This window comes from Thalia democratica, chromosome 6 (genome assembly GCF_965202585.1).
Source record: "Thalia democratica chromosome 6, ktThaDemo2.hap1.1, whole genome shotgun sequence".
NCBI classification, from domain to species: Eukaryota; Metazoa; Chordata; class Thaliacea; order Salpida; family Salpidae; genus Thalia; species Thalia democratica.
The window spans coordinates 20,457,750-20,529,838 of record NC_139170.1 but is presented as its reverse complement, the minus strand read 5'-3'; the positions used below and the strand labels follow the sequence as shown (position 1 = coordinate 20,529,838).

Sequence of the window (72,089 nt, the reverse complement as noted above, 5' to 3'; positions counted from 1 at the left end):
GTCAATTTTTCGGACTTTACCCACAAACGGACGCTTCAGTACTTCGTACTTAAGCCCACTTGGTTAGATCACAACAGCGGTTTCACGCGACTATTCCTGCCTGATGAGTCCTAATAAGGACGAAACCGGTCGTAGGATTGTCTCGGATGCTGTTGATGTAGATCGTGCGGTGAAGTTCATTGTTTATATATCTAAAAAATCCTAAAAATGAAAACCATTAGAATTAGTTACGTGTGAATGCCAAACTTCAAAAATTTAGATAAACTATAAAACTGTATAAGAAAATAAAAACTCAAAAAGGGAGAAAGGAAGCTTTGTAATTGAAAAAAAATAGCCATATACTTAATAAAAATAAAATGCCTCTGAAAAAGTTTCAGCTATGCATATTAGTAAAACTACATTGCTTCAACAAGAATAAGTTTCAAGAGTTAATTTATTAAAGATATGCATAGTTTCACAACAAAAAGATTTTTAAAAAAGTACAAAACTAAGTTCAAATAATACACAAAACAAATTTTAATAAAAAAGATTAAAAATAAGAGTAGATACATCATTTAAAACAATACCAACCAAGAAAATAAGTACGACTCAATGACCAAGAATCGATGACTGAGAGGTCATTTTGTACATACAGGTCCTTCGAGTTATTTTGTTTATTGCGCCGCTCTATTTTTTTTGTTTTTTGTTCAATTAACTACTTTAAACAATGTCGAAAGATTACAAATAGTATTTGCTTACAACAAAACATCGTTTAAATCCATATCAGAAATAGGTAAATGCAGAAGTTTTGAAAAACTTTACCGAAAAGTAGTTTTCATTAACCGCTAACTGTCATTCTTTTTTTTTTCTTTTTTTAAACCGTTTTCAAAGTTTTATGACATTTTTTGCAATTTAGATTTTCTAAATTACTTTTTTTTTTGTATTTATACCTTTTACTATATTTAATTTTTGTGTAATGTACACTAATAAAAAAAAACTACAAGTTACCAATAAATAATACTCATGATTACATTTTGGTTTTATTTAATGGTCTTTTTTTTTGTACTTTGTAGACTTTATATTTGTCAAAGTTGCCCTGGTTATTAAACTTTGTTTAAATATCCTACTAGTGTAAAATTTTACTTTTTTATTTTTTGGTTCCTACTAGAAGAGGTTTCTTTGTAGACATAACTAACTTAAGAAAAAATTTCAGTTTTGAAAGTTAGGGGTCACGCAAAAGTCCATTTCAAAACTTTTTTACTTGGTTTGTACATTTCTGTACATTTGCCTAGATTATCTAGTGTAATTATTAAAGCTTTTTGTAATTATCCAAAAGACCTTTTATACTGTTTGTCGCAGATCCTAGATAACTAGTTTAAGTTTTAAAACTCCATTCAATTTTTCTGAATCCTTATATATCTCTTCATTACAAATCTCGGAATACTTAGTGTAAGTTCCAAAACTTCCAGAACCAGGAATATCTAATATGTGTTTCGGTAATCCCAAACAATATTGTGCACCCCTAAATAAGTTTCCTACAAATTTCGTGCACCCAAAAATTAATTTGGTGCGCACCGTGAAGACCTCTGGACAAGAGAAATTGTTTGATTATTGAAATTACAAATGTATACAAACACAAAGACTAGTTAAATAGGAATAAAAATGGTCATTAAACTTCAAAAACTTCTATAATAAATAAATAAAAGTGTTTCATGAAAAGAAGATAAAAAATTTACTATAAATCAGTCAATGATATATTTTTTATCTAAGTAATTAAGGTTAATATACGCTTAAAAAATTTAAAAAGATATATAGCTTTGCGATTTTCATTAATACTTATTGACATTTTTTTACAATTTTTACATTTTTACATTGTGTACAAACGATTTGTTGTAATAGTATAATTTTATTTTACTAAAATAGTACAAAAGTAATAAACTAAAGGGTTTTTTTTTTAATGAGTAAAAGTTTTTTTTGCTTTGTTTTTTGTTTTTTTTTATAACTTAATTTTAATTATTTTTTTCATTTTCTTGATTTTCTTTTTGAATAATAATTTTTATTAGGTTTTTTTTTCTACCACTGTTAACCCTAACCCTCGGTCAGTAACTGTTTTTTATTTATTTTTTTTTATTAGTTTATATATTTTTTTTATCTTTTGTTTTTTATATTTTTATCTATTTCTTTTTTATTTTTACTAACACTAATACCCCTAAACCTTACCCTCGGTCAATATTTATTTTTAATTTTTTTTACTCTCTTGCAAAAGTGACTGTCCGTGAAAAAGTGTCCCTTTGAGCTCATTTGACCCCTCGTGCAAAAGTGACCCTTCGTGCTTAAGTGTATTCGTGCATATTTGACCTAATCCCTTTTAAAATATTTGTAAATTTTCCGCACTCCCTAACAAAAATACCATGCGTCGCCACTGCTGTATTGGAAAAGATAATAAACTGCATTCATGGTGTTTGAGTCGAAAACCGAAAGGTTTTATCGTACACCAGGTTCTTAAACTAAACTTTTTGAACACTTATTTTTGTCGTTCAATAAGTTAATTACTGTGTATTTCTTTACGCTAAATAGTGTGTTAAAATTGTGTGTTAAACTCTAAAGTTTAGAGTCTAAACTGTCTGATTTGTTTCTTTAATTAGTAATTTATGTTCTTCTATATTAAGTTTATGATGGGCATTGGAAATAAAACCTCTTTAAATTTTTTTTGAAAATTGGTGACATGAAAGCCAATATTCTAATGATCTTGAGATTAAACTAGTTAAAAAAAGTTATATACTACTTAAGCTTTAAATAAAGTTCAAGAAATTGATAAGGTTTAAGTTTCAAGGTTATTTTTTGAGTTTTCAGATGTTATAAATTTGACTATTTTTAAAGTTTTAAAATTTACTTTCGAAGTATAAATTTTTTTTAACTACTTTAAAAAATCATTTTGTATCGTTTTTCATACTTTTGAAAATATATTTTAAACTTTTGTTTACTAGGTTTAAAATTTAAAGAAGAAACAACAAAACGGAACTTATTAATGTGATTACCAATAAAATATATAATTTGTATAATAAAATTAACTGACACACTCAATTCATGCCGTTTCTTCATTAAAAAACTTAATAATGTTTCATATATTGTATTAACCGATATAAACCCTTGTTAATATCTATCTGATAAATTTGATAGAAAGGGTTCTTTTTACAGTAAAAACAGTTTTTATACATTGCATTGACTACAGACTGTTAAAACACAAAAACTAATATAATTAACTATTCAATTTACCTATTTTCATGCTCAGAAAAACACCTAAGGTTAAATACAAAATAAGCATATAGCAAAATTATTTCTAGATCTACTACTTAAAGCCTGAAAACTTTTGTTCTATAAGGAGTCTTTGTAAATATGAGTTCTTGTTAATTTGTTTAACAATTGTTCATAAAGTTTTAGTCTACATCTAAGTATGATTTTAATTGATTTTATTTTTTATTTTATATATATTAAATTTATTCTTATAATCAATTTAAAAAAGTTGATCTCTGAGAAGTTTTTCTTTCTTTTATTTTCTTCTTTAAATAAAAAGTATCGACAAATACATTGCGTTTGTATTTAAATAGAATTTTTTTAACACACTTATCAAATACTGTTGTGTTTAACTAGGCTATGAAATATAATATATTGGAAGAACTTCTCAGAGATTAAATCGAGAGGGATCAACATGTATCAAAATCCCTCAGAAAGTGGATGGCCAATAAAGATAGTAAACAGACCAAAAGTCCTTCGGCAATTACTTAATTACCCGGACTGCTCCAAACATTATAACAACAACAAATTTACAACTTTAACTAAATGACGTAACATATATCATTAAAGAGTTTTAGAATCACTTTTTATAAAAACCTATAAGCCTAAACTTTTTAAACAAAATTAGTTCACAATATTAACTTGTATAAACTGTTATAGTTTTTTATACAAGATACGTAGAGTTCGAATTAAACAAAGCGAGCTCTACAGCCTAGAATCAATATTGATTGAGGAAGAGCGACCTAAGTTAAATACGCAAATAGCATTAAATGGAAAAAAAAAATTATTAACAATTTATTATTAAACATATATTTTCTTTAGCTTTACTTGCTAACTCACAAAAGTTTTTATTTATTTGAATTTATTCATACGTCATAATTCAAAGTTTTTTTTTAACTGTATACTAACCAAAAAAAACTTTCAAATTCATTTAACATTGATCACTTGAAAATGGAACTAGTTTAGTTTTAAAAAGCTTTGTGAAATAAAATATAAAGAAAAAATGAATAATCTGTTAATAATAAGTTGCAAATGGTATATAAGTTATAGTTTTTTTTTAACATTTTCATTTAGTTTACTTTAAACTGTTTTTTTTTAATTGCGTAAGTATATTCTAATGTAATTTTTAGGAAGCTTTAATTCTTTATTTCTTTTAAATAAGTAGATTAACTAAATTCTGATAATTAAATTTTACTTCATAAGTTTTCATAGGCTTTTTATTATTACTATTCACGTTTATATAGTTTTAAGACTTGTAAGAATATACTCTATTATATTATGTTTTTACTATCTTAAGTTTTCTATTTATTTACTTATGCTTAAAAAGTCTTGTTTATTTAGTTTTTACCAAATTTTTTTTTAAATAGTATTCATTTCACTTTTTTAAAATTCATTATGACGTATCCATTATCTAGCTTTCATACATGTTAATATCATATTTTATAGCTCAGTTAAACACAACAGTAGTTGAAAAGTGTCTTTTGAAAAACTTTCTACTTAAATAAAAATGCAATACATTTGTCGACATTTTTTTTTTAGTTTTGTTCTCCAAAAAAGTCATTTTCTTCTTTAGTTTTTGTTATACAGATTTTATACTTCAAAACCTTTTATTGATAGTAATGTCTTTGAAAACTTTTACTGAGGAAAATTAAAAGTATTGAATATTTATCTTATTAAGTTTCGTAAAAAAAATATCAGATATTTTTTTGTTTTTTGTGCTAAAGATTAAAAAAAATAGAAACAATTTAAGGTGAAAAATACTTAAAACTAACACCATATGTGATATAAATAGGACACTTCTTAATTCAAACAGCTATTTTGTCATTAAATAACTATTTAAACTATATAAATTTATATGGTAAAATCTTTCAAAACTTAGTATACTTTTATAAAAAAAACAAATGTTTTAAAAGTAAGTAGGTCAAAACCTAAAACATTAACCAACAATTTTTGTCTAAGTAACTTTGTTTTAAACAACCAGTTATTGATGTTTTAATATATATAACACTCTAATTTAACTTCAAGTACTTTTTTAATCAAAGCTTAAAAGATTAAAGAAGTTTTCATAAAACAGAATAACAAATTGTTACAATCATGTTTTGTATTAATACTTTGACATTTAACGTTTTTAAACATCCGGCCTTTTTATCTTTTCCTAAAACATCGTGACTATTTTATAATTTGATATTTTTTGTTAATATATTGCAGTCGTGATTTTTGTTGATGCACGTACAATAAATCTTTCTTTTGTAAATTGTGGTTTTACAAAGATGTTTATTTTTTGATCATTTATAGTTAAAACAATTAAAATGCTTTTCTGTGACTCTTTATATCTAAATATTGTGTACCTTTATACCTTAAAAAAATTTTTTTAGAAGTCTAATGACCATGAAATATAAAAAAATAGAATAAAGAATTTAATTGTTAAAAACTTCAACATGCAATTTTTCAGAATCAACGAAAGTAATTAATGTTTTTCTACACATTTGATTATTATTATAAATTTTAATCAGTTTATTTCTTTTGTATTCCTGTACATTTTTGATACTTTTTATCAGCTTCATACTAAACAAAATATACGATTAAATGTCGTATGATAGTAAAAATTGTTTAGATATAGTTTTTTTAGCTAGAACTTTTTTTCTAATTTGCACATAAAAGTTTGCACATTCTTCTATTTTTTAATAAATATAAAAATTAATATTTAAAACTACTTCTTATTAAATTAAATTAAGTAAACAACTAATAAGGTAACATTAATTGATTTTTCTATTCTCTAAGTACTTAAGATGTACTACAAACTATTTTAAATAAAAACAAAGTCTTTAAAGTTATAATTTAAAAGCCTATATCAACATAAACGTATAATTTAATTTAAATACTATCAATTATAATTCAAATAAAGTTTTAGTCTAGTATGATCTATTACTTTTGTTTTATGTCTTTATCATGTTTGTATAATACTTTTACATTATAACAAACTTTTTTAAACATACAGCACAAGTTAGTATAAAGATAATAGAAAACCAGTAGAAAAAATTCTAAAATTTGTATATATAGTTATTTGCCTTAGCTCAATGCTCAGTTTACTGAAAAGTAAAGAACTTATTTAAAAAGAGGTGTGCAAATTAAATATTTGATTCACGACAGGTTTCGGTGGCAAAAATTTCGACTTCTTCATATTTAATTTATTATTTTATATTTAATTTCTTTAGTTTAATATTTTATTTTGCTTGAAGAGGTCGCAATTTTTTGCCACCGAAACCGGTCGTGAATAAAATATTTAATTTGCACACCTCTATTTAAAATTTTTATATATTGAATTAATTTAAAAGGCTCAAGTATACTACCAAAAATTACAATGTAAATTGCAAAGTTACAACAAGTATTGGAAGTAGAGTTTATTTTAAAACTATACTTATCGATATAAATTAGGAAAATGTATCACGATGTTTTTATAGTTTTAGTAAATACTTTTAGTTGGATAACAAGTATATCAACAATTTCTTTTTATAAATTTTCAAAATGAAAGTATAGTATTTTTATAAATAATTTATTTAAGTTTACAGCACACAAACAATATTCAGGTCATATCGAAAAGCAACAATTGAAAGAAAGTTAATGCACCTAGCTTAATTTTATAATATTAAACTAATATTATAATTTTTTTTTTTACTTTGCAAAGAAAATCTTAATTTCTAAAATTTTACTTTTTTTTCTAAACTTATGCATTTTTAATTTCAAAACAAAGTTCTAGCTATAAACTTTTTATCATTATCTTTTTTAATAGTATATAAATAAAAAAGTATTTAAATACTAAAAGTTAAAATTAAAATAGCCTTTTATTTTGTAGCTTAAGAAGGTTTTCAAGACACCCTTCAACATGCATAATTTTTAACACAAAGAAAATCATAACTGCAGGTTAAAAAAAAAACGAAGCTGAGGTAGAGCTAAATGAGCTAAAAAAACCTACAAGCCAATTAAGATTATGGAGAATACATCATCATGCAAGGGAACTCCGACTTAAGATCTATTGGTAAGTTTAATGGACTCTTACTCATTTGCAAACTAAATGGACTAATCGATTGCGGCTGATAACCGTAGCTGTTGGCTTTAAAAGAGTCGTTTGCATATGTGCTGTCTTGATCATTGTAGCCTAGCAAGTCGTCTTGATAAGTTGAGTTTAAAAATGGTGAAAGAAGTTGCTTCTTCTGTTTATTTTTGGTTGAAAAGTCTTGAACTTTTTGTTTTTCATAGTTTTGCTGTTCTACTTCGCTCGCTCTTTCACTTTGAGCAAGAAAAGTTTCAGCTTTAGCGTTTATTTTATTAGGCAATGTCTGGGTCTTCCCACATGATTTCATCATCAAACCACCTTCTCGAACCATTTTACGTCTCCTACGCCTTCTGTTTTCAAATGAAAAGTTATAATTACAGTATTTTTTTTTTTGCTTAATAAATATTTGAAAACTGTTAGTTTTTCAGCCTAAAAATAATATTTATAAATGCTATATATTAAGCTATATATTATTCTTGTATATTAAGCAAAATCGGGAGTTTTTATAGAAAAACAGGTATTATTTACAATATATTTTATTTTCTAATTAAAATAAAGTTTAACGAAACATTTAACTACTATATTAGTTACATTATTTTCTAAAACTTTCTAAGTAGTTTAATTCGATTTTTAAATTAATTCTATAAATTTAATCCAAAATAAATTATTGTTTTTAACAGATTAAAACTTTTCAATAAAACAATTGCTATCAGTAATAACTTTCTAAGTAACTTTTAACGTTTAGATTAACTAGTTTGAATTTTTTTTTTGTAGCACTTAAAAATAATGTACAAATTTAAAATTGAGTCGTTATTGAATTTAAACTCAAACAATAAATTATCATTCTGAATCAAAATTCGCAGTTTTTTATAAGTAACGGACCAGACCTGTTATAAAAAAGTATTCACTAGCACATTTGTAGAGAAATTCCTAATTAATAGGAACTATTATTAACAGTAAGTTAAATTAAAACTAGATTTATATTTTTTCATTAAAAATGGTTAATTTTGCTAGCATTGCATAAATTACTTTCAAGCTAAAAACCAAGTCACGGGGCATATCTTAGTGGCAGGCTGTATTTTACCGATCCCTGTTTACAATGAAATTTCAAGCGTTTACTAGACTCCTTAGTATCTTTTTAGTATATATATGATTAAAAATGTTAGCAGTTTTATTACAAAATGTTGGTCAATAGTGCTCGACAAAAATTTGAAGCTAAATATTATTTATATAACAAATGATAATTTTTAAAGTATACTATCAAAATATACCCGATCAAAATCCACCCGATTTAATTTTGTAATTTCTTTATTTCTAAATTTATTTGTTTATTTGTTACATTTTTTGCATTTTCTTTGTTAATTTAATTTTTACTATTACTGTTACCCCTTACCCTTACCCTCGGTCGGTAAGAGGTTCTAGAATTTGACTGGGTGGATTTCGATCGAGTGGATTTTGAACGCGGATGGATTTTGATCGCGGGTGGATTTTGAACGTGTCCCGTTTTTACATACCTTTCACGTATAAGGTTGCAAATTATCCTCATTTAAAACGCTTATTTATTAAAATTCTATATACAATTTCAGAACTCTAGCAATATTAAAGGTAATATGACGTAGTAATAGTTTTTATGATTTTAAGAAATTTTTATCTCAGCTAACTGAACTAAAAATAGTTAAGATTTTAAAAATTTTACTACGTCATTATATGTTTTACGTTTTTAATATTCTAGCACATATTTCAAATGTTTTTCAAGTCATACAATTTGTTTTTACATGAAAATAAAACCAAGTTTTTTATATTTTTGCGTTAAATGCAGTTTTAAAAAATAATGATAAATTATTTTTTTCATTTTATTTTAATACAACTGTTAGTTTCAAGAAAACACTATAAACCAGTTTTAAATCAACTAAAACTATTATATTACAAGTCTAGCTTTTAGATGAAAATATGTTTATAGATTTATAGTAATAGAATAATTTTTGGACCAATACAAAATTTTTCAAACATTACCTATAAGAATTTAACATCAGTTTTGAAATAATATTCTGAACTTACCTAAAGTTTCCTTTTTCAAACATTGTTCCACTTGCTGGGTCTAAAGTCCAATAGCTACCTTTTCCTGGATCATTTTCCGTCCTTGGCACTCTCTTGAAACAATCATTGAGAGACAAATTATGTCTAATTGAATTACGCCACCCTGCTTTACTGTTTTTGTAAAACGGAAAACTTGTGACGACAAAGTTGTAAATCTGCTGCAATGTCATTCTTTTTTTTACAGTGCTTTGTATTGCTAAGGCGATTAGTGCTGAGTAAGAGTAAGGTGGTCGATTTTTAATTTCTGTTTTTGTTTTTACTTCAATAACTTTAGAACTGTAAGATAAACTTGTTCCTACACTTTTCAATTGAAATGAAAACATTTCTTTGGCTTTTTTGTCATTTTTATCACTTTTATCTATGTTGTTGTTTAGGTACTTAGATACACAAGAATTTTTTTCTTGGAAAGGCAAGTCATTTGCTGTTGCTCCCACTGGTATAGTAGGAAGTTTTGAAGCAAACTCTTTAATTTCTAACGTTGATTGTTGATGTAGATGCAGTTGATCACTTTTGAACATTTTGTTATGTTTAAAATTACAAAAATCATTGTTCAGCTGGTTATCTATTTTAGTGTCATTTGTATTTACACGGAATGCAGAGTTGTTTTTAGAACTAAACACTTTTTGTTCTTCTTCGTTTCTTCGTAAAGAAGAAAAACTATTAAAACTTGAATGCACATGTTGGCTTTTTAACTTTTTTGAAAACGACGTCTGTGATTCTAAAAACTGATTTTGTCCGACGTAGTTGCACTGATTATTGTTAAAATTGTTTTGCATTGATACAGGACTATAATACGGCCAACTGCAGCTTGAAGACGAGCGGCTTGATGATAGAGAATCTTTTAAACTGCTAAAACTACTTGGTGGATATTGGTAACATCCTCTTAATCTAAAAGCACTCTCATTCGCAAATTCGCTCTCTGAATTTTTAAAACTTTCGTCTGCCATTGGTATATAAGTGTTAAAATTGTCATTTCGATTGTGGTAAATTTCAAATGAACTGTGCTGTTGATCAAAATGATCTGTATGTTTATTAAGAAAATATTGAGGATCGATTTGCTCTGCTTTTAGGTCGCATGATCTTGGATTACGAAAGCAATAAACCATTTCGTCTACATTTAGGTTTCCAAAAGCAGTAGAGGACTCGTAATTTAAATCGTTAGAAAAGTTGTTGTTGATCGAAGATAAGTTGAAATGACTATCAGTTTCATTTTCAGAGAAAAAAGTTTCATTACATTGAGGAAGGTTTGTTGTAGGTTCAATTTTACAGCAACTTTCTTCGTGATTCATCTTACTTTTCGCATAAGATGGCTGGTAAGAATCTACTCTGTTTATTAGCATACCTCTTTAAATAAAATTAGAGCCTAAAAATAAATAAAACTTAAGCAACGGTGTAACTCAAAATATTTGTTTCTTGAGTGGTATATCTAAAAAATAACATAACATATTTAATATCAAAATGCTAATGTTTTTCTTAAAAGGAACAAATTTTTAAAACTTGTATAAAAACATGTTAATGGTAAAACACATTTAGATACTTTATGACACCAAAAGAGCAGTATAAAAATCAATGAAATTTTGAATATAGTTTTAAAGTTTATTAGTGTATAAGTTTAGTTAATGTACTTTTATTAAAAAAGCTTCTTCGGACAAACAAAATGAAACTATTTTTTTATATCTCTTTAAAAAAATTAACAAAAGGTACAATCCGTCCGGAAACAAACATGATGACGAAGATATTACGTTTCATTTTAACTTAGCAGTTCAACGTTGTCAAAGAAATCTTAAGCAAATCGGTGGGCAATGACTACATATAAATCGGAAATGTTCATTCGTCATAATATCAACTACGTCACCAGTAGAACTGGTTTAATAAATTGAATTTTGATTAACTTTAGTTGTTAAAAATCTTAAATTAATATTTATTTCTTCAACTGCCTGAGATTGCTTTTAAGTACAAATTTCGGACTACAATTTTTTCTAAAAATACAAACTTTTCAAAGTGATAGAGTTACGGTTCTTTGTACTATGATCAATATTCTTTAAATTTTATGAACAGCCTACTGTAATTTTTTTTTTTTGAAGACCTTTAAAACAAAACCGTGAAAGCAACATGCACCACAAACTTTATAACTCAATTACCAACTTTTATTTTATTGTGATTTAGTATTTGATTAGTTTTAAGGCACCCATTTTTTTTTTTTGGCTACAATTTTCATAAGATTATTTAGATAAGATAATTAATTTATAAATAAACTAAAATATATTGATCAAACTAAATACACTTTATATTTTTAATATAAATAAATCACTTAACTTTTTATAAAATGGTGCTTAAAATATTATAACTTTGACAAAAGCGTTGCAAGAAACTATAGGGGAAAAATTGTTTTAAATATGATAAGCATATTACCTATGTTTTGTGTTAAAATTATTTTTTAGTTTGTAGATTGTTTCTGAAAAGGTGTATAGTATACAAATTAACTAACAGAGGTTCTTAAGGTAGTGATTTAGTATATTTACGGTACTTTAAAGCCTATATATTATAATGTAACGTAATTCTATAAAAAGTTTAAATGAGTTAGTTTGAATATAAGATTTTTTTAGTAAAAAAGGCTTATGATTGTTTAAGTTGACTATAAAAAGTTGCTCAATTTACAGAGTAAACAGTTTATTGAAATAATAATAAAAGTGCAAAATAGCTCTTCTATTTATTTTCCGATTTCAGTGAAAAAAAAAACTCCGACCTTTTCAAACATTTTCTAAAAAGTAGCAAAGTAGTAAAAAGCACTAGTGCGATACTTTTTAAGATAATAATTTTTTAATAATTAAGTTCACTATTTTAATAGTATTTGATAAGGTCGGAATTTTTTCCATTGAAACGTGGTAATAAATAGAATAGTTAATTTGCATCTTTATCATTATGTAAAGACTTATAAAGATAGATTATCTTAAATAGTTGATTTTACTTAAGAACTTTTGAATTATGACTATACTTATTTATTTGAAAACACTTTTAATAAACTAATAATAATGAATTTTAAATACTTCAACAAATTCAAGACCGTATCTTATAAGGGTTTAAGCCTTACAACTTTTTAGCACCTTTATTTAACTTTAAAAAATCTGTAGACAATCTAGCTTCTTAACTAAGTCTTTCCGACAATCTAGTAACTAGGGTGACTTCTTACTTTTAGAACAACTAACATTAGTCATTTTAAAACTATATGCGTATCTAAGTGAATATCTAAAACTTATAACAAAAAACTGCATAAAAATTAAAAAAAAAGTATTTAAAGCTTACAAAATAAAGTACACACGTTTTTGTAAATTAAAAACTATCATATATTTAAATAATAAACTCTTTTAATCTGATGATTGAGCTATAAAACTATGATTTTTAAATACAGAAATTAATAAAAAGAACAAGTAGTGATATATTGGTTATAAATATACATTCTAACAAATAATAAACATGTGGTCAAAGTTAGTTTTTTAAAAGTATATAGTTGTTTGCGTGTAAAAAGAAATACCGTAGCTTTGTTTTATCTTAGAAAAGCTATTTAAAATGTTCTTAGAAGAACTAAACGCATGACAGTATTAATAGCTAAAAAGGAGAAACACGTTTTAGTAGAATACACATACTTTTTCTGAATTAAATTTGCTGTCACATTTGTTAATAATTGTTTAGCTTAATCAGGCTGATTTTATACCAATTAAATTTACACTGCGTACCAGAAATTCATTAACAAAATATAGCTTTACATACAAGTCTATATAATCAAAATTTTCATGAAAAGAGCCGATCACTATAAAACTTCTTACTGCTATGTATAAAGTTTCAATTTCTGAAAGTAGGTCAATTAATAACTGTTCTCTTTTACAAGTGCTATTATTAACTTATTATATCATTATAAATGACATTAAATTTAACTAAAAACTAACTAAAAACTACCTGCAAAATCAATTTTGAAAAATAAATGTGTTATATAAAATCGTTTAAACATTTCAGACACCCACAATCGATGTTAAAAAGTATCTTAATTGCAGCGACAGTTTGTAGTGAAATGGCAGTTAAGAGAAATCAACGCGAATGCTTCTCACTTAAGCATAAATGCTCACACCAACGGAAGTCGGCGCACACCGGAAGAACTACGTCAACCAAGCATGAGAGCTCTACACTCTACGCGAATGCAGCTCAAACTTTTATTTGGCTGTTCGGACGTACAAACAGACCTAGAAACAAATAAGTTTTTCAAACCAAAACATGAACACTGGTTGCCTACTTCTTCTTGAAAGTTAAAACAATGTCTACGTCAGATGCAAACAGCTCCTTTTTTAAGCTTATATAAGCAAGCTATTATGTGCATCAAAGTGAGTAAAAATGCATCTTAATCTCTTTAAATTTTAATACTTTATTGTAAAGTAAAAAAAAAGAACAAATTTTATTTTAAGCTCTGTTAATAAATTTTTTGGTTAAAAGATAGTTTTGAAAAGAAACTCTATGAAGTTAAGATAGGTTATAATTAAAAAGTAATTTATCATACCTTTCGATATTATTTCAAGTTAAAAAAATCAAACTATTATTTTTTACTTACAGGCTAACTTAACTTTGATAATTAAAAAAAAAATTTTTTGGTTCAAACAGCTCAACAATGGTTTTTATTTATTTGAACTTTTTTTGGCTTTTTAAAAGTTAGAACATTATTATAAGCAGGTTTTGTAATCCTTTTTTTTAAATCTTTATATCAAAAAGATTTTTTTTAACTTATAAATGTAAAAGTTTAAGAATAGTAAAAATTTATTGTTAATATTTACCGTAGTATAGTATAAGCTTTATGGTGGTTTTTTTCTTAAACATTTATATTACATAATCGACAGTGGAACAGTTCTTTAATATAACTACTTATAGCAAAATTACTTTCTTTTGTGATTTTTTATGATTTAACTAGGAAATGTCGAAATGCAACTTAGTTTAGTTAACACTCTAAACTTTTAAATTGAAACTTTTAATTTAAAGATTATATTTAGTAAGTACAATAACTGAATATTTTTTACATATACTGTATCGCTAAAACATTCACAGCTGATTTAGATAAAAATATTTACGGATAGAAAGTATTTTTTAATCTATAAGTTGCTCGGAGTATTAAACTTTTATTAACAGTAAACTATGGTATTTTATCATAATTTTTGTATGAGAAATTTATACTTTTTAAAATGGTAAGTTTTTTTTTAGTTTTAAAGGAATACTGAGATTTAGTTTGTATTTTTTAATAACAGCTGGAGCATTTATTTTACAATAGGAAACATATAGCTCGTTTTCAAAAGTAAAACGTAACTTTAATTATTCTAAAAAGTATATTATAGAGTGATTTAGTTTTAATTACAATAAGCTAAATGACTAGAAACCACAATAATTGCACATGTAACTAAGATAAAAGTTGTGCCGGACTAGCGCTGTTAAAACGTGACTCGCATGCATTCTAATAACTGGGTCTATATTGATTAGAACAACGATAGGAAACAGACTTTCATGAATAATATTAGTAATGGTATAAACAATATAGACTAAGTGGTACACTCTGAGTATCTTATATTGAGTTAGTGGTAAATCGTAAACTAAGACAATTAAAAATATCTCTAAGATCGTGAGATAACTACTTTTGGCATAGAAAATACATTTTAAGTTTTCATTTACATTGTGAGTGCGCTTAATTCATTATTGCGGTTGTAGATTAAAATTAAACTAAAAATCTTTTTTTTTTACTTGAATGTAAAATTTTATATATGTTACATATATCATATAAAATTTGTGTATCCATAAGTCTGTTAAATCTAATAAGTAGATAGAATAGCTTTAAGTACTAAGAACACAGAAATTAATAGCTGAACTTTCTATAAAAAAGTAACTTATACTATTGTTTTTATAGCTAGTTTAGGTCTTAATATTTCTACAGTTTAACAAAGACTTAAGTCAACGAGTATACTTTCGTGCGTTAGTATGACCTTATGATAAAATTCAACACATGTCTTACAATTACTTGAATTATGCATAAGCTTATTGCATTTTTTTTAGTTTTTGTTTGTATACATATATAACAACACAAAACTTGAAAATAAATTTAAATATTAATCAGTAAAAGTATTATCATTTATACAACGGGTAGTTCTACTGTAAATACTTACAATAAAAAAACATTTAAGCACGGCAATATTCAAATAGCTATAACTTTCATTTTTTATTATAAAGAAAATAACGTAAATAAACAAAGCAAGAAAGAGACAGATAGAAAAAAAGACACAAGTCGAGTTTATGCATTCCAATGTGTTGTTGTTATTTTCATGGACAAAAAATCAAACGTTGTAAAGGTTTGAATACTGACCGAACACATTTATTTGGTGGTTTGTTGACATGGTTGTATGGGTAGCGTTGCTAATGGATACGGGCCTAAATTCGTGGTTTATGCGGAGACCGAAAGATTTTAAATGCAAGCTGTAGAGATTTATATAACTTGCAGCTCTCAGGTAAATCACGCATATCTTCCTGAGCGTTGTGACGTCATGTAGACGTTTAGTTGTCTTCCTCTGATCCGTGAGTTACTATGTAACAGAGGGATTTGTAGTCAAGGTTTCCTGAGGCGTCGATAGGCGCGATTTGAAACATCTGGTTGAGCTGTATAGTATAAAGGAAAGTTTTATAACTTCGGTAACACTGTACAAACTTTGCGTAAAGTTATTCCTTTTATGATATTATTTTTTTGTGAAAGTTTATCCCGTTTTTATTATTATTATTATTATTATAAAGACTTTATTAAGTATGAATAACTAAAATAATAAAAAATAAGCATGATAATAATTTAACTATTTTTTGCTTTATTTTTAACTGATTGAGAACAGTACCATAATCGCTTATGTTAAGTCAATTATATTAGTTTAGAAAACTATTTCATGTTTAATGATTGAAGATTAGTCAAAAAACTTCAGAAAAGTTATTATGCAATAGTAGCTTTAATCTTAAAACAATCATAAAAAATAAATATTGTTATATAAATAGTTTTGAACTTAAATTAAATACCTCAGCAGTGGTAAATCTGTCAGCTTGAGTAGTTAGAAGGTCGCTTATTCTGTGTAAATTTGTCGTATGTTAGTATGTTTCACTGTCGATTTAGTGTTATCTATATAAACTTATAGTTTGTTTGTACATATTTTTTATTTTACTTTAACTTACAAGTCTTTTGGAATAACACCCTTATCATCTCCAGCTAAAACATGGAAAGCTTGTTTGATTGTATCCTCAGGATCAGTTCCTATAATGAACAAAGATTAAAAAAAAACATTTTATAAGTGTATATGTTCACATTTTACTAAAATATAGTTGTTTGTATGTTCCTGTTTAAGGTTTTAAGGTAGCTTCATGCAAATAGTTAAAGTTAAATCAATATACTGTTTTATTTAACGTATTTTAATAGATGAATCATCAATTCGTAGTAATTAATAAGCAAATTTTCTAAAAATTAAAAAGATTTATTCAATAAAATAAAGCTAAAGGTTAAAAAAATATCTAAACAACCAAAGTAAGTATTTTTAGTAAAAGTATTTATAATATCGTATTTAATAAAAATTACAATGCATAAAGTTTAAGCTATTATAACAGTTTACTATAAGTTCAAAATTTTAAAAACAACACATTTTTAATAAAGATAAGCTTAATAGACTATATTTATGACATGCAATGAATTTAGTATGAATTTATTTGTAATCACAACACATGCAGTGTACAATGAAACATTTAAAATAAATAGGAGTGGCTAGGTCGTATTACAGAGTGGGCTTGTGGGTTTGTGAAAACCTTTCATTTTGTTTCCCATCATTGTCAGTAACCCAGTAAAGTTCAACTGTGCTGGGGCATCATCAAGCATCTCTTCTATTTCCTTATCACTTTTCTTAACTCCTATTGATAAATTGATAAGAATATGTTAATGATAAAATGAAAGCACGTTTAAAAATGAGTTTGAAATTTCCAGTTAAAACGAAGCCAATTTGTGCAATGACACCGGATCTCTTTATCACGATAGTACTGTCTTTTTATTACGCTGACTAAAGGAAGCGCAGACCACTGCGATGGTTTCTATTGACATTAAAAAATGATGACAATTTCACACACGAGTTTTTTTAATTACCAGAAATTTTATCTCCAAACATTCCTAAGAAAACTTGAAAGTTTATTGGCCCGGCACCTTCAGCCAACATTTCATCTTTTTGGGGATCTTTTAGATCACGTCCTGCATATGTAACACTTAGTGCATTTGTTTTAAAGTTTGTACAAAAGTACTTGATTATACATGTTAAGAGCTTAGAGCTATCAATTAAGTTGTTAAAAAAGTAGCTGATGGACTTTTCAAGTACAGAAATAAATAAAAAATTATTTAAAGTAAAAAGTGGAATTTAAATTTATTTACAGGTTTAGGATAAGTTTTACTTTTAATTTTTCTAAAAGTTTATAATATTTTAATCTACACCATAAAAAATTACAATCAAGTATAAATCAAGCTGCTTTTTTCTACGTAGTATGCTATTGGTACGTAGAAACTGGTACATAGTTACGTCACTTAAAGTTGTGATGTAAAAGTTATCTTTAGCTGCTGATGCAGTATTTGAGATAAATTGATAATGGAGACAACGATTGTTACATTAAGGAGAGACTAAACAGCTGCAACTAAATAAAATAGTCTAAATCAGAACTTTAGTGCTACTAACCAAGTGAAGAATAAATATCTTGCAAATCTTCTCCGCAAATAAAACCATCGCGGTTAGCATCGATCAATGTAAAAGCCTGTAAAAGTAAAACTGATAAAAAATCATTACAAGTAAAAGCAATAGTTATTTCACATAAAATATGTGAACATTTTTTAGATCAGCGGTTCTTAACCTCTTTTATTATGTTTTACCCCTTTTCGGAAGGTAATTTTAAATTTTACCCCCAATTTATAAAATAGTGTTTAATAACGAGGATAAAAAAGATTTTTTGAGCTTTAATCTTATTAAACATAGAAAGTCGTAAACCGTAAAGAGCTTATTTAACCTTAAAAAGTACAGTAATATATTAACTTACAAAATGAGCAGAGAGCTAATGAAAATTAATTAACATAACTTGTGATAAAGAAAACTACCAACTGAAACAAAGAAATTTACCCTCCAATGATAAATTTACCCAGGCTGAGAACTGCTGTTCTAGATAGTACAAAGTGTACAAACTATGATAAACCTTTTTTTTTTATTTAGATGTTATTTAACCTCAATATTAAAAACTGGTTTGAAATTTTGTTTCTTATATATTTAATTACCAAAGACTAACAATTTGAAATTTTTAGTTAAACAAAACTATTTTAACACAGAAAAAGTAAAATGATTGTAAAATTAAACAAATCATCTACTTTTGTAAAAATTTCTTTTGTATTATAAAAACAAGCTAAAATGGAATACCAATATAACAACCATTATTAAACCAATAAAATAATCGAATAACGACTCAACTTTTTTCATATAAAATTATTATAGCACTAACTTCTTTAAATTCAGCAATTTGAGATTGGTCAAACATGGAGAAAACATTTGAAGTGGCTCTCTGTGAGCGTTGTTTAGTGCCACCTTCACCACCTTCCTTCTTCTTTGATTTACGGCTTGCCTTTAAATTAAACGATTGTCATTTTATGTAAAAAGAATTTAATAACATGAGTGCTTGACTAAGTAATGAACAAACTTTTTTAAAAAGTTTTGGAACAATCGCTTTTGATTAAAAAATAATTTTATATTTTAGATAATCATACGTTTAATTTTTGAAAGTTTTACTGCTAAGCTTATTACAAAAATATTTTTTAATGATTTATTTTGTTCTTATTCTGTTTTTTTAAAAACATGGAAAAAAATATTTATTTTGTTTTTGTCATATTCATAAACATAGTTTTTTTAGAGTTATCAAAAAACTATTATTACATTATGTTTTTAAAATATTAATTTCGGAAACTTATGTGTGAACTATAAAAACACAAATAAAATATTAAATTATAACATTATTTTAATTAAAATTTACTACAATGTGCTTTGTAATAAAATGTATGGTAAATTGATTTTTTTTATCAATACGTAAGACTATCTCATTTATAACTATTTTCTAAACCAAAACCTTATTAGCATTATAATAGTTTTTTATTATTTTCTAATTTTCAAAATCATAACTTATTAAAAAATTAAAATAAAGTATAAGTTTAAACAAAAAAAAAAGTATATAAATTGAAAAAATTACATCTAACGATTTTCAGTAGTAATCTTTTTTCAACAAACATAGTTTTAATGTAATTTTTTTTTTGAAAACTGAATAACTTTGTAAAAGACCCTTTGTTTTTTGATATCAAATATATGAAAACAAACTCTTATTAGCTTAAACATAATAGACTAAAAAACTTAAAATTAGTTACAGTTAAATCACTATCATAAACACTGAGGTAAAAAAAGCTAGTTTGTTGATTTTTTTTAACGAAAATAAAAACACTCAATCTATTCTACTACAAGTCGCACAGTCTAACCATTTTAAAAAGTTAGATTGAAGTTTGTACTTGGAAGACGATTTGAGACCCGTCCGTTTGCTATGAAGCACTAAGAGCAATGATACGCTACCAAACAAGCGAGCTGATTACCCCCTGTTTATCAGTAATTTTAGGGAAGTTCCCTACGTTGATAGTGTTCGTTATTGGTTTTAACTTCCTATATTTAGCGCACCTACTCTTGCTCTTACTCTGCTCTAAGATGCTAAATCCATTTAAGGATGCGTGGGCAAGATCAAGTCTTTCTTTTAGAGGTTTTTGTCGCTCAAACTTCTCTTTTGCTCCCGCTAGCCGGCTGTGCGAGATTTTGTCCCATGGGATGCGCTTATCTTATAACTAGAAGCAACATGCTGACACGAGCTATTAAAGCTCAAGGCCAGCTAAACAAGAAGGACGTTGCGTTAACTTTTTGATTTCACTGTAAGTAAACAGTATTTACCAACTTTGAAATCATAACTTATGTTTAAAATTAAAATGTTTAATTATGTACATACTCATATACATTTATCAAATATACAATATTTTGGTTAACGCGTTAGTTTCACTGTGTTAACAGCGTCTTTTAAGCATTAACTTTTCAATAACATCAGGAATATGTGTAATGATTTGCAATCAGTTGTTTGCATTTCAAAAGCCCTTGTTGAACTTTATGAATATTTTTATCAAAAATCTGTAACATTTTAAAGTAAAATCTATGATTCTGGAAATATAGTTATTCTATATGCTGTAATCCCAAATATAAACTTCTAAGGCCGTATACTATACCGAAACTTTTATACAAGCTCAATAGTGTATTTTAATGTGTATGAATATGTTTACACGTAAATTTGTTTTTATTAACATCTCACCTATTTGGTACTGCAATTTATATAATTCCAAAAATTGTTAAAAAAATTTTTTAACTATAAAAAACTGACAAAAAAATCTTCTTAACTTTACACCCATAAACATATAAATATAAATAAGATTCTACTTATGTAATTTTTTTTAGATAATAGATACTGAACTTAAAGTCGTTTTTTAGGTATTTAACTTTGATCGAAACTAGCTTTACTGACAGTTGCCAAACTATACTTATTTCATAACCTGTTTTTTAACTGAGACTAATAACAAACACTTTTTGTGAGTTTTTAGATAGTTGTGTACATATTTAAACATTTTATTTACTTTTATTAATGCGCTAAGTTAACCATTAATGTTTTCAAATGTTAATTAAAAAATAAAATAGCACTTATTTCTTTAATATTTTAATATCAGATATAAAATTCTTAAAGATTAGCTTTAAATATTTTTCTTTTAAGTTATTTTCAATTTTTAATAAATTTATAAGTGATGTAATTAATAATCTTATGTACTGTAAATAATTTTAGGCTATGAATATTATGTTTATTTTTGTTAACATTTTTATATTGAACTAATGAAATATAAATTTATTATTTTACTAATAATATTAATATTAGAACTTAACTAAGTTTAACGTTTTTTATTTAGTTTAAATGTAATCGTTTTAATGCATAAGTTGATATAGTTTCCACTAAATACTAAATAGTTATTATGTATTTACAATTTTTTTCTGAGTATCAGTTTATTTATAAAATAAAATTAGGTCTGACGGGTAAATTTTAACTAGTACTTTAAACTACTTTTAACTTGACTACTTTTAAAACATTTTTATAAAGAAAGTAAAGTTTAATTCAAAAAATTTCACATTTGTTTAAATGTTCACATAGTTTAAGAAACTAAAAGTAGAATTGTGTTAGATTAAGTATAAATCAAATACTCATCTATTTTTTTACATATCAATTTTTTACATAAACATGAAAGTTGTTTATTTTAGTTAATGTAATGTAAGAATAGATGTTATAGTTTAAAGATTAGTTTACTAGCATAACTTGTTTAAACTTCTTAAACATATTTCTGAGATAAAGTCTAGTTAAATTATACAATGTTAAATAATTCATTCTTGTAACTTCTATGTATTCTATTACATAACTTCAAATATAAAAATTGAAAATTTTGTGAGTTTTATAGCATAATCAAGCTTCTAATGTATGGATTTTTTTAAACAGTAATAATAATAATATTATTATTACAGTAATAATTATATTATAATACAGTTTAAATTATTTTTTTAAACAGTAATTTTCTAAACTAAGTTTAGAAACAAAGCTATTTAAGTTCTAAAAAGTTTATATTGATTTTTACTTTTATATAGTTATGTATTATACAAACTTTACCTGGCATTGTTAAATTCAGATTAATGTCGCATTTAAACATAAGAATGATTACGCACATAATTACGTCATATTCAATAAAAAGCTCTTGCCTTATGCACTAAACACACGAATTTATCTTTGGTTTTTCTTGAGTTTTTTAAAATAGTCAAAAAAACCTATACCTAGGCATTTATAACAAATGATAAAATATTTAGTAAAAGTATAACTGTGTTATTCCAAAATTTACAAAAAAATTATATGCTCTGATGTTTAGTAATTTATATCATTTTTACAGCTTGCATGCTTTAAACTTGACATTTAAATATATGCTTATACAGGTAAAATTATATGATATTATATTTTATTCCTCTACATTTTTTTATCTTCCAGTTGTTTGACTACCAAAATTTTATATGTATATAAGTTTTTTTTTTTTTGTTTTTTTTTTAAGAACAATTCACTTTATTATTAATTATAGTACTGTATAAAGAATACATTTAAAAAAGTACAAATTGTGGTTTGTTTTAAGTTTTTAAAATTCAAAACTCTCGATAGTTTATTGAATTATAACTATCTAAGTAGCATTTATAATATTTAAACTACGTTATTTTTTTTAATTGAATTTTATTTTTCAATTTAAACATGAATTTTTAATAGGGATGTATAATAATACTAAGTTTTAAATAAGAAAACACAACGACATCACACTTAAAAGTGTTAATTTGAAAAATATTCTAAAAAGACATTTTAGATTATATCTTTTTATTGTAGGGTTTTTTTAATTATCAACATTTTTTTCGTTTGTCAACAAAATAAATAATGAATATTTGTTTGGAGATGCAGTTTAAGAATACAAAAGGTCATAAAGGTTACATAAATCTAAATCTAAATGAAAAAAGATAAAAAAGTATGATATATTAGTCTATCACTGAATACACTTTGTAAACTTTACTTTGCTAAATAGTTTTGTTTGAAATTTTAGAATAAGTAGTATTTATTTTTGTAAATGTTTAACAAAAGTTACCTTTTTTTGAACCATTCCAACGAATACAGTGGTACAACTTAAAAACTAATATGCTTTACTTTTAAACTAATTGTCCTCTAAACAATATTTTATAAACTACCACTTGAATAATAAACGTAACTATTTATACTTAAGATTGTTATAAAGATATATTGACGATTGTTATCAGAAATGCATTTGTGTTAATGATCGAAACCAGACTTCGTAATTAGCTTTACAGTCGCTTATAGAAGTTTTTTATGGCTGACTAAAATAAAATTAACAAATTTACTAAGTTAGTTAAAAAAATGTTCTAAAATTTTACTGGTTATTTTACTAAAACTTACGAATAAATATAAGTTATAATTTAGTTTATAACAGACCAATAGGTGGTGAAAAAATACTATAGACACTAAAAAAACATTTTATTTCTTAAATATTTTCTATGCTGTTTACTGAACTAATGTTTTTATAACTAACAGTGTCTTTTATATAATTTTATAGTAAAGCTTTCTACTTCTGTCTTTTTTTTTTAATGACTTATAAAATTTAAATTTTTTATCTATAAACTTTTATGAATTAATTCTTTAAAATTTTTTATATTTTTTCTCTAAGCTATAAAAGGTGTGTAAAAAATACTTAGTAAAAAACTATATATATATACATATTAAACATACTTGCAGATTTGTTTTTACTCTAATGTAGAAAAGTTTGAACTCGTTTTTCTAACTTTACAGTTAAATATTTTGAAGAAAATGTATGTAAACTTAATCTAATAGTTTTTAAAAGTTTTTATTTTAAGTTTCTTTTTTTTCTTGTTTAAATTTTATTTTGTTCAACAAAGCCTTTGTTTTTACAACTTTAATACTTTTTCATTTTATGTTTTCGTCAAATTTTTATAAAAATAAGATTACTAGAACTATTTTATCTATAAAAGCTTATTTTTAAGTTTTATTATCAACACGTTTTATTAAAACAATTTATTATGAAAATTTAACAAAATTGTAATTTACAGTTCAAATGTATGACCTAACACTTAAATTTTTAAGAAAATCATATGACATTACTATAAGTTAAGTAAACAATTTTTTTTAATTTAAATAAGATTCAAAAGTATCTAAAATGACACATGTTATAATTTAAACTACAGCAACATTTTTCACACCATGATAAAATTTCATAAAATCCTCATTAAAAAATATATATATTTAATTATTTTTAATAAAGATTTAAAACTAGTCGAGTTTCTCTATTTTTATAGTTTTACCAAACCAGTAACTTATATAAAATAATTTTAAGTTGTTGAGTATCCAAGTAATTTGTACAAATATCAGCAAATCTTTTTAGCTAGCTGTAGAACGTTTTTGGAAAGTTTTGGTTTGTATGTTGATTTGAACATGTATTCGTACCTGAATTTTTTATAAATAATAAACAGTTTGTTTTGTTCAACTTATAAAATTAGATCTAAAGCTATTTTAAAAACATAATTGTTAAGTAATTATGTTTTAGAGAGCTACAAAAAAAAAAGTTAGTCTTATAAATATCTAGAACTTTTCATTATTGTTATATTGGTAGCAAATATCTTATCTTAGTTTCTTAATAAACTAAGCTTAATTACATATTGAATTTATAGAAAAGTTTTTCTAGTTGGTCAGTATTTTCATACTTACATTAAAACTGACCTAATACCTAACCCATTAATATAACCTAATATAGGCAATATTTACTTATATTAGAATCCAAAAAATAATATACATTACAAAAATGTTTTAAATAAATTCGAAGATACCTTTTTTTAAATATAGTATTATAAAAAATCAGAAACAGTTTAGAAACGTTTACTTTTGTGTTTTTAATAGAATTTTTTCCAGAATTTATTTTGAGTAAACAACCTAGCTTTGTTTCTTCGTCTAATATCTGATAAGCTAGATGATCGTGAAACTTTACAATCTGTAGTTTTAGTTTGTCTTATTGCGTTTGACGTACCTTTCTGTTCAAATTAGACAAAGCTTTCAATATTTTTACAACCACTTCTAAAATAACAAAACTATTTATTTATTTAATAAATTTACAGATTAATAAACTTTCTTTGGAAGTCCATACACACTTCTATCAACTTTGTCTACTTCGTACATCAAACTGAATTTTACATGTTGCGTTTGAATTCTTTTTTCTTTTTCATTTTCATATTTGTTTCTTAACTCTAAAAGTTGTTCCCTTTGCCTAGAGTTTCGTAGTTTATATTTTTGAATTTGTTCGAAGTCCGTTCATTTAAGTTTAAAAACTTTTTTATATAGCTTTTATTACTATATCACAATTTTTCAAAAAACTAAGCGCAGTTAACTGACCTTAACAAAGCAGAATCGTTTTGTTTCTGTTGTTCAAGTTTATCAAGTTCTCTTTCATGTTGTGTAAACTTTTGCTGGTGTTCTAAATTTTGATAAAACTTTTGTTTTCTATTATTGTGCCACTTTTGATCGAGATACATTTTCACCATCGCAGGATAGCGTGTTCTAGTATGGAAAATACTATTTTAAAGTACTTGTGTTGGGTTATGCATATACTTGCTTTGAAAGAAACACTTGACTGTGTATTTTGTACAACAAAAGAATTGCGCACAAAAAGTCACTAAGAAATTTTTCACAAAAAAACTACATTTAACAAATAACTGTTACAAGAAATACATCAAAAAATTTAATACCTAAAGAAGTATTCGATCACCATAAATAGTAGAAATAAAGTTTAAAAGCATAAATGTAATTTTCTAAAATAAAAGTTATTTGTTGAGTGGCTTCACATAATTTTAAGCTTTTAACTTACTTTAGCAAGTTTTAAATTAAGCTTTTTAGGTAAACTTAGTATAATTAAGCTAAAAATACAAATTTAAAGAAAATGATAACTTAACAATTAAGTTTTTTTAGGTGTTCTATTTAAAAAATAAACTCACTGATTAACAAAGCTTACTTACTTTTGCATCACTTTGTTTGAAATACTCATTTTTTTTTCAACTTTTAAATTTTTTAAAGAGCCATTACTAGTATAACTTTTCACTTTTTTTAAGTTTTTATTTTGTTTTTTAGGTAAATCATCAGTTACTTTCTTTTTTATTATTTCCTCTTTTTTATTTTCATTTGCTTCCTTTATTTTGTTATTACTTGTATCTTTGACTGCATTATTTTTCTGATCATTTTTAGCGTTCAAATTTTCGATACAATCTTCTTGTTTTTTGTAGTTCTGTATTTTTTTAGTACCGTTTACTTTTACCAAATGTTTTTCTTTTTCTTTAAAAGATTCATTGCTCTTATTGGTGGGTTTAAAGTTAAAAACGGTCTTTTCTCTAACTAGTTTTGGAACCTCGACTTCAGTGAAGTTAACTTTGTTGCAATCCGGTGCATTATTTTCATACGGTGGTGTGTAAATGCGAACATTGGAACCGATTTGCTTGTCATTTTCATCAACGTCAAATCGCAATTTTTTAACAACACTTGACTTGTTTTTAGCATCTTTAGATTTTACTATAGATGGAAGCTTATTTAAGTCTGAGTAACTTTGTATCTTTTCTTCAGTTTTTTCTTGGTACTGTTGATTTTTTACGATGTCTGGTAGTTTAAGTACTTCATGAATAGTTTTTACATCTTTCGATAGCTTTATAAGTTCTGTACAATCGTTAGTGTAATTTCTACTTGATATAACATTTTTACCGTCTTCTATGTGCGGTTTTATATGTTTCTCAGATTTAAAAGCTCTCAAGTGGGTAACTTCTTCAGTAAAGTACTCGTAATCACTGTAAAATATAATCTGCCTTAATATAATCATAACGTTTTACAATTTAAAACAACTCTTTACGTTCTTTAATTTGACTTCAAACTATAGATACTTTTAAAGACAATGTTAGTGTGTATGTATTTTATATAAGTGTATATAGTACTTAACTTTGTTCAAATAGTAAAATATTTTGCAGATTGACTTTAACTCATATTTTCTTATATTACAATAATTAAGTTATCATTCTGTTATAATATCAACTTTAAATTATTCAAACTTGATAAGTATACCATGATTTAGTTTTATTTCAACAAAAGTTAATTTATAATTTTTTTAATTTTAACAAAAATGTTTTGAGTAATTTTTGCTTTTTTCTAAACTACAAAAAACAAAAACACGACTAACCTTAAACTGATTTCCATTTAAGATTTAATTCCTTTGTAATTTTTCTATTAAACAATAGATATAACGATTACTGCAAAATACTTTTTAAACATATTAATATTATCACATTAGAAAATCAATAATTACAAGCTTTTCTTCGAAGAAAAAAAAAACTTAAACTTAGAGTACTTGAGCTAAATTCGAGATTTGCGGATGTTTTTAAAAGCGCTTAGCTCACACAAAAGAAAGTAAAACTAAAAATATTCATTTAATAAACCTAAGTTGTAAGGGCGACAGATTCTTTTGTAAAATTCAAGTTTATTAAAAACAAATGACGTACTTAAAATATTTTTTGTACTAGGTTTTAGTTGACATTTTTGTTAGATATTTACAAGAACTTAACGATATTAATTTCATAACTAGCTTCTTTAAAGTAAACTATGTAAATAATTTTTTTAATTTACATTATTTGTAACATTTTTAAAAGGATTATTTTGATAGATATCTATCTCAATGAATTAAAGTTCTCGACACTTAAAGAATAAAAGAACAATTTTACAAAAAAAAAATTAATTACTGTGTTTTATTCACCTTACAATGTTTCGCTGTAAGAAGATTTTTTCAAAGAAAAATCAATCTAACAAACACTAAAATGTTTATATAGAAATAAAATTAATCAATAAATAAGTAAATCATTGATCATTTATTTATTAATGTAGGTGTTACTGCATCAATATTTTAGGCGTTTTATTTTGTATAATTCTTTATAAACAAAAAATCGTTTTAATAGAATACAAAATAAATGAAAACATTTATCAAACACATAAAAACAAAAAAAAAACATATTGAAAAATAAAGGAATTTAAAAATTAGTAAAATTATAATTAAAAATAAATATTTGTTAAGGGTAAAAAAGCCACTTCATTTCTAGTGGTTAACAATCTCTTTTTAGTATATTTTGCAATTGCCTTTCTTTCTAAACTACAAATTGAGCACATAAACAGCTGTTTTAGGTATGTTCTGATCAACCTTTTATAAATTGACCTAATAATATCTCATACATCTCTTTTATTGTTGATGAAAATTTTAGATTGAGTTTTAAAAGCTTTGTTACTATTATTACAAAACTTTATTGTTATCATTGACTTTAAAAATATTTTTTAACCACTACATTCTTTTTTATATTTATTGCAGAAACTGTTTCCATATAATTTCCCTTCAACATATATTTTCCACCAAGTAGGCAGACAATTTCCTTCTACAACTATATTTCTTTGCGGGAATAGCTATTGTTATTAAGATTTTGTTTTTATGAGAGTTATTAAAACTTCTTATACTCGGCACACAACTTTACTAAAATTTTATTAAGTTTTTTTCTGAAAGTTTCATAGAATTTTTTGTCTTTGAAGAAAATAACTTTTACCAAATTGATATAAGAATCGATTTTTATTTCTACTACAGTACAAAATTGACCCTTTAAGTAAAGTATATTTCATACCCACTTTTAAAGTTTTAATCAATGCATATTTTAGCATGCTAATTTTAAATACCTTTTATTGTTTTTGCCTTACTAAACCATCTAAACAGTCTATCACCAACGACTCGTTTAATGCTTCTAACATTTTTTTAGGTTGTTGTGTTCGTTTGAGGTATACTTCGTCGAATAATTTTTTTTGAAAGGTTTGTAGAAATTATTTCTCAAGTTCAAAATAAAATCAAAGAAATCGTGTTGATCATATCTTTAACAATTTTAACTTTAAATTCATTTTTCTTGAAGATTAATCCTATACTTTTTGTAATTTTCTCGTTAATATATATAATTATTAACAGCTGCTTGCCCATCATAACCGAATAGAACACATAATATTAGTTTAATTTTTTCTTAGATAACTTAACAAAATAGTTTTCAAAAACTGCATATTTCAGAGCACATATAACTTACATAAGAATATCAAACATATCGTTTTTATTTATTTATCTAACTAATGTTTTCAGTATCAGTCAAAACTTAATTATATGAATGAAATATAGCTTTTTTATCATTAACATCAATGGTAATAAATTTCCCAGCAAAAATTAGAGCTTAAATTAAAGCATTTTTCTTAAATGAAAGATAAAGTTTGTCAATATTTGAACTTAAAAACTTGGAGTTTTTTTTTAATTATTAAACCAATCAAAAACCTCAAATAAAATTTTGTATTGTATAATCTTTGAATAGGTTCTTATTTTAATATTTATTTTGCCTAAAAGTAACTTCGGTAACTAAAGCTATACTAGATTTAATAATAGTTCTGCCTCTGCATTCACCTTAATTCGGAAAGTCGGATTAATAGTCTTTTTTAGCAATGAGTGCTTTTAAGTTGTAATTTTTTTTAACTATACACTTTATTTTCAGTTTAAGAATAAGCATAGTGGCCTCTCAACTTATGGCATCAACACAATTTTCTTATCACTTAACTACTTTAAATAGTTACTTAGTTGTAAGTTGTTTCTAAATTTGATTTCAAAACACTCTTCTAATAGAACTTAGAGTCGTAAACTTACGAATTTTATTAAAAGAAATTTTAAAAGTAATTTCTTGTGTGCTTGCACACTTTACTAAACTATTTCAAGCGAGTTTAATTTTTTACTCGTTAAATGATCATTAATTTTTTTTTCAAAGTTTAAACTGTATTACATTTAATTAAGTGAAAATTTATTCAAAATTAATTGAAAAATTTGTGTAATCTTGTAGTTTTTTCTTTCGGTAAAATATTTTTTTTTTTTTTCGTTTTATTTATCTCTACCAATGTCTGAAAATTTCAATACCTTTTTATTTCAAAAATATATTTTTACACTTTAAAATTCCTATCCCAGTTTTAATGTCCTGGTCAGGACGTTAGACTGTATCCAAGGGGTGTACGATACGATAATCGAAAGGTTTTTTCGTACACCAGGTTCTAAGACTAAATATTTTGAGAACTTTTTTTTGTCTTTCAATAAACATTATATATTTGTATTCAGATGTAATTTAGAGCTTTAATTAACTGTTCTATTATCATTAATATATATAATTATATATATAATGTATGTCAATAGTGAAACAAATGCTACTACTAAACAATTCAGATTATTGAGATAAAATTTAAATGAAATTTAGTCATTCCCTTGTAGTTTTTCGTTTAAATGTTATATAAATAAATGAAAAAAGTTTAAACGCGTATAAAAAGAGAAGATTGTATTGCAACTTTAAACAATTTAAAAAAAATTTCAAAAAGACAAACCACTACTAAAGTAGTTATTGATTAAATGTCTTCCCTGCTTAAATTTTAGTGTAAATGGTGCAGCCAATTTTAATTGTTAATAAAAACTTTACTGATACATTCTGTAAATACATTATTTGTTGTTTTCTTTTTAGTTTTTATAATTATTATAGCTAAAAATCTAGTATGCTTCATAAACAAAATGTAAGTAGTTTTTTGTAATTTTTTAATTGTACTAATGTTTGATTTAAGAATTTTTAATCAGAAGTAGTCATGATGACCCGCTATTTAAGTTTCAAGCGGAGTTAAGTAAATTAGTTTAGTACTAGTTCATCCGTTTATGATTACAGTCAATAAATTAACGTAACTAAATCATTCATAACTCAACGTCTAACTAAGACATTGTCAGTTTTAGTGTGAAATTATAGTTTATGATTACAGTCAATAAATTAACGTAACTAAATCATTCATAACTCAACGTCTAACTAAGACATTGTCAGTTTTAGTGTGAAATTATAGTTTATTCTCGTTTTTCAATTACCCAAGTACTAATATTTAGACTATTGTCAGCAAACCTGAGATGATTTCATCATCATAAAATAAGCAGTAGACCGCACCGTGCAACCATTAGCAACGTTCCACGCAACATACTGTGATCTGATTTCGTCCTCATTGGGACTTATCAGGCAGATGTAGTCACGATATTAAGTAGAAAATTTCTTAATACTTGCAGCAATGCAAAAATTATGTGGTTTTATTTTGTAGAAAATTATTATTTTTTTAACTTAATAACGTTAACTACTAAAGAAGGTTTATTTTTCTGTGTAAATTTTTCCAAAATGTTACTGAAAAATGTTATTGTTTTAATCAAACTTGTTCTGTTTCAACTATAAATCATCCTTGAAGCTTTAATTTAAACATATAAATAGTTTATCATAGTAAGCTTTATGCTATCTTAATGCTATGAGTTTTGTTTTTGTTAATAACTTTAGTTAATGAGATTTTTGAAAACACACAAAAAAAAGAATGAGTCTTAAAGCACTTTTTGGAGAATACTTATTATTAGGTCAAACAACTATAATTTTTATATTATTGAATCCTAATAGTTTAAAAATAATGGATATTTTATACCATATCATATTTTATATATTATCGATTATATATTATGTTTCTAAATAACTATTTTTAATTCATAAAGTAATTGTTATACTAATTTGAATTTTTTTTTTTTAATTGTAAAGATATACAGAGGCAGAACCTATCGAAAAACTAAAAAAAATTAAGATTTATTAACACCTATTTTACTTATCTATATGAATATACAGCAAGTTTCAGCTAACTATGGCTCTCTTGGCAGATACAACCGTATTTCTTTTATTTTAAGAAACTAGTTGAAAATGGTTTCATTTTCTAATACTTTAAACATAAAAAATCTGCCAACTTTTTTGTAAGTAAGCAATAGTGATAATCTAATTATTAATTTTATACAGCTTTTTAAGCTTACATTTTCAAAAACACGACGCGAATATGTTGTAAATCCGGCCCGTTACAAAGTTTACGGACCCCTAATCTATAGTTGAGCGAAGTCTCGCAGCTCTATGCTTGTTTAAAAAATAAAGATTAACCAACTTTTTTAATTTTAATAGGTAGAAAATTATGTTTTAGTCTAATAAAACAAGTATACAACAAAAGTCCTTTAAGAAAAAAGGAATGCTATTAAAGAATATTATCAGAAAATTATACAAAAAGGTTGTTGATAGTGATAATATACTATGTGAATAAAAAAAAATGATGAACCTTAAAGAATGTCTATGTTCATAAAAAGAGAGACACTAAGATTTCTGTTTCTAGATCTATATTATAATTTTTTAAAGTAAGTTTTTTGATATAATGCTTTTTTGATCAGCTTTAAAAGTTTTTACAAGCTTTCTATGTACCATTTAATAAACTATATTGGTATGCTCAACAAGCTTCAAAAATCAAAATCATACAATTTTATGTTAAAATTTGCATAACTTGTTGTTACTATTGACTACGTTAAATATTTGATTTCGAAAACAATATAAATGTGTTTGAGTTAAATTGTGATTTTTTATACTTATTTTCAACCCAATATTTATTTTAACAGTTTATTACTAACAAAACAATGTTTTTTATCCTATACTTGCATATAGGAGATCCTCAGTTGTTGTAAACAGGTCTTATTCAAATAGAATATTCTATTTAAATAGAAATTTATTAATTTCATATTTAAATAGAATTAAAATATAATATATTGGTTGATAATATATTAATATATTAATTAATATAACAATATATAATAAATAGAATATTTAAATAGAATAATAAAAATTTAAGTATTTTATTTGAATAAGATCTGTTTACAACAACTGAGGATCTCCTATATGCAAGTATAGGAGTAAAACATTGTTTTGTTAGTAATAAACTGTTAAAATAAATATTGGATAAAAATCTCCTTAAACACATTTAAGTCGACAGCTTTAAATTGTTTAGTTTAAAACAAGTTACAATATTACTTATTTTTAATGAATGTTTTCTGGGTTTACACAAGTGGCATGACATAAAGAGTCATAGGGGGTGTGGAGCAAAATAAATTGCCTTGTATACAGTTATCACTCGTACTTCAACATTCTACTTTTGATGTATTAACATAACTGCTATTTTCAGATTAAATTCAATAACATTTGAGGTAGTTTAAATTGCTGTGTTCCCGCTAGGACGTGTTATTTCAGATGTTTTGATTTTTGCAGATTAGTAACTTTTTTGAGCTAGCTACGTCCGTGGTATGTGGTAAACACTAATAAAAAATTCATCTAAAAATTAAATTGGTAATGAAAATTGAATAAGATTAAAGTTATATTAAGAATAAACTTTTTTATTATTTTTTTAAGTTTTTTTAACAAAAATTACCTTTTACTAACTAATCATATTGTTTTTATTTAAGCTTTAGGTATTTTAAATAAATATATTAAAATTAAACTACTTAAACTAAAATTAAGCCTAAACTTGTTAGGAACTATTATTAATCAGAACGAAATAGTGAAATATTTAAATATTTCTATCGAAATCTCACTTAAAAACTTTAAACATGTTTTGTAGAAGTATTATAATATAATATTAACATTTTCGGAAATGTAAATAAAATGGCATAAGTTTAATTTAGTTTAAGGTTAATTAATTAAATAAGTTAACCGGACTAAAAACTATAAATTTAAATTATAAAACTCAGTTTATAACTTTGAACTACTGTAACAGTTTTAATTAAAAATCTTTAATGTAGACAGTTAATTAAAAAACACCTTGCTTTATATAAGCGTGACCTTTGTTGTTTTAAAAAACTACCCGTTGATTACAAGTAGAGTTATTGCAGTTGAGTATAAATCATTTTTAAAACTCTACTATAAAGTTATTTATAAAAGTTAGTTAATAAAAAACTAAACTATTTCAATAGAAATAGAAATAAAAAGTAATAGCTCTGCAAACTATTTTATAAAGTCTGTTCTTTTACAGACAGATTTAGTTATAAAGTTTTTAATTCACATCTTGAACACCTGAAAGTTTTTTTTTTTTATAAGTTTTCAATTAAAAAAAAATTATATATTTATGTAGTAAACAACTCGACAATTTTTTTAGTTATTTAAATAATAAAATTCAATAAACTTTTAGTTTTAAAATATGTTTTGCTTTTTTTTTAACTTTTGATATTTGTTAAGTCATTTTTAAAGGTTTCAATATTTAGTTAAAAAACTAAGTTATGTACTTTTCTTAATTACTGTTTAAATTAAGAAACTGTATCATAAACTAAATAATACAAATTAAAACAGAAGTAAAAGAAAATGTTAGATTTTATTTAGCTTACATTAAAAAGTAAACAGTTTGTAGTTTTTAAGCGTCAGTTAAGGTGATACAAGCCTTACAAGCATAAAAAAAGATAAGATATTTCTATTTGAAAATAATCTTATCGTGTTAGCTTCCAAATAAACCTCCTTTATTATTTGAATTACTCTCAAAGTTTCAACCCGAAATCTGCCTTTTTTCGTAAGCTTTAGGCTGAAACGTTTATTTTCCAGCATTTTAGTATAAAATTTCTTTGTTAGTTAAATTTCAAAATTGTATTGGCTTAGCTGGTATATTTTGTTACATTAGACTGGTGATTATATATAGCAGTAAACACTTTTTGAATAGTTGTCATAAATTTGTTTTATTAAAGTTACTTTTATCTTGCACACTCTTTTGTGGATCTTTTAATAACTCAAAACTTTATTTTCATTTTTGCATACATAAGGAAACTTTATTTTATGTCACTAATAAAACAAATCGCGAGATTAGTAACAATTTTTTCTAGCTCAATTTTTTTGTTAACTTAAATTGAATTTCTTAAAGCATTTTTATATTATACCGACAAAATATCTCACTTTTTTGTTTAGCTTTAAGATATAGTACTAGAAAAACCTTCATACAGTGCTTCCTCGCTTATCTGGTCGTCGCTTATTAGGTTCCTCAATTATTCGGCCGGTTTCAGTAGATTTATTTAATTCAGCTAAAATCAATGTTTTGCCATAAAAAAAACTTAAACTTTAGTTTCTAAAACTAAGAAAGCAGTTTATAGATACTTCGTGGTTTTTATACTTTTTTCAAACTTAATATAAAAATTCATAAATTTACTCTCAGTAAATAAAAATGTTTTCGTTTTTTATTTGCAGGCTTTTCTAATTTTGCCAAGTAAGTTACATACTTTTGACACAGTCTGCATAACTCTTTTAAAAAATTGATAAGACAGCAAAGAAAATAAAACAAGTTCAACTAGATATTAAAAAAAAAAGCTAAACGTTTGCGAAATAGCAAAGAATAGTCTGCATAAATTTGTTAGAATGTCTGAAATAATTTGTATTCTTTCCTATTTTAGAAACAGTTCTGATATGTTTAACTGTTTACGGTGTGGTTTTTTTTTTTATTAAAATAATTCTAAACTTTATCAAAGTTTACTTTCGTTATTTTTGTCTGTTTTAGTTATTTTTTCTTAAAAATAATAGAAATAATTAACTAACGGAAAGTTTAAAGTGCGTTGTATTGTATACATTGTATAATATAAAAGAGGTAAGTTTTTAAATAAAAAAAAGAAAGTTTTGTTCTTGTCCGACCGAAGGCTAACCCGGCCATAACTACAAAAAAGCTTTCCCAACATGGCTGGATTAGCAAGGAAGCACTGTATTTGCTAGTATAAATTAGATATTAATTTCTTTATTCATTCAAGGTTCTATTTGAATAAGAATTGAAAGTGTTTTAATAAAACGGAGATCTGTGAATCTTTTGTTTTTGTTTTACAAAACAGTTGAGACAGCTTTTTTCTATTGTTTCTTAAACCATTTTTATTGTATGTATATCTTATTCATTCAACGTTTTTTTAATTTTATAAAAGATTACTATGTTAAAAATTCGAGTCTAATGGTCTAAAAGCAGTAAGTTACATAATAAAGAAGAAAATTTTAAATCTTTAAACAAAAAGTATTACAATAAATAAAAACTTTAAAACAATGAAAACTTAAACATACCACAAACATTTTAAAACAAAATGCTTTGTTAGGTCAATTAATGTTTAAGTTGTATTAATTAAGTACTATTTTTAAATCTATCAGGTTTATGATCAATTAGAGTCTCTATCGACTTGTGTTAGCCGATAAAAGTACATCTTTATTTATAACAAGGTTACTTATTATTTTATTCTAAAAATTATCATAAAAAATTGTATAATTATATATATATATAATTTATTGAAATGTATTGGCTAAATTTATTGAAATGTATTGAAATGTAATGGCTGAAGATAAAGACAATCTTTTTTGTCATTATGAAACATATGTTCCAGTATTTTTAAAATCGTACATTTCAATAAACTATTTAAAAGCCCTTCTACTGAGCCAACTTTTATTTTAAATTTAACTGGCTGATGATTAAGGCGTCTAGTCTTATAAAACATGTGTACCAGTATTTCAAAAAATTATTTTTCTAATGAATTAAATAACTAAATATATATATTTATTTATTTATCTAATTATATAAAAACAATAGTTTAGACAGCTGTTTGGTACATGAAATATAAAACTTCATGTACTCCTCAGTAAGCTCCAGTTTATTACAATAGTAAAGAGAAATTAATTCAGATTTTGAAATTTTTTATAATAATTATTACGTAGTAATGATACAGTTTATTGTACAGTTAGCTGAATTTTAAAAATACGCTGTAGTTGTTAATTTATGCATTTCGGAAAGTTTGGAAAAGGTTATTTTAGAAAGATGTTTTAAACTTTTAGAAATTTATTTTAAACTTTAGAAAAATGTTTTAAACTACTCGTGTTTGCGGCTTAAATTTTACTTTGTTTTAATATTTATTTAGTTTTAACATTTTTCTAATAGTTTAAAACATCTTTCTAAAATCCCTTTTTCCTAACTTTCTAAAATGCATAAATTAATAACTACAGCGCATTTTCAAAATTCAGATAACTGTACAATAAACTGTATCATAACTAATAATTATTATAAGAAATTTCAAAATCTAAATTTCTGTTTACTATTGTAATAAACTGTAGCTTACTGAGGAGTACATGAAGTTTTATATTTCATTTACCAAATAGCTGTCTAAACTATTGTTTTTATATAATTGAATAAATGTTTAGCTCCAATTTAATTTGTCGAGCACTATCGACCAGAACTTTTTATAAAAACTTTAACATATATATGAACTAAAATATTTTTTAGAGGTAATTTAAGAAATGGAAAACGATCAAAAACCAATAAATTTAGCTTGTTTAGCAAATGAAAAGCAATGGGTAGAAGTTGATGTAAGACTGAGGTACTTAAACACAATGAAAAAAGAAAGTCTACAACCTCACCCTGTTGGTTTAAACAAAAAAAAGTTACCTTTATTCTGTATTAAAAAAACTTTTACAAAATGTAGTATAAAAGTATTGTGTAACGTAACAGTTATCTAATATTTTAGAAGCTGTGCACATTCTATTAAAATGAATCATATGCAAACTACAAATAAAGTACTTACTTTGTGGAGAAATTGTTACTTTTAGGGTTTTATTTTATTCATAAGTGTATAAACATGTTTTAAATGGGAACGAGTCAAAAATGCACGAAGACACTTTTGCAAAAAAATTTACTTTTCCACGAAGTCACTTTTGCACGGGAGACAAGTTTGAACAAAAGTAAAAAAAAAAAAAAAATTCATAGTAATAATAATAACAACCGACCAAAGGTAAGGGTTGAAGTAACAGTGATAGTTAAACAAAAAATATAGAAAATGATAAAAATATACAAGTAAAAACAAAAAAAGTTAAAAAATAAAATAAAACCGACCAAGGGTAAGGGTTAGGGGTAACAGTTATAATAAAAAACATATTAATTAATAAAAATTAAATACATAAAATTTTCAACCCATGCAAAAGTATCTTCATGTAAAAGTGACCCTTTGTGCGAAAAAACCCTTTCATGCACATTTGACACCGAACCATTTAGATAGTTTATAGATTTTAATTGTGACTTTTAATGAACTTTTTTTTTTATGCAAACGTTTAATAAAACGAAAATTCTTCCAAACAATAATTAGTCATCCACCTTAGGAAACTGGATGTAGTTTAATGATGTTAGCAGCTCGGGATAATAAACTACACATTTTAGAAAAACTCGTTGAATTGGGACAAAATATTCATCATAGTGCAAATGTTAGTTTTAAAAATAAATTAATTTTATTATAAGTTTATTAAACACGATAAAGAAACCGACGGTCCAAAGTTTTGACTAAAGGACCTTTATATAATTTTAGTGGTTTAATGAACAAAAACAAAAATTTCTCAAAAATTTTCGGTTCAAGGTTCTGGATACGCCAAAAGACCTCTCGGTCATCAAGTTGCATACCCAACTTAATCAAAATTATAATGAGCTACAAATTGAAAAAAAAGAAAACAACTTTACAGTCAAAATTTAAACATTAAACATTTTTCTAAAAAAAATATATAAAAAGATAATAATTTATATACACACATATATATAACATTATATACACATAAAATATATATATTGGACTCTACTTCAAAAAGTAAAGTTTCTATCTGAAATTTTTTTAATTCTTAAATTTATCAACAATTTTAGCAAATAATAAAACCTTTTATATTATCTAAAAAAGATTTTAAAAAATTACGTATAAACAAATCCTAAGCTTTTTTTAAGTATATATAAGAATTTAGACTCTACTATCAACTTATTTCAACCTATCAAAAAATAAGCAACAATTAATTAAAGCTATAACATAAAAAAAAACCATAAATATATAAAATAAAGCTCCAATATTAAAAAAAAATAGTAAAATAAAGCTGTATCCATAAAAAATAAATTTGCTTAAACGAAATAAAAAGTAAAAAATAAATATATCCTTTTAATTAAAACTATCAGTTTTTACAACCTTGAATAAATTTTTAAATACATAAGTTTAACTATACCTAAACAATAATGTAAACAACCACAAAAAAACACTTAAAATAGTAAATAAGTTTTTGTTTAAAAACAATAGTAATAATAAAATAAATAAGATAAAAAACATGAATAATCATAAAATAAATCAACCTTTCACTAGTTTTAAATGTTATAAGTGATTTCAGCTCATGATTTAAATATTTAAGTTTCTTTGTTTTCTGGAAATAATATATTTAGAGACTAATAATTTTATTTACACAGATAAAATGTAGACTATGAAATTGTTTACTAATACACTAACAAATTACAAACAGAAAAAAAAAAACATATACATATTACTACTTTCTACAAACTAGACTGAACCAATGCTATTGAAACCCAGTTAATATACTCAAAAAAAATATAAATACCTACTCAGATAAAAAATGAGTACTAATCTAATGTTTATAAATAATTAAATAAATAAACTTTGGTCATTGAGCTACACATAAATTACTTACTTTATCTGTTTACGTTTAGTGGTGTACGACTCGATAACCAAAGGGTTACTTTGTACACCAAGTCCTTAGACCAAACTTTTTGAGCGCTTTTTTTATCGTTCAATAAACAATAATGTTTTATGCTTTAAAACAAAGCTATAAAAAATATATTATCATTAAAAAAAATCGTTTTTAAAGGAAGATTAAAGATATAAGTAAAATAAAAACAATCTTAAAAGAGAAAAAAAACACAGATTTATGTGCTTCAAGAATATAAATATTCTTTTAATCTATTTTAAACTATTTAATATATAACGGTAAACCTATACTTATAAATTCAACTATAACAAGATAAACCAGGTAAATAAACACTAAAACTGATTATTAAAGAAAATTTGTAGAAGAACAAAAAATAAACCTCGCTCATATATTTTATACTCATATTTTAACAGTAGTTAATAGTTTAATTGTTTATATTTTTTAAGCAACTATACAAAAGCCTTGTAAATGTATCTATAGAAAAGAAACAGTAAGCTTTTAAATAATTTTTAGTAATAGTCTAAATATATTTAAAATACAATAATACTTTCTAAAATATAGACTTGATCTAAGTAGTCAGAACCCTATTAACATACTTAGCAAAGACTATCCTTAAGTGTAATAACTATCACTATAATCCTAAAACATGTAAAATAAACCCATTACAACATATATTATACTTTATTCATTTAAGTTTTCTTTTAATAAAAAATCTCTCAGATTAACTTTTTAAGATGACGCTGATCTTTTAAGTAGATAGGCATATCTGTCCACAGTTTACTACTCTGACAAGGTAGAGATTTATGCCTACGTCTACAACAGCTGTAGCATATTAGTATATTTTTAAATACCTGGATTTTTAAAATTATGAGGTTTCCATGTTCCAAAACAATTAGAGTTATAAACTAGTAAGTATTAAATGCTTAAAATACAAACTATAATTTCATTCAACTTCTTTGTTAAACTCGACAGAGAAAAGTAATAAGTTATATCAATTCATGATTTAAAACGATTTTTATTTTTATAAAATAAATAATTTTGTTATTTTAAAAAAGTTATTATATATAAAACTTTAGCGAACAAAGCTAGAGTTACATTTACTACATACAATCAAACAGGATGGTCAAACTGCTATTCACTTTGCTGCCGCATCAGCAAAAGAAGAAGTAATTAGCTTTCTTGTTAATGCAAAAGCTGATATGAAAAAAAGGGCTGGAGTAAGAATTTTACAAATATATTATGTATTATTTAATGTAGATAACAAATTATAGACAGTTAAGAGAAAAATTTTATTACTATAAAATAGAACTTTATATTTTATCTTAAAGTTTTAGAAATTTTTAGAAAATAAAACTATAAAAAATAAACAGCCAAAGAACCAGTTACCACTACATATGGTATGTGCGAGGAACGGTAACAATGTAGTGAGTGCATCACAAGCTGTTATTAGGGCAACACCAAAACGTCTCATAACTGAACCAGACAAAGTTGCCCTTACTTTCCTTATTTTCATTAGCTCAAGCTAACAAACATAAAATACAAACAAAAGCTCAGTTTATAAAATTTATGTAGCTTATGTTTTAAAATTTATAATAATAAAGATAGACTAAAATAAGAATTTTTTTCAGTAATTTAAATTTTAGTTAGTACTAAATAGTTTAAATTTAAGTTTATTAAAAATATATAGTTAATATGTTTTAAAAAGTTTCCATTATTTAAGGATGGAAACTCAGCTCTACTTCTTGCCGTTGAGAGTAACAACCACGGTGCTTGTAGGGAGCTTCTCAAGTCTCGGTGTGAAGAACAATTGTTACGTCCAAACATCAAAACAGGAAACTACCCGCTTCATATTGTAGTTGAGAAAAATAGTTTTGAACTGGTTAGATTTTTACTTGGCAAAGGAGCTCTTCCTAGTACATACAACGTAAGTAATACTTTTTTAACATAACTAGTATTGTTTTTCATTAAAAAATTCCGTGTTTAATAAATTATATAGTCTTTTTTTTATTAACTATTTTTTTTTTAGAAAAATGGTGAAACTCCAGTTCATATTGCTGCTAGTAATGGAGATTTACAAATGTTAGAATGCTTATGTCAACGTTTATCAAACAATGAAGTCTTTACCCAGCAACCTAATTCACCGTTATATTGTGCAACAATTAAAGGTATGCAAATAAAAACTTTAAGTTGTAGAATACACCTCAGAATTGTAAGTATATGTTTGTTAATGTACTTTATACATTTTTTACACAAACATATTGTTTACTGTATGTTCAACTTTAAAGAGTAAGGTTGGCTACCCTATAATAAACTTGCAAGCATATTTTATTTCGTGTTTTTTTCTATGCTGTAATTTTATTCTAAATTAAGTATAACTCTAAAACGCAAAATGAGTAACTATACCAAATTTAGGTTTTTATAAATATGTATGATGCTTTATAAAATCTGATTGTCATTTTTTGTTATTTTTCCTTCTTTTACAGGTCACACTAAATTAGTAGAATATCTTCTTAACAAGTTTCCTGACGCTGCTCAATGTCGTGACAAGGTATTTTAATAAGCTTTGTATTAACATTTTTGAATAACAATTGTTGCATATTTAAAGGACGGTAGTACGCTAATTCACGTAGCACTTGGTAAAGGCCATCTTGAAACAGCCCAAGCCTACATGCGAAAAGGAATGCTTTTTCATGTTCCAAACAAAGACGGTAAGGTTTATCTAAAAGTGTAAAATATTAGGAATGAAATATTTACTTTTAAGGTGAAGTCAGTTTGCATGCTGCTTCCAAAAGTGGATTAGACACCATTGTTTTAATGTTGCTAAAAAAAGGAGCGAACGTTTTAGCTCGTACAAAAGTAAGATTTTTTTTTGATCTAACACATTTGTTTTATGAAATTCAAGGTTAAAAACTTCTAGCCTATATATTCCTATTTAATACATTTTTGACGAACATTAAATGATCTTCAGACTTTAATTTAAATCAAATATTTTTTTCTCGTTTTGAGGAAAAAATGAATTTATACTAAATTCTTGTGTTTTAGGAAGACTATACTGCATTACACTTAGCAGCACTTAATACAAGAAGCAAAGTTGTAGATGTTATTCTTGGGTTTGGAATTCCAGTAGATGTTGTAGGAGGTAAAATGAAAGAAACACCTCTTCATTTATCTGCACAAGCTAAAAACGGTAAACAAGCATAAAGTTTTCTAGCTTATTTTAATTCAACTAACTATAACTTGCTAAAGCTTTTAAAGTTGTATAGGTTATATGGCAATCCAAATTCGGACATTTCAAACTCTTTAAATTTTATTTAAGAAACCATATCTCAAAAAGTAATATGTTTTTTTTTTAATTGCGCATGTAGGTCATATTAATAAATACATGCAATTTTTCTTTTTTGCAAAATTCTTAATTTGTTTTGAGATGTTTATAAACTACTAAAAAAATATATATTTTAAAACTTATTCGAGTTATATCTCAAAAATATTCAAAGTTTTGTAAAAAACAGAAAAATGACTTGTAGATATTTATAGTACCTACATATATATAATTTTGTTTAAATATGCATTACTTTTGAGTTGTGGCCCTTCAAATATTTTTTGAAGATTTTGAACTGTCCAAATTTGAATTGTCCGAATTTGAATAGTTGTGTTTACAATCGTATTGATGTCATATAAGCTGAACACTCATATAATGTGTCAAATTGTTAGGAAATAAAGTGGCAGAAATTCTTATACTATCGGGAGCCGAAGTAGATTTTAAAAGGAAAGATGGAAAAACAGCGCTTCATTTAGCTGCCAGCAGTGGGTGTCTATCAACATTTAAGCTACTACTCAGGGAAGGGGCTGATTGCACAACACTTTCGCAAGTATTACGATAACATTGTTGAAAAAAGTTCTAAAATATTAAACTTTAAAAAAGTTTAATTCAATCATCTATGTAGAATTATGTAACAATTAGCTCATTTTAGTATATTTGTATTTATACTCGTTTTTGTTTTATATAGTTCATTGTTAATAAAAAAAATTAGATAAACAACAACGAGTTATTATTCGATTTGTTATGTAATCAAACAACTGTTGTTTTGAGTCTAATATAAATATTTATATTTTTAGTCAGATGACACTATTTTGCACATTGCTGTTAGAAGCTGCAACTATGAAATAGCAAAATGTGTTCTAAAATATATCAAAAAAAACTATCAAGATCAATTGTCAGCTTATAGTTTTGTGAACAAAGTAAACTTGGTGAGATCTCACGTTTTATCTAAATAATTTTTAAATAAAAAAATAACTATAAAACGCTATTTAATTTTTAATAACTGTTCTATGAAAAACAAAGACATACTTTTTATAGGCTGGAGAAACTTGTTTACATGTAGCATCAGTGATAAAAGCTTCACAACACAATTTTAAGGGAGAAGACGAAAGAATAGTGGACTTACTCTTTCAATATGGTGCAAACACAAACAATTCAACGCTTGAAACAAAGGTTTTCAGTGAAAGTCTTAAAGTTATTGATCAGAAGAAAGTTTATTTGAATTAATTGTTTATACAGGAGTCGTGTTTGCATTATTGTGCAAAGTCAGGAAACACTCGTGTTTTAAGAAAAATACTCGAAAGTATAGACAAATCTGAGTTTGTTCCAAGAATTATCAACAAACAGTCAATTGTAAGTACACATAATGCACTTAATAAACTGACTATTTTTAGCACACTTTTACAAAATTCCATCAAACATATACAAAATTTTTGTTGAAAAGCCTTCACTTTAGTTTCTTATGTTTGAAATTAAAATAATATATAAAAACACATAAAAATCAAGTAAAGTAAAATAAACTAGTTAAAACGTTTTAAAATCAGTAGTTTATACTCAAGCTACTTGGATTTTTATCTGCTTTAGTTCTCCTAAAACTCGTTTCAACCATTAGATAATCAACGAAGCACAAAATAATATACGAATTTTTCAAATATATTTTTGATTTTAAGCCAGTTCATACATTTTATCGTAAAATATTAAATTTACAGCAAAAATAAGGGCTACACTTATGTTTAATAAGTTTATATTTTCAGAATGGATTGACTCCTTTATCGTATGCTTGTGAAAAAGGTCATGTTGATTGTGTGAACTTAATTCTAGAATCAGGTGCGCGTGTAGACGTCTTTGATGAGGTATTTTATCTAATAATACTTCTACAAAATATGATTTCAAAATTTACAACTTTACACGTTATAATATATCTTTTATAATTTGTGAACACTTAAGTAGTTTAGTTTTCGATAACTTAGGAGGGAAAATCTGCTTTACATATAGCGGCAGAAAATGGAAGAAAACACATAGTTGCAAAGCTGATAATTAAAAACGCATTTATAAATGCCAAAACAAAGCTCGGTTTGACACCGTTGCATCTTGCAGCGCAAAACGGATACCATAATGTCGTGGAACAACTCTTTACTTTTTCAAAAACTGAAAAACAAAGCCTCATTAATAGTATAAGCTTAGTAAGTTCTTTGTTTTTTTCCAAAAATAATTATATTAATCGTATTGTCAACTTAAGAGGTACGCACTTGCGTATACGTACTAAATATCGAATATGAGTGGGATCAAATTGTGTTTTTGAAAAGTTAAAAAGTATGATATTTTATTAAACAAATTTAAACAATCAACGTATGAATAATGCAAGTACAACACAATTATATTTTGAAAAAAACTTAGTAACTTTAAAAATAAACAAAAATAGATCACATTTTTATTCAAAATAAATATACTAGGTATTTTTATGGTATGAAATGGGTAAAATTTTCTCAAAACTGTCAAGTACGCATTTCAAATAATCTGAAATAAAGCACGAAATTTTACCTTGGCACAAGGTGCGTACTTTATAGACTTAGGAATTAAAATTAAATTTACTTTAACTAAAGGATATGAAAACTTCGTTACACAAAGCTGCAGAGAGCGGAATGTATGATGTTTGTAAAGAACTTTTGAAAGCTGGTTCCAAGGTAGAAGCACTTGATATGGTTAGCTTCAATTGTTACATTTCATGGAAAATAATACTCACAAAACTTTTGATTGAAATATCCATTGTATTTTGTAAAAAATATCTTAATTACTACAGAACATTGCACAACTAATAAGTTTGATATAAAGAGTTTTTAACCTAGGCTCATCAGTACAATAACTTAGTAAAATAAAATGAAACTAAAGTTCATTAAAACAAAATATTTTTAAATAAACCTTACTAAAAGACAAAATTCTCGTAAAATATACTTGAACTTTTCATAATTTCTGATTTGATATAAACTAACAATTTAAACAGGGGTCGGCAGACAATGGCACGTGGTGTACTTTTAAATTCAGGTTTTTCTAAAAGAACAAAGTTAAGGTTTTTGTAGTAAAACCTTACAACTAGACTCGTAGTTTCTTACTTTGAAGTAACTAAGGCATATTTCATCAAATTCGTTGCTTAAAATAGTCTCTTTTATTCATTTCTACAATTATTTTAAACAACTGCGGCCCGCAGAAAACTTTTTTATGGAATGCGGTTAAGCTGGCGGTTTATTTAAAGCTATGAACTAAGAAATTCGACTTACATCACATCTAACTTTTAGGCGTATTCCCCTGTAGTTACTACCACAGTGAGACAACTGAACTTAGTTTACTTGAAGATTTTTAAACTCAGGCTATTATTTAGTAATCTCATACTTGTTTTCATGTTTTTTGAATATATTTTAACTCTTTTTTATGTACTCTACATCTATACTTCTTTCTAAAACACTTGATGTTTTTTTCTATACAAATAAAACATCAAAATTTTAAGTGTTTGAAAAAACATTTAAACTGACTTTTAATTTGATGTATTTATTTAAAAATAAACGAATACTTTTTAGGAAAACCAAAAGCCAGGAAGCGAAAGAAATTAAAATTTTACATTAAAACGTTTGTACTAAGTTTGTACTGAGCCTTCTCGTTTTTAAAGCCTATTATGTTTTAAAAGTATTTTCAGGTCATCTATTTCTAAACTAGTAAACGACTTGTGCTACTTAAAAAAAGTTGTTCAAGTTTATAAATTTGTTAAAAATCAGCTTTGTAAAAGTTCCTTAACATGAAATTAAGTTTAAAAACATTTGTTTAATTAATAAAACATTAAATAATTTTTGAATAAATCTTTAAGTAATTTTTAAAATTGTATATAAAAAATAGTTCATCATAGTTAAGTTCTTTTTTAACCTAATGTAACTACAAAAGGCGGGAGAAACAGCTCTTCACCTAGCTGCAGTAAATGATCATTCTAATGTGGTACAGCTTTTTCTGCAGTTTAGAAGTGATTTAGTGACTATTGCCAACAAAAGCGGTTGGACATGCGCTCATACTGCTGCTCATTACGGTAACATTTAGTGTATATACAAAATAAAATATAAATGTAATAAAAATTTGAAGCTGAATAATGTTCCGATGATGTAATTAAAACTTTATTGTTAATAAAATCGATAAAATAGAATTTATTCTGTTTATTTATTGGAGCTATTACTCAAATGATCTATGTATAAAATAATAAACAATGAGCTTTACCGCAAGATCAACAACAACAGCATCCGAGACAATCCTACGACCGGTTTCGTCCTTATTAGGAACAATAATAAGGATGAACAACTAATAAGGACGAAACCGGTTGTAGGATTGTCTCGGATGCTGTTGTTGTTGATCTTGCGGTAAAGTTCATTGTTTATCATCGATTGCATAAAACATCTCAACTTCGTTGATGATGGCCGAAATAAATACTGGCTACATATAAAATAAAGATTTTTTGAAATTAAAGTTAAGATAAATTTAAATAGTTAAAATATTTTATCAGGTAGTCTAAATGTTATCAATATATTGTTAGAATCCGAATACAAGTCAACTATTTTAAACTCGACAAGTTCGGTAAGTTAGTTTAATTGTTTATCAATTGATGACTTAATTAAAAAATAAACTAATGAAGTCATAATATAGTCATAATATATAAACTAATAAATCTATCGTCTAAATTTTTCATAGTAGATTATATATAAACTACTATTTATAAGTAGTAAATAATTTTTTGCGCAAAATTTAATATTTTTAGTTTTAAACAAACACTAAAGTGTATAACTACTTAACCCTTTTAGTTTATCCTGTGTCAAGAAATATTAGTGCACTTTAGTAGCTCAAACAGATTAAAAACTAGAGAGTTAAACGAGCAAAAAATATAAAACATTTGGTTTTTAACATGTAATAGTAAATTATATTAATAAAAGGTTATTTTTTAAACTTATTAACTTATGTAACACTATTTTATGTACACTTATAATTTACATATTCTACTACTTTAAGTTATTTGCTATATTAAACGAAACTACTCGTAAAATAGTATGTAACTATTCATTAAAGACAGCAGAATGTTGTTTATTACAACTTACCTTTTGTTTAAGATACTAAAGTGTTTATATTTTATTATTTGATTACGTTTTTAGTATAGGTTGTATATTTAATTAAAACTAATGTATAGAAGTTTTGTAAAAACACATTATATATAACGTAAGTTAAATATTATTTAATGATAGTATTGCGTTATATCTGAAGTTTTACCGGTAGGTCACTGAGTCAACTGCTTTACACATAGCAACAAGTAAAGGTCATATTTCAATTGTTAAATCACTTATTCAACATGGAGCAGACCCATTCTATGAAGATGCTGTAATTTACTTACTGTCTTATTGCATTAATGAATTTTAAATTGTTTATATACTTAATACTAAACTTTTACTTTTAAACAACTTTATCAAGTTATTATAAATATATTTATATTTTACAATAGCTTATCTTACAATTTTTTCCTTACTTTGGTTTATTAAACAAAAAATAAGTAGTTTAAGAATGTTAGAAGCAACACAGGTTACTATAAACATAATTTAGAAATAAATAGACATAATAGTTAATGTTTTTAGAATGGACTAAACACAATGCATTTAGCTGCAAAATCAGGACAAACTAAAATGATTGAAGCTATAAACAGTAATCATGCAGTTATTTTTAAAAACACAGGAAAAAGTTTAAATGATGTATGGAAAAGTTTTAGTTCAAAAACTGGCCTTAATGTTTTACATATTAGTGCAAAAACAGGAAAGGTAATGATGTGTTTATGTTTATACGCAACGGTATAAAGTAATATGATTTGAGTTTAAAAATACAAGCTTATAGTTATAAGTGTTGAAAATTTCGATTTAATTCAGCTCTTAGTTTTAGTTATTTTCTGGTTATTAACGTTAAAAGTTTTAGTTTTTATTGTACTTCAAACATAGTAACTTAGTGGTTAAAAAAAAATAATTAGTAGACACTAAAAAATTGAAGTTTTGTTTTGTTTTTTTATGCATCTTAAATAAATCTAGTTACACCAGAGAGAATTTTCAAAAGAAATGTTAATGAAGTTAGGGGCAAACGTGATTAGCAAACCACCTGGCATACAAATTGATACTAAAACTCCAATAGATGTTAGTTACGAACTAAAATTAAATTTATTTGGCCGATGTTATGAACTTTTTTTTTACAGTGGGGTTTTACACCTTTGCACTTGGCAGCTTTTTCAGGACACGTAAACTTAGTTGGAATGATTCTAAACTACCCTAATGTCAGCGTTTATAACAAATCTACTACGCAGGTTAAATGTACTATGTTTTTATTTGTTTTTGTATTAGCTAACTTCGAGGTTTTTATTTGATATAAAACTAGAATTACTGACATATATCTATTATTTTGATAATTGTACTATTTAATTGTATTACCTATTTTGCTTTAAACTTTTTAAAATAAAATTTTGTTTAGTGTTTGCCTTCAGTAAAATAAAAAAAATTTAATTTTTTTATTAGAAAGTGATACCATTGCATTTAGCATCAGCTGGAGGCTTCGTTGGTGTGGTTGAACTTCTATTATCAAAGTCTATACAGCAAATAAAGTTTGAAGACGCAAGGAAAAGATGCTGTATTCACTATGCCGTCATAAACTCACACGTTAACATAGTTACACTGTTGCTCAGCCTTGGTTCTGAAATTGATTGTGTTGATGATGTAAATATAAGTTGTTTTGTACTTTTGACTATTACGTGCTCAATATTTAAGCAAGCATAGAAAATAAAGTAGTGCCTGCAAAATTACAATTTTTTAAAGTGATAGGGTGCGGTATGAGATCAAAACAAAAGCAAGGGATATTTTTTTTTAGGAGCTTTTGGTAATTTATCTGGGAAATAAATTTGAACTGCTACCTTAATGTTTGAACTACCAAATATTGCAGTGCGCCATTTCTCGAAAAAAAACTTATGTTTTGTACCAGGAGCGTGTTTAGACATTTGCTTGTACTTTTTTATTAAATTTTTTAACAATGAATATTGAATTTACAAACTTTAGAAATCTTTACAGTTTTATTATTTGCTAGTGCTCAGCTTGTAATCAGCTGTAAGAGATTGTTAATTTAAATTACATTGTGACGTCACCATCAATTTAAACACTTTAATAGCGTAATCGTGAAAGGAAACTCTTACTAAACTACTTGAAATTTTGAGTAGAAAATGCTAGCATGATGCGTAATCATGCACTTTTTTTTTTAGAAACTGTTACTTGTAGAACAAAAGTTTATGTGAGGAACACTTTTATCTAGAGCTTAAGCTAGAACGCTTTTTACATAGACGTTCCAACTTATATCATTAAATTAAAAGAAATTAAAACTAAAAAAATATTTAAACTGATATATTTAAATGTAAAGGAATAAAAGAACCGATTATTGATAAAAAATTTAAACAATACTATAATAATGATTTAAAGATGTTAATAGTTAATAAACATTTGCTACAGTTTTTATTATCACTTCTTAAAATTTTTGCCATCTTTTAACAGAGTAACTTAATTATCAAAATGTTTGTATATGTTTAAGAAATTAAAAACATTTGTTTTTTAAAGCTTCTATTTGAAGAAAAACTTTTTTTTTAATTAAGAAAAAAGGTTACGTCAAATGTTTTGCTATTAATTATATGAAACTTAAATTTTATTTACATTATTATTTACAAATGGTATGACAAAATAAAAGCCACTTACTTAATTTTCTAAAGTGTTTTATTTGAATATACTATAAAAAATACTCTTAATCGTCTAAACTTAAGAGAAAAAAGCTTGTGTTACCTCACTTTAAAATCCTAGACAAAGCCCTTGTGTACGCTTATAAGTTAGTATTTCTTAAAGACCAGAAGTTAAATGAAGAAGCAAAACAAAAACATTTCTTAAAGATACATTGTTAAAAAAGTTTAAATTTTTTTTTCACAACTTTACAGTCATCATACAAAATTAGAACAATTCTATGACAGTCAAATTTCACCAAACATTACCACTAATGTTTTTTTTATTGTGCGTGTAAAAACAGGATACAGGATTTTGTTGATCGTGTGTAATAATTTTCTATTTTATTACTACTGTTGACGATTATATGCTTGGAAAAAGTAGAGTTAAAAACTTGAGGTCCTTTTAAATAACTAAGTGTGTATTATGATCCGTTACTGCAGATATAAAGTTATTGAAAAATGGTGCAAAGTAGACCGTTAGTTAAAAAACAGTGGTCTAGAGTCTAAACCAGAGTTGTCAAAATACTAATAGTTGTTATGCCAATTGAGCACTGAAGCTTATAAACTTTTGTTTGTTTTAAGTTAATAATTTCGCGCTTGAGTAAATACAGCATAGTCTTTTTAAAGTATACTTTTAAACAATTAATCTATTATGTTACGGTTTTATATACAGAAGTAAAAAAGAAAAAAAAACAAGCAGAAATTACATACTTTTTTATTTAAAAAAGAGATAATTAGTAATTTCACTAAGTTGGAATTTGACAATTTTAGGTAGGAATGACACCGTTACATCATGCTGCAAAAGTTGGCTCATTAAAAATTGTAAAAGTTTTACTAAATGCTGGTGCCGATAGTTTGGCGTATAACAAGGACAAAAAAACTCCAATTCAATTTGCAGCTTCAAACGGACACGGTGTTAGTTTTTTTTTTCACAAGTGGTAAGATAAGTAGCATAGAAATTTGAAAAAGTTCGTAATTAAAAACTTCTTTATGTTTGAAGGATATTGTAAAGTACTTGCTGAAACATGACCACGACTCTGAAAAGCTTGTTGACGATAAAAGTTTTGTTTTTAACTTAATGACACTTGCTAAAACAGCTCCGTCGCAAAAAGTTACGGAAAACATCGGGTAGGTTCTTACTTTCCTATATATCAAATAAATGTCTACTTAGCTTTAGCAAAAGTTTAAGTAATGTTTTAAATTGCTTGTGTGTTTACGATAATAAAGTTAATCATCTTAGTTAAATATTTCTAAATACAATATTTGGCACAAACATAAATTTTACGTATAAGCACGTCTTTTCTACCTTGTAATTTTATACTTACACAACATTTTATGAATACTTTTTAATATAATATTTATTAAACTTCGTAGAACTGTTTGTGTTTTTATATAGTTTAAGAAACGTCAAAGGTGCAATAAAGTTTTACAAATAAAATGGTTGTTTTGATTTACTGATGATTCTAGCTTGTACGGATCTAACTCCTTAAACATGTGATCTTTAATACATTATAAATTTTAGGTATTTTTTATCAACAAAACTTTTTAAAATTAAAAAATATTTACTATTGAGACTGCTTTTAAATACTTTTGAGCTAGTTACACTACCATAAAGATTATACTTTTAGTTTAAACCTTAAAACCATGAAAGCTAACAACATTATACACTTCAAATAAGCGTATTTCTAGAGTTTTGTCTGAAGAATACAAGAGTAGAAATATTGCCTTGGACCTCAAGCAAGACAACTTGGTTATACTAGATGAATTTGTAATGGCTTCGCCCGCACCAATTTATACAGCAGCAAAATTATCAAGGGCATTTAATATAACTAGCACAAAATATAAAGAGCACAGTATCAGCTTAGTCGAGTGTGGTCGATATTGCGAAACTACCTGTGTTGATCTTCTTAAAATTTGCAGGTTTTATTTACTAAAGCATTTTCCGTTTTTCAATAATGATCTCATAATATCTTTTTTTTCATGTTAAAGTAATGTATGATGCTTGAATACTAACAATAAAATCTGAAGTAACCTCGAAACATACATTCAGTTTTAATGATTTTTCGAATTTTAATGAAAAAAAACTTTTGTTTCATTATTAGATTTTTTTTTATCAAAAAATTAGTTTTAAAGCACATGTATAAAAAAACAATACATTTATTAACTTAGTTATTTTACGTTTAATAAAACTAATTTACTATATTTTTTTATATAAAAGTCAGGCGTACATGCTAAACTTTTAAACAATGTAGTTTTTAAAATAAACTCCGCTTTGATCTAATCTTAACTGTAAAAAATAGTGTAAGTAAATCTATAAATTGTTTTAAAATAGTTGTGTTCTAACTAACTAAAAGTAAAGTTATAAAAGTTAGACTATTCTAAATTGTGCTATTTTTATTTCTGCATGTTTAAAACATAGGTATTAGGATCTAAAATTTTAATAGATAAAAAATAAGTTGAGCTTCTTTATAAGTTTTTTAGTCTGTTTTGAATTAGTAATACAATTTTTCTGTAATTAAATTAGTTATGATTTTGAAAAATTTCAAGTAGACTAAAATTTTATAAGTACTTAAAATATTTTTTTCTACGGTTAGCAAACTTTATAAGTATTTCGCATGCCAATATACTTGTGTAGCTATCAATTAAAAACTAAGAACTTACTATTTAGACCCATGTTTTATTCAACAAAAATAATATAAACCTTACTTTTCTACACGTTCATTAGTTTTTAATATATTGGTTAAAAACAGCTGCAGTAAAATGAATTAGTATTTTAACCAATTAGAAAAAATTCAAACACATTTAGCATAACAAACTACAAGTTAAATTTGATAGAAGTAAAAAAGTGTAACACAACTATAATAATTAACTATTTAAAGCATAAACTCATTCACTGAAAGTTCTACGCAAATAACAAAGTGGTCGAAAAAAAAGTCTTAGATTTAAAATGCAAATTGCTTTCTAAAGTCTTTAGATAAAAATTATTACGTTTCTATGATATTTATAAGATATCTAACTTAGGTTTTCAACGCACTCTTCAAGAGCAACCTAGTTTCGTTTAGATTAAACTCATTTTTACAATATTCAGCATAAAATCATGATTGTAGCCTAAAGTACTTATGTTTGACTTGTTTGTGTTAAATCAAATAATATTTTTAGTTCACAAGCTGTTTAACTTTAAATGAATCACGAAATAGAAATTTGTTTTATTAGCGTGGATCCAGAAGGCGTTCAGTAGTTTAAACCATATTTTACTTTTTGATAACTTACTACTACGTTTAAAGTAATTTTTATGACAGTCGCATGTAGCCTTAAACCATCCATCTATCGATCTAAATCATTTGAAATAAAAAAACTAAAAGTATACCTATAATGGTTACAAATCGTTGTTAACTTAGTGGTGAACAAGGAGCTAATGAAATTCTAAGAGCAAAAGATTACACTTCGAAAGCTTTTCTGGACAGTTTAATTCAGTTTGAACAAAAAGACGTTATTGCCTCTCCAGAAGTACAAGAGTATCTTTCAGAGTTGTGGGTTGGTAAATATATAATGAATAAAAGTTTCAAACAAGTTAAAAGTGTGTTAACTTAAAAAAAACGATTAGAATAATGACAAAAGAATAAAACTTCTTGACTTCTTTTATTTGAAACTTAAGAACTTTAATATTCTATTTTTGTTTATTGTATTAAACGGAAAGCTTTTTTTTAATTTATTAATAAAAAATAGGCTGGAGGTCTATTATGGTCAGACTTAAAATTTACATTGTTTTTCTTTTTGATACTCGCATGTCCACCAGTTTGGATATTTCTTAGTTTGCCACTGAAGTTTAGGTTCAACAAAATTCCAATAATCAAATTTGTTGTTCACCTCGTCAGTCATCTCTATTGGGTGAGCTTTGTACATTTAATACTTCAAGTACTGATCATTTATATAAAAAAAAATTTATTATCAATATAATTTGATAACTAGCTCGTTTTACAAAAAAATGTTAAGTATTAAAGATGAGTTACTTATTTCAAAAATTATAAACTTAAAGGATTTCGATATTGCATAATGTTTACGATACCAAAAGTTATAATTCTACATTAAAAAATACTCTTAAACATTTATCGGAAAAACTGAAAGCATTTGTTTGTACTTTGTAATTCATTGAAATTTTAGATTTTGTTACAAAACCCTGATACAGGTAAAGTCAACATATTTTAATGAATAAAATTTATGCTTTATCACTGTTATATTTAGAACGAAAAAGTGGTGAGTAAATTTAATAAACGATCCAACTTATTTTTTTCTAAAAATATATAGTAGTTGCAATTTAATGCTTTTTTTAATTTTTAATTACCGTCATAAAACAAAACTTCAAAGAACAAGTTTATAAAAAAAAAACTTTTTAACATTTTGTTTTTTTTTATTTCGAAAAATTTAGTGTCAAATATACTCATTTCGAAATTTTGTAGTTGTTGTTGTTCGTGGTTACAGTGTCAGTTCCAATTAGACCTATTTATGAAAAAGTAGACTTACATCCGAGCTGGAATGAAGTGCTATTAATGGTGTGGGTCACCGGTGTACTTGTTAATGAAATAACTAACCATACAATGAGAACAAAAATTTCAAAAGTAGATTTATGTTATAAAAAAATAAATCAGTTAATTTATCCAAAAACTTTAATCGTATTTATTAAAAGGTTGTATTAATTTACCAAAGCACGATAATTATTTTCATTATATAATACTTATTTGTATAAATAAATCAATTTAATGTGTTTAATCATAGCAAAACTTTTTAGATATTTTTGTTAATTTTTGCTTTTATTTTAAGTGACAATGAAAGCCTTCCTACTCATATAAATGTTCGTTTAAAAAATAAAAGTTTTATTGTAACAAAGATTGAATCTAAAAATCATATTTTAAAAATTATTTGTTGTATTCTCAATAGACAAAAGTTTCAATTTTATTTTTCTGCTCAATTGCGATGTTTGTTCACATCATAGCAATTGCATTCCCCCACAACGGTGAGAGTGAATCGAAGGCGAGACAAGATGTTATCTACATGAGAAACATGTTCTTATCCGTAGCTATGGTGTTTTCATTTGCATTGTTGCTTGAGTTTTTAAGGTAGGCTCGTTTTTCTATAGACTATGTGATAAAAATTTATTTTACTTACAACGCTCAGTTTTCACTACTTGTTTGGACCATGGTCAATTATCATAGAAGGCTTGTTTTTCGATCTGTTTAAGTTTGGTGTCATAGTTTTGCTTTTTATGGTTAGTTAAACATTGAATTTTTTCACGTACTAACAATGAAATATTATCCTATTTCAGTTTGCTTTTACAATGTGGATCTCAGCAGTGTATCAACCAGTTTATGAAAACACTGAAAATTCCTTTAACGTTTACGGTTTAAGGCTTTTATTTTATTTTGATATATTAAAAACAATTTATTGATATATTTTTAAAGATTTATTAGTTATAGATTTAATAAAGTACAATGTTTTTGTTATTAATATTCATGTTCAGTAAAGAATAACTGATTAACATAAACATTAAGTTAATATAGTTATAAGTATAGATTTTAAGTTTATTAAATTAAAGTATTATATAAAAACTTGTAGGTTAACTAAAAAATTGTCTAAAAAAACTTGCGAAGTTTTATAAAACAAGTTTTAATAAGACCAATTTTATAAACAGGTGACAGTGACTCGACGTTACTTAAACCGCCAATGAATCCTTTTGTAGCATTTCAAGTTTTGTTCTTTGCACTATTTGGTTTGATCGCTCCGCAAGATCTTCCACCATTACAGCAAAGTCCAAAAATTTCAATTTATCTTGTTCAAACTGTGTATGGAATTTACCACATAATAACAATAATAGTTTTGATAAACTTGCTAATTGCTATGATGTCTGATACATACCAACGAATACAAGTATAAACAGTTATAAATTCAATTTTGTTTTTTGAATATCTTAAAGCAAATTTCTGTATAGTTTTTGTATCGACTTTTTATACATAGATGCTGTTTAATATCTATTCGGATTTACAAAAACGCTTGAGCATAACATTTTAAATTAACACAAACAGATCTTAGTTAAGTATTAAGATTTATTTATTTTTTCTAACCTTACTTTTAAGATACAGTTCACAAAAAAATGATTGCGTCATTTAACTACAAAAGTTTTATATAGATAGAAACGTATCGTAAAAATTTCAATAATGATACTACTGTATAGACTGTTTTTTTTTTCTTTACGAGTCATTTTAACAAACGAAATTGTGTTGTTTTATGTTTTAAAGATAATGTAACACTTCAAGGGCTATAACCGTCAAATTTCTTCAAACTTTTTCTTTCTTTGTGCTTAGCTTTTTTTTTTTGCCCGAGTAGTATAAATGTATATATAAATGATCAAGTAACATCTTTTTTTTAAACAAGTTAAAAGTAAAAGTTAAGTCCTTGTAATTATATCGTAAGTGATAAGCTTTCAATTCTTTTAATGACATGATCAGTTTTAAGTGAGCTATAAAAATTTGAATTAAAAAGTTTTTATTTTAATCATATACATAAACGAGATTTCAGAGTGCAAAGCTTTTTTAATATAAACGTTTAACCAATAACAAAACTCTGAAAAATATCTCCTAAAGATGTATTTTTATAAACATTTGTTGTAGTACATTTAGTACGAATTTCATTAGAACAAAACTATAACTTTAAAATTAATAGTAATTATTGTAAAGATTATACTTCTAAATTTAATAAAAACAATAAAAAAAATAATTAAAAAATATAAAAAAATTAAATTAATAATTAAATAATTATATAAAAGTTACTTCGAATTAAGAACTACACATTTTTTAAAACAAATCATTATATAAGATTACATACTAATAAATTATGAAAAACAATCTGTTCTTAAACAAGTAAATTATAATGTTGTATTTTGAAGTAAAAAAAAACCTTTATCTATCCTCAAAACACAATCACAAATGTTATAAGAAATTTACCAGCAATAGTTTCTATAATTAAAAGTTAGTTTTTTAAGTTTTTCTCAAAAAAATTTTTTAGAAACTTAAAAAAAAAGATGAAAAAAAAGGACTTCTTTTATTTTTATTATAACATAACTTTAAATAAATAATTTTAACTCTCCAAAGTAAAACTTGTTATATGGTTAAAGTTTTCTTATCCTTAAACTTACTTTCATTACCTTATAGTAATCACTCACCAACAAGTATTTACTAAACTTAAATAAAAATACTTAAAAAACTTAAACTTAATTTATCTACAAAAATATTTATTCATAAATATTAAAACTTCCAAAATGAAATTTTAAACGTGGTAATTTTTAAAAGTAACAATTAATAAACAATTACCCACTAATATTATCTATCAATATTAACTATACTAATGTTAGAAAATGGTATTATATTAACAATAATTTTATTGAAAATAACAAAAATTAATTAAAAAGTATATTTTGTCAAAAGACGCATTCTGATCGCGAATGGAAGTTTGGACGTGCAAAACTGATAAGAAACATGAAAAGAAACAAGATGTCCCCACCACCTATAAACCTTTTTGTAGTTGCATTTCAATTTACTAGACGTTGCTTTACCGAAAAATGTTAGTTTTTTTATTAACTTTTAAGTTCAAACTTTCCATGATATTACTTACAGCTTAACAACGTTGAATTTTTAGTTAAACTTTCAAAAGTAAACACTTTTCTGTGAAAGGGTAATGATTTCAAAACTACAAGAGTTATTTTTACTTAATAACTAAATCGTAGTACATTTTAATTAATTGATAGTTTAAAACTGTATATAACTTTTAAATAAAAGTGTTTTGTATGCTCTATATATACAAAACAGTTTTTAAGCTAAAGTTGAGTATTTTGTGTTATAAGAATTTTTTACTTATACTTTTGAATTATTTTTTACAAATTAATTAATTTTATTTTTATACTGTATATCTAAGGTGTAAAAACAGTTTCTTTATACTTAGAAAATAATAAGTATTGTTATAACAAAACTGAACTTACTTTTTTTTTGAGTAGTTCCCATAATTTAACTTACAAAGGTTACTAAAATATATGATAAGCTAAACTAAATATGACAAGCTAAATATATACATATAAGTTAATTACTGTATAGATATAAAAACATTTTTTTAAGTAGGTCTAAAACAGATAATAGCTGTAGTTTATTTTGTAATTGCTGTAAATTTTCGTTCAAGTTTTTAAGTTAAATTTTTTTTGTTAGTGTGTATGTTTATCTGTTTTTTATTTACTTAACTTATCTAAAATATATTTTATCAAAAACTTTGGTAAAATGTTAGCTTGAAATACTTTGAGCTATTTTTTTAAGTTTATTTATGTTCATCAAAGATAAAATTTGTATGCTTTTATTTTGCGTAAACTCTTCTAATAACATTTTTATAAAAGCTATACCTTTAATAGTTTACTACCAAAACAAATCTTTTTATTTATGTTTAATTTCCATCTGAGTTTTAAGCAGAGAAATTGAACCAAAAGTAATATCATGATGGAAATATTTTTATAATTACTTTGTGTTTTATAGAAATATATAAACTTATACTCTAGATAAAGTTACGTTAAAACTATGTGACTTTACATTAAATATCGATTCAAACAAAGTCTGATAAACTTTTATTTAAAAAAAATAAGTTGAGTTTTATTAAACGAAACTAAATTACCATTTTTGATTATAAAGTTTAAAAAGTTAGTTTACTGACATAATATAAAGAATAAAATTCGAGTAACTAAATAAATTTCTATTTTTAGGTGGAGCATGTGATATTGGATTAGAATGGAAATTTTCATCTGATTATAATGATCCTGACGATATTCCAATAAAAAAATCAAATCGACCAGAAGTATGTATAATTAATAGTTTTTAATATATAAACTAAGTTTACAGTTAGACTACAAACATTAACAATACTTTGTGATCTAATTTGTTTTAAACGTACACATAATATGCAAACTTTTATTGTTAACGTTTATATATCTACAATGTAATTAACTATTCAAAATTTTAAAATCTAATAATTTTTACTTTAGGAAAGATACAGCAGACTGAAAAAATCAGAACTTAAATACACAAACGAAATGATTACAGTTGAAAATGTTGCAAACTGGGCAGTTATAAGAAAAAAATTCATATCTTTGTCCACAATAAAGGTCTTGAATAAAGCTATTAGATCTAGTGATTAATGTTATACATTTAAACTAAATTAACTCCCTAAATGTTCCTAGTAAGGCTAACTTTTTTTTGTGTTTATCTTGTATTTAATGTTTTTAAACAAAAATTTAAGACCGTTATTTATATATCAATAAATCCACAAACTATGGTATTGCTTACTATTTTGTTTGAAATAATCTCGATTAGTTCATCTTCATAGAAGAAAAAATACCCAAAATAACAATGTTTATTCTATAAACAATAGTTTTTAACACGAAAGAAAAAGCTTTTTTTTTTTTTTAACTTAAAATTTTTTGTAAAAACTTGATTACAATTACAACCACTATATAAAAAAAATTTTACAAAACATTTTGCAAAGGTAAGTTAAAATTAATAGTTCAGCTTACTTCTTTTAAATTTTGAAACTTATGCGTCAATCTAAGAAAAACTTATCTCTGCAAAGAGCAGTTACAAATTAACTTTTACTTTTTGTTTCCTTATCACTAAGTAAAAACCTCTAACTGTTATGCTTAACTATTTAACGTATAAAAATTGATTCTATAAACGTATAGAGATAACTTTAGAATAAAGACACACGATGAAAACCTTTAAAAAAGTTTATTGTTATAAGCCTAACACATAACCATTAAACAGTTTTTTTAATGAAGTAAGTTTTTTGGAAACTTACATTTATTTCAAAAATACACGTAACTTAAAATTATAAGGACCTAAGTTTTAAAAGATGTCTTCCGTTTGATCAAAACATTTGTAAAAGTTTTTTTTAATACACATACTTTACATAAACTTAATTAAAACTATTGGTACGCTTTTTAAGGGAAGATCTACATTTGACGAAACGGTAGTTATGACATCGTCTGATGCAACTCACCAAGTGTATGCAACTGTTCCTGAAGCTAACAAAAATAATCATCGAGCAAGAAGATTTCGTTTAAGTGAGAAAAAGTCTAAAGAAAAGTTTTATTTAAAAGAAAGAAAAAAATATAGTTCCTAAGTTCCTAAAAACAACACTTTTTTTGAGAAAGTTCTCATTTGTATGAGTCTAAATTAAAAAAATATTGATGAAATATTTTTGTTGATACATTTTTTCAAATCTTGTCGTTTTCACATTTTAGAATATAGACACTGTTTTTGTAGACTTTTAAGTACTATGTACGAAAGTCAAGTAAACAAACTAAAAACAACATAAAAGTACTCAAATTTAAACTAATAGCCAAATTTTCTTCTATGCTGTTTTAATTGTTAAATTAAGTTGAAATTGTTTGTGAAACATTTTTTATAAGTTTTGCTATGAAAATAATTTCAAAACTTATAAAAAGTTTTATTTTTGTCAAATTTTTTACATTTGTTTCGATTTTTTTGTAAACTTTATTAAAAAAGAGTAAACGTTTAAATTTAATTAGTTTAGAGTTTCTTTAAACAATGAAATTAATCAACAACAACCCTTAAGATTTTAAGTAAGTATGCTTAAACAAAACTCATTAAACTCAATTAACGATTGCATTTTTTTAAACTACCATGTTGACTAAAAACAACTCATTCTTAGACACAAGTTTATTAAAAAAATTTTGAAGATATTAAAGCTTGTCTTTTTGCAGGAGTGGCTCCAACCTTTATATTAAGGGTAGTGCAAACTAAAATACTATTTGAATATAACAATCATCATAATGTTATATAATATATAATGAATTTTATTACCCTTATTTAGGCATTGTATATACAATTATATATTTTTAATTACATATTTATTTTTGTAGAAGATTTAGTTGAAGTGTTTATTAAGTTAATCACCTTAAGTAAAAATGCAAACGAAGCAATTATAAAGTATTAAAAACATTAATTTTGGTATGCATTACTTTTTAAAAGTGACGACGTTTAGTTAATAATAAAATATGATCATCTTTATAAAATCAAATATTTCGAAATATTCAGGCATCTCAAAACTAAGTTTAGCTCTGTAGAGCTTTCCATTCTTTATTAGCAGCAAAAATTTGTCAGTTAAATAAAGTTTTAGAACACAAAAACAGTTTTTTTATCCGACAGGCTTTGCTTGTTTTGATTTTAAGACTTATTTACATTGTTTATAAAAAAAAGTTTTAAAGACATAATGAGCTGATGCAAAAAAAATTTAACAAAACCAAACAATAAAAACTTAATAAAATATTTTTAACTGAAAATTATTATTTCTTTCAAAACATAGTATAAAATATTAGAATCAAAATTATTTTAAAGTATTTTTTTAATATTTTATTTTATGTTTAATTTCTAATGGTTTTTAAAATTTATATAGAATGATTGGTTTAAAATGCATTTGTTTAAAGTAAAAATTCCATCAGACATGCATGTACAATGTACATGTTATTTTGAAATCATCTAAAATGAACAAGTTAATATAAATCACTTAAAGTTTTTAACTTTTGTGGAAAAATATTAGTTTTTATCAGTGCATCTCTCTTTAAAAACTGTTTTTTAAGTATAAAGATTACTTATCAATTTGATGATATATAGTAGAACAAAATCCAGAAATTAAGTATGGCGTATATCTAGCGGTAAGTATTATAATTTAAGTTTAGATCTTAAGGAGCCTAGTGTTGAAGAACTATGATCAACGAATAAAAACTTAAAACAATTAGGCTAAATTAAAATTAATTTATAGCGACTCTGTTTTGAAAAAAAATAGTTTTTTTTTTTATTATAAAGTTAAATACTATATTATAATTTATAGAACATAAAAGTAGCGAAAACTTTAAAGTAAATTTAATATTTTTTTCAGACAAGTATGAACTATCGTATTAGCAACTATTGTAAATTTTCTTAGCGGTCGCACAAGGCTCCAGTAAAACGGTTTAGAGTCACCCCTCATTATCTAAATACAGACTTATTAAAATTTTAGTGTATAGATTTTTGCATAAAAAATGTGCTAAACCCATTTTTTTAAGAGTTGTTATTTAGTTATACCGAAACACGTAAAAGTTTTTAATCGTTTTATAATGGTAAACTAAGACAGTAAAACAGTTTTTAAAACTGTTAAAGCTTAATTGGGAATAGTTTTATAAACAAAACAAACTTGAAAACTTTAAAAAAATTTTAACTTTTAGGTTATACAGGAGTTCGATTTGATCTACCGAATAAATTATTTTGATCTTAAAAGATAAAATATTGTGTTATTATTTAAAAGAATGATTTTTTAAATTCAATATCAAGATAAACATATGAGTAAAATGGTCAATAAATTAAAAGTCAAATTAAGCACCAGGACTGGATTTAACTTTAATATTGAACTACGTCGCTTAGAATAAATAAATATAACAAAAAAACTTAAATTTTTTACACCCTAAAAATTTCCAGCACCCAAAAAAAGTTTTTGTGTACACTAGTATACACCGATGCACACTTTGACGACCACTGATCTAAATAAATTATGATAAAAAAATAATACAAACTTCGTGAATTTTATACTCATTAGCTTTTGATTAATCGTTTTGTTTAATTTTTTGCATAATATGACGCAACATATTCTTCTAGGACGTTTAAATATACAACAGCAAGTTCTAAAACAAACAAAGTTAGTGATAGCTACGTAGATCTCTATTGTATTAATATTGCAACTAAACGAAAACTTATATAATCTTTATCATTTCTTACGTTATTAAAAATAATAATTTACTACTTAAACGCACTGTCATGAACAAAAACAAACCAAGTATTCTGGGCTTGATAAACTTTAAATTAAAAACAATAAGGTTTTCATTAAGTAGACATAAATTTCTTTGTTTATGTAAACTTTCTAAGTAGATTAAAACTAAAAAAAATAGTAGTTCAACTTGCCCTTCTAAAATTTCGTATATATTTACATGATTAAAGTATTTTACTACTTTTTTTAACTCTTAATACAATTTTTTTAATAAAAATTCTTAATTTAGGCTTTTTTTTACTAATATTGATTTAGCTTGGTCTTTATTTATTTGTTTTACTATAAGCTAATAAATATAAGCCACGTGCCATAAAGCTAAAAAATTAATAATCTAGACGATAAAAGTTTAAGCTTTTTTTACTTAAAATTTTGAAATACACTCTTTTTTCGCAAGTGTTTTTTTTATGACTATTTCATTACATATTTGCATTTGAATATACTTATTTCTATTTTTTAGTAAAATTTTAAATACTCTATTGAAATTTAACAAGATCGGAATTTTTTCCTACTGAAACCGGGTAATAAGTAGAATAGTTAGTTTGCACATTTATAATTATATAGTAAAAATTTTCTAATTTACTTTCTCCGCAAACCACTTTTTCATTTTAATGTGGTCTGCGAAAATACTTTTCCAGTAAATTTAGTTTTTTTACTTATAAAACGTTGCGGACCACTGGTATAGAGATTTTAACATCTATAAAACTTATATCAATTGCTTAGTAAAGTTTTGATCCGTGTTACTTTTGTTTTAACTTCAGATTTAAATATGGTTTACAATTTTAGAGGATATTCTTAAACGAATTTAGAAAAAGTAAATACTTATAGATAAATCTGTAGATAAAGTTTGTGTATTTAGTTTTCAATGCTTTTTTTACTATGAAGTTTTTTTTTCTAAAAATATCATAATTTTGAAACATTCTTCGAAATTTGGTTAATTTTATATAAAAGAAAAGAAAAAAGTTAAAAATGGCTAAGTTTTACAGTTGAAGGTTTGTAGGACTATTAAACATAATTTATAAATTTCATTTTAAATTATTTCTGATTTTATTTATCATTTTATAAATTCTTAATCAAATATGACGTGTGTAAAAAAAATTAAATTACAAAAAGTGTACAAAGAAGGTATAAGAAATAAGAAAATCAGCTTATAACTACTTAAATGTATACTTTTAAATTAAAGACACTTTGATAATATAAACTTGTTTTCTAGTTTAAATTAACTTTAAACTTAAACTAAACCATTAAATACACAAATTTATCTCTCCGACAAAAATACTTCTATTTAGTAAATAAGTAATATGTAAATACTTCAAAATACCCTTAATATTTGCGTTATGTTAAACTGTTGTGTCAAATATAATATTTAATTATACATAAAATTTTTTGTTCATTTGAAATCTATTGAGCTAATTACAAAAATAAATAGTTACTTTTTACTATGACATTTTTAGTTTAAATATTTCATTTTAACATACGTGTTGTGTATATCGAAGTTTTATAAAAAATATTAAAAATTCTTAATTGGTAGTTGTTTAAAAAAAAAACTATACTAGTTTACTTATTCATAGTTAAAATTTATCTCATTTGAAAAAATAAAAAAATGAAACAGTTTTTATATTTATTGTTCTGTACAAAATAATTATCAATTTTTTTTTAACTTAAACCCTGTAAAAATGAATTTTAATGTATACCAGATTTTATATTTTTATAAAGATAAAAAATGGTTTATTTTGCTTTGTATATAAGATTGTTTGTTATAGTAGAATGAAGATGAAGAAAAAAGTTAAATAAATTATATAACACAAATTTTTACTTTAAAATTTATGGTTTTACATTTTTGTATGGAATTTATGGCAAATACTTAATAGTTTTTTAAATATTTTTACTTGGTGATTTTTTTTTCTGAAATACATATCAAAAAATACTTTGTTTACACTAATTTATAAGTCTGTAAATGTAGAATTGATTTTTACGTTCAACAAACTTACCTTTACTAAATTCTATTAATATCTTCAAACAGCTTGAATCGAAGAAAGAAAATTTTGCCAGTCAGCAAGTAGCACCAAACTAATTGCGGAAGCAATATTAAGCATTAAACTTATCGATTTTTCAGTTTTCTTTTTTTTTTGTACTGTCTTTTTAGAATACTATTTATTATCGTTGATTTTTAAGAGTATCGTAGGAAAACTTGTATTCTTTTTTATATTCTTAATTTTTTTTAGTACACAGGTTAATTTATTTAGTAGACGGTTAAGATGAACAAAAAATTTGAATACTTCTTATAACACAAACCTTTATTTAAAAAGTTATGTATTTAACAGTTTTTATATGGTATTTATAGTTGTTACTTAATGGTTTTTCAAAAAAAATGTTTTCTTATAGTAATATTTTTGATTATACAAATTAGTCTTCAATACAGCAAGAATGAATGTTGAACCTGTTAATTATGTTACACTTACCGAAGAAAAGGCAACGAGGATAAACAAGTCTGAAACCGATAAAATCAAAACGAGATTTAAAAAAGTAGTCTTTGGTCTATCGGTAAATATTTTCTAAATTACATATGTAATCTTAAAGTAGTTTTAGTTAAAATGTATTAATTTCATTCTGAATCTATCTAAATCATTATATATGTATTGAAGATTTGAATAATTTATAAATTGCGACTAAAATGTAGTGTTAGTGGCCCTGTTTCTTCTATCTTACTCCTGTTAGTAAAAAAAATTAAAATACACGTTATTTCTTTTTTCATATAGTAACAACTTTTGTTTAAGCTTATAAACAAATACCTTAACTACTTTAAGTGATTTTTTCTGTTAAAAGCTTATATTCATTATCAATTATATAACAACTGATTTTAAAAATCTCCAAAGTTTTAGTTTTTTGTTTGTTTAAAAGCACACCTTTTTAAGGTTTTTGAAGCAACTGTAACTTTAGCAATTATTTCATTGGCATCTGTCCTTGTAGTCACTCAGGGTTGTCAAAACTCAAAACCATCAGACAAAGCTGAATCCAGTAGAGGTCCTTACTACTATCACGACTATCATTACGACGAAACTTGTTCAAACGAGACTCTAGCACAAGGAATTTGGTGTTCAATTTTTGTTGGTTGTGTTCATAACATTAACAGCTAATTTTTAATGATATTTTTATTGTTGTTTTGTTATAAAGATAATTATCTTTTTAAAATTTTTTTTATTAAAACATATGCTTATAATAAATAAGTTAGTTTTCTCTTTGTTTTATATAGCATTATCTTTTCATTTTATTTTGAAAGTTTTTTTTCCTCTAAAAATATGTATTTTTAAGTCTAACCATTAAGCTTTTTTCCGTAAGCTTTATAACAAAAATATATTCTTTATTATAACTTTTATAACATCAGTGTAAATAGTAATTTTTATCAGGCTTTAGCAACTGCAGTTCTTGGAATTTTTATTGGACTTGTAAATGTAAAAAACACAGTTGTAAGTTTAAGTTTAATACTTTATAGTTAAAAGACTTGAAGTTAAATAAGTGTAAAATCTTTTTTTTTTTAATTTATAAATATAAGGGTTAAAACCTACATCACTACAAAAAACCTTAAAAGTATTTTAAAGATTATATTTGTTTTTCGAACAATACTTAATTAGAAGAAAATGTTTAATTAACTTTTGAACAGCTATTTTAAACTTTTTTAAATGTTTTAGCTCGGTATTTTGTTAAGTATTTTTAAGATTTTATTTAATAAGTGTTTTTACTCATTACAAAAGTTTTACTGTACATCTACAACTCGTAACAATAAAATAACTATTTCTGATTACGGTTTTCATAACTAGATAATAAATATTTTTTTACCTTTGTAGATTTATGGACACATGGTTCTAAATACACTTGGAGCGTTTTTCATGTTTGTATTAACAATAATGGAGCTCAAATTTCACATGCATTACCGTAGAGTAAGAAAAATTGTTTATATTCGATATAATGAATTACACATATGAAAAATACATATATAAAATATGATATTTTGTTTAACAAAACTAGAGAACTAGACAAATTTGTGTTCAAAGGAAACAAAAACTATCATGACTGACTTCAAACATTTTTTCAGTATAAAAGTTATGTTTTTACTTAGTTTAAATGTTGTAAATAAACAATAGGTCGTTTTGAATATAAGTATTTTATTTATAATTGTTGGTACTCTCACATTGTATTTACTATTTATAAAGTCCTCTAAAAAAATTTTAATTATCATTACAATCATCATATAAAATTATTTATAATGTATCATAAATATTGTATTTTTAAAATTATGTATACTTCACTCATTTTGAAAGTTCGAAAATTTAACTAAGTATTTACATTTAGCTCTCCTCAGAATAAAATTGCTAAAGACTGATGATAGTAAAATAATTTTTTTGATTTTTTATTCTCAAAAAGTAGTTACACCATAAAGAGTCAAATATAAATAGTCAGTGTAAAAGTATATAGTTTAAACTAAGTTATACCTTGCCTTGGTGATAGCAAATCTAAAGTAAAGTTTAAGATAGAATTAATAGAACAAAACATTTATGTGTGTTGAAAATTTACTTAAAACTAAATGAAAAGATTAAAGATTACAAAAAACGAGAACAATAAGAACACTAAAAACACACTATTTAAATAGTTTTAATTTACACTCATCTCGTCGTTTACAAACTTTCGGCTTGCAAGTTTATATGAACTGCAATTCTAGATCTAAGAGGTAATTCTTGCTCTATAAAAAAAACTTTAATCTACTATACATGTACTTCTCAGCACAACTAGGATTGTTGAGGAGATGTTCATGGATACATGGTTGTTTACATTTGGGTAAACTTTTTTAACTTTTCTTTACATTTTTTCTGTTGTCTGGCGTAGAAACGTTGAGATGTACAGCCTACGTAGTCATTTCCGCAATGATAACTAAAAAGGTATAACTCGTTAGTAGATGAAGCATCTTTAACTATTTTATTAAGCGGACGGTTAGTGTCATACAAAACATGTAATGAAGACTATTAAAACTCGATTTAATAGCTAGCGTAGCTTGCCTAGCCAACCTAAATAAGTTTTTACCAGTGTTAGGAAGGTGAGCTGCGCAAGGACTTGAATTAAAAGATGGTAAGCTATTCATCTTAGTCTAAGTTCCCTTAATTGTCTTCCTTATGACTGTTTCGGGGTAACCAAATAAAAAAAATATTCTAATGTTATTTAACTCCTTTTTCAAGCAGTCAGCCGTGCAGATATTCATGGCTCTATTTGTTGTGCATTGGATAATCTACAGTTTTTGTTTTGATGGACAAGAGATGTGATATGAAATAAATTTATTGTTTCTATACACAAAAGAATTAAAAAAAAAGGTGTTGCCACTGCTTTTAATAATTTTTACGTCTAAGAAGTAAACTTTTTCGGAAATTTCTTCTTCAATGGTAAAAACTATGCATTTATGTATCTTAATTTGCGCTGTGAAGTAGCTACCTTTTTAGACGGGAATTATTTTAAGTTGTATTTACGTAATTTAACGTTCATTTAGGTTTAAACTTATACGGCGCTTAATTAAACACATGAATAAAGATAACTTGAGTTTGAAATTAATATTTATAAATAACAATTAAATTCATAATTTTTTATACGACAAACTAAAAACATCATTTAAACTAATTCTAAAAACACAAAATCTCAATTTTTTTTCAAAATTTGTTTCTTAAAGTAAGATATCTTTTTGGTTAAAAAGTTCGTATAATAATTAAAACTAAGGTACTTAAGTAAAATAATTTACTTACTGAACACATTGCTTGTCAATCTTTTTGTTACTGCTAAAGTTCGACTAACTTTTTTTTTGTTTTTATATACTTTATAAAACTTTTTAAAGGTTTTGTTTTTAAAAGAGTTTTGTATTACAATTCTAATTTGTTTAAGTTAAGTTCTTACATGTTTTGAAATTTTAGTAGAATCTAAACTTTTGTTATCAAAAATTAAACTTCAATTTTCTATAAAATAATCTGAAGAACCTTTTTTACCTTTGTATAAACTCTTAAATACAATTTTGATACTACAAAGTAAAAACATATAGCAAGCTTAAATACAATATTACTTCATTCAATTTATAAAATAAAACACTCTTAAACGAAACGTTTATAAAAGTGTACACTTGTGCACAGTATGTTTATAAATTTTATTAAGTATTCAAATTTTAATGAGTACTAAAAATATTTTGAAAAAGATACAAATGCCGTATAAATGTTTTAAACAAAATGTTTTTTTGTTTACTATTAACAAGATATAATAAGCTGTATACTACAACTTTTTAGTTTTCACTGAGTTTTCCGCTAATATTTTGTTTTATGTAGCTTTCTAAATGTTGCAATCCCGTTGCTGAAACCTTAAAAATATTGACATCATAAATCGTTGTTAAGCTTTTTAGACAAATTACTATTAAAAGTTTAACTATTTTTAACTATTAAAAAAATTTTTGCAGGGTGCTTTTCAGAACGTTCAAATTTCCATAATACTTCTCTCATCGGTTAATTTTATTCTACTTGTTTTGTCTATTTCTTTTGTATGTTGTCTGCAAAACTGTTGCCAGTGTTGCATGAATCAAGTGAGTCGAACATATCTTACTTTTATGTTTGTTAATACTTGAAACAAATTAAACAGATTATAAATTTTTTGACAACTTGCTTTTTAGTATGATTTAGATTTTTAGTATTGTTATTATTCATAAAATACTTTAAACTAATGTTTTTTTAACAGTCTCAGTCACCAATAACAATAGAGTACTCGGGTGAACAGCAAAGAAACGGTTAGTAAGTTAATAAATACTCTAAATACTCTCATGCAAATATATATATAAGTTATTATAAGCAATAAAAAGTTATAAATTTTTTCTAATTAGGAAAAACTGCACCATTGTTTCAAATAAAAGATGATCAAGATCCTCCAAAATACAACTTATCTAAAGAAAAAAATGAAAAGTAGTATGATATTAAGGACAAAACTCCAAATAATTCATGGAATTTCTAGGATAATTAAATTTTTAGTATAGAAGTCCTCTTCGGTTTTTTGTTACACTTTTTTAATGATTTTACTTTAAAAAATACTCAGTTCCTTTTATTTTTTATTTTACACATATCAGTTTTTTTTGTCAAATAATTTATGTTAATAACTTTATTATATTTAAAGCATCACTAAACAAAGAAGTTGAATAAAAAGTTAAAATTTTACGGTTTAGTCACAATCCAAGCTTTTTTATTTATTATCATATCTTATTTTATATGCATTAATAATATATATTGAAAAACAAAATAGTATTTAAATTATCATTGAAAAAATATTTTTTTTGGTTTTGTACATAAAAATAGCTTATAATGCTAAGTTTTTTTTTTATTAAGTTACATCTCTATGTATCTAAAAACTAGTATAAAAGAGTAGACATAAACTGTGATAATCAACTCTTTATTAAAAGTATATATACATCACATCGTACATAAATTTTACAATCTAAAACAATAGTGTTAGTTTAGGAGATTATATTACACAGTCAAACATTTTATATTTAATAAATTATGTTTATAGCTTCACATCATTTTTAAGTTGTTAATTTTAGTAATGTTTTTTGGAGGTAGTCTTAGCTGATCTATTATCATCTCAGTATGAAGTCTATCAATTTTTTAACAATATTACAAGAAGTAAATTTTTATAATAAAACAAAGCTTATAACAAAACGTTCTATAAAGCAAACAAGGACCTTTAGCTTTTACACATAAAGTCATAAGTATTACATAAAGTTTCAAATAAAAACTTTGGGAAACAGGGTTACTTTAAAATTTTTAACAACTTCTTCTAGTACAAGCTATAAAATAAATAACACCTAAAACATTACATAAAGATAGACTTGACTTTAAACAAAATCATACGTAGTATAATAGACAAACATAAAAAGTTTCTAAAGGGTATAAACTAAAATCTATTGAAATTTTACTTGATGCAAAAGATTTTTAGAGCTTTTCTACTTTTTTAAACCACTAAAAACTAAAAGCAATTGATAGTAAAAACTTTCGTTTTAAGCCGTGTCTAAAATATTGAATTTTGTTTGATTAAATTAATCGTAACTTAACTCATGTCAACCGTAAATACAGACAAATTTTTACGTCTGTAATACTAAAAACCATTGGTTAGATTTTGAAACAAGCAATAAAGGTTTAATAAATTTAGAATTTTCGTGAAGTACATTTTTTCGACAGGCATAAACAAATTAGTTTAACCACAAATTATACAGGATATTTCTTTGTTTCAAGAAGCTTTAAATATCTTTTTCATTTTTACTGTACTAAGTTTTGAAAACTATATCAAAAGTTTTAAACAGTTCTTCAAATAAATGTTTACATTAATCAAAATAACAGAGAAGTTTAAAAT

General features: G+C 24.8%; 4 protein-coding genes across 5 annotated transcripts; 1 reads left to right on the top strand and 3 right to left on the bottom strand.

Annotated features, from left to right (window-relative positions):
- Window positions 1-7,131: 7,131 nt before the first annotated feature.
- Window positions 7,132-10,777, bottom strand: LOC145838512 (uncharacterized). The gene is made up of 2 exons (XM_082946122.1): window positions 9,386-10,777; window positions 7,132-7,677 (listed from the first exon to the last, which is right to left on the bottom strand). The coding sequence occupies exons 1-2, from the start codon at window positions 10,762-10,764 to the stop codon at window positions 7,260-7,262; spliced, it is 1,797 nt and encodes a 598-aa protein (XP_082802248.1). The 5' UTR covers window positions 10,765-10,777; the 3' UTR covers window positions 7,132-7,259.
- A 4,863-nt stretch (window positions 10,778-15,640) lies between these two features.
- LOC145838530 (myosin regulatory light chain, smooth muscle-like) lies at window positions 15,641-20,166 on the bottom strand. Its single transcript, XM_082946141.1, has 7 exons — window positions 20,010-20,166; window positions 18,992-19,111; window positions 18,184-18,259; window positions 17,607-17,708; window positions 16,655-16,733; window positions 16,502-16,550; window positions 15,641-16,099 (listed from the first exon to the last, which is right to left on the bottom strand). Exons 1-7 carry the CDS (start codon window positions 20,010-20,012, stop codon window positions 15,998-16,000), a joined length of 531 nt encoding a protein of 176 aa, XP_082802267.1. The 5' UTR covers window positions 20,013-20,166; the 3' UTR covers window positions 15,641-15,997.
- A 4,143-nt stretch (window positions 20,167-24,309) lies between these two features.
- Window positions 24,310-27,541, bottom strand: LOC145838553 (uncharacterized). Of its 2 annotated transcripts, none has more exons than XM_082946167.1 (6): window positions 27,417-27,541; window positions 26,215-27,030; window positions 25,595-25,759; window positions 25,331-25,469; window positions 25,089-25,236; window positions 24,310-24,655 (listed from the first exon to the last, which is right to left on the bottom strand). In XM_082946167.1, exons 1-5 carry the CDS (start codon window positions 27,431-27,433, stop codon window positions 25,099-25,101), a joined length of 1,275 nt encoding a protein of 424 aa, XP_082802293.1. In that variant the 5' UTR covers window positions 27,434-27,541; the 3' UTR covers window positions 24,310-24,655; window positions 25,089-25,098. The 2 variants fall into 2 exon arrangements, with proteins under 2 accessions (XP_082802293.1, XP_082802291.1); XM_082946165.1 differs by having other exon boundaries at window positions 25,139-25,236.
- A 9,887-nt stretch (window positions 27,542-37,428) lies between these two features.
- Window positions 37,429-65,748, top strand: LOC145838887 (uncharacterized). Its single transcript, XM_082946507.1, has 36 exons — window positions 37,429-37,551; window positions 38,284-38,385; window positions 40,770-40,868; window positions 41,022-41,138; window positions 41,372-41,530; window positions 41,678-41,816; window positions 42,135-42,199; window positions 42,257-42,359; window positions 42,413-42,507; window positions 42,694-42,838; window positions 43,363-43,520; window positions 43,768-43,899; window positions 44,210-44,323; window positions 44,725-44,823; window positions 44,941-45,153; window positions 45,574-45,672; window positions 46,901-47,049; window positions 47,512-47,578; window positions 48,278-48,370; window positions 48,622-48,801; window positions 49,072-49,164; window positions 49,224-49,331; window positions 49,540-49,737; window positions 51,549-51,692; window positions 51,778-51,905; window positions 52,467-52,697; window positions 54,176-54,311; window positions 54,504-54,665; window positions 55,235-55,393; window positions 55,713-55,891; window positions 55,950-56,040; window positions 56,098-56,173; window positions 56,464-56,699; window positions 58,253-58,388; window positions 59,566-59,657; window positions 65,698-65,748. The coding sequence occupies exons 1-36, from the start codon at window positions 37,429-37,431 to the stop codon at window positions 65,746-65,748; spliced, it is 4,671 nt and encodes a 1,556-aa protein (XP_082802633.1).
- The last annotated feature ends 6,341 nt before the right edge of the window (window positions 65,749-72,089 follow it).

Bases quoted from the DNA above. Each gene is read 5' to 3' on its own strand.
- LOC145838512 (XM_082946122.1), bottom strand. From the start codon at position 10,764: ATGCTAATAAACAGAGTAGATTCTTACCAGCCATCTTATGCGAAAAGT. The intron at 7,678-9,385 runs GTAAGTTCAGAA...ATTTGAAAACAG, and splicing joins TTTGAAAAAGGAAACTTTAG to AAGGCGTAGGAGACGTAAAA.
- LOC145838530 (XM_082946141.1), bottom strand. The intron at 18,260-18,991 runs GTTAGTGCTATA...TTACTTTTACAG, and splicing joins AAATTGCTGAATTTAAAGAA to GCTTTTACATTGATCGATGC. The intron at 16,734-17,606 runs GTAATTAAAAAA...TGTTCATTATAG, and splicing joins GTTTGGAGATAAAATTTCTG to GAACTGATCCTGAGGATACA.
- LOC145838553 (XM_082946165.1), bottom strand. The intron at 25,470-25,594 runs GTCAGTTAACTG...ACGAAACTCTAG, and splicing joins AACGATTCTGCTTTGTTAAG to GCAAAGGGAACAACTTTTAG. The intron at 24,656-25,138 runs GTTGTTTACTCA...TAAAAAATTCAG, and splicing joins AGACGAAGAAACAAAGCTAG to GTACGAATACATGTTCAAAT.
- LOC145838887 (XM_082946507.1), top strand. From the start codon at position 37,429: ATGGAAAACGATCAAAAACCAATAAATTTAGCTTGTTTAGCAAATGAA. The intron at 41,531-41,677 runs GTTAGATTTTTA...TTTTTTTTTTAG, and splicing joins AGAAAAATAGTTTTGAACTG to AAAAATGGTGAAACTCCAGT. The intron at 54,312-54,503 runs GTTGGTAAATAT...AATAAAAAATAG, and splicing joins AGTATCTTTCAGAGTTGTGG to GCTGGAGGTCTATTATGGTC.